This window comes from Cervus canadensis, chromosome X (genome assembly GCF_019320065.1).
Source record: "Cervus canadensis isolate Bull #8, Minnesota chromosome X, ASM1932006v1, whole genome shotgun sequence".
NCBI classification, from domain to species: domain Eukaryota; kingdom Metazoa; phylum Chordata; class Mammalia; order Artiodactyla; family Cervidae; genus Cervus; species Cervus canadensis.
In genome coordinates, this window is record NC_057419.1 from 129642078 (window position 1) to 129714166 (window position 72089).

At 42.6% G+C, this 72089-nt stretch overlaps 2 protein-coding genes and 3 pseudogenes across 2 annotated transcripts in view; 3 read left to right on the top strand and 2 right to left on the bottom strand.

The window, feature by feature from the left end:
- Positions 1–10731: 10731 nt before the first annotated feature.
- On the bottom strand, positions 10732–16922 carry LOC122435829 (rhox homeobox family member 1-like). The gene is made up of 3 exons (XM_043459914.1): positions 16218–16922; positions 14612–14657; positions 10732–10983 (listed from the first exon to the last, which is right to left on the bottom strand). Exons 1-3 carry the CDS (start codon positions 16655–16657, stop codon positions 10867–10869), a joined length of 603 nt encoding a protein of 200 aa, XP_043315849.1. The 5' UTR covers positions 16658–16922; the 3' UTR covers positions 10732–10866.
- An 11015-nt stretch (positions 16923–27937) lies between these two features.
- Positions 27938–28224, bottom strand: LOC122434915 (annotated as a pseudogene).
- Positions 28225–50749: 22525 nt separating this feature from the next.
- LOC122434954 lies at positions 50750–51901 on the top strand (annotated as a pseudogene).
- A 5792-nt stretch (positions 51902–57693) lies between these two features.
- Positions 57694–59966, top strand: LOC122436007 (annotated as a pseudogene).
- Positions 59967–70016: 10050 nt separating this feature from the next.
- LOC122435205 (homeobox protein ESX1-like) overlaps positions 70017–72089 on the top strand; it is a 16764-nt gene continuing 14691 nt past the window's right edge. The window contains exons 1-2 of the mRNA XM_043459185.1: positions 70017–70294; positions 70459–70837. Of these exons, the coding sequence (XP_043315120.1) occupies positions 70189–70294; positions 70459–70837 (485 nt within the window). The 5' untranslated portion in view covers positions 70017–70188. The remainder of the gene's footprint in view (positions 70295–70458; positions 70838–72089) is intronic.

A 72089-nucleotide genomic window follows, 5' to 3' on the forward strand; every position in this document is an offset into this window, starting at 1 on the left:
GTTGGAAAGATCCCCCGGAGGAGGGCATGACAATCTACTCTAGTATTCTTGCCTGGGAAATCCCATGGACAGAGGAGCCTGGTGGGCTATTGTCCATGGGTCGCAGAGTTGGACACGACTGAAGCAACTTAGCATGCACACATATGTTATATGTGGTCTTAAATTCTGATAAACTAATGCATGAATGAATCAAATAAAAAAGTATACAATGCAGAGAAAAGGAAAATCATTTAAATAGTGCAGCTATTGTAAAAAAAACCCCAAAAATCCCTCATCAATAGCCAATCATTTGATCTGTTTAATTTTATCCAGAAATATTGCATGAGACTATATTAAAGTGAACCCTTAATTTAACAGAATATGTGAGAACTAACTTGGCACCTTTCAGTATTTCTTCCTGAGTTTCGACTAGAGTTGAAGTTTGGATGTGAATGAGTGGGTCCATGGAACTCCTGAGACAGCCTTCTTCTGGTTAGAATGACAAAATGGAACCTGGCTGTTTCAAAGGGTGCTGAGACTGGAGACTGGGCCAGAAGCTATCACATTTTTAGACTTTTTTCCTGTCTTAAGTTTCCTTCCTTCCTTATGAGTATTTCAATCCTGGTGAAATTGCTTCAGGTGAATTTTTTGAGTTAAAAGGAGGGTAAACCAGGGAGAAAAAGACAACTCTGCTGCTTGATCTTGTGATGGGAGCTGTGGAAAATGTTAGGGACTCATTTGCACATGAACCTGAGTTCTGTTTTTCCTTTCTCTGTATCTTTTGTCTTATAAAGCTCAGCTGGTCAGAGTCATCTAGTTGTGTCCTACTGGCTACCTCCCAGCCCAGCTGACCACCCAGCTCCCTACAGCCCAGCAACAACTTTGTGCCCAGCCATTGACATGGTTTTCTTTCTCCCTCTAGTTACTACAACTTCTTTTTCCACTTCTAATTTCAAAGTATCCTTTGCTTCACTCCTTTTACAACCATGTTCAAGGGGAATGGGACAGAGGCTCTTCCTTGGTCGTTATGTTGCCTACATTCCCTGTCCCCCACACCTAAACCAAGGTTCTTTCTTTTTTTTTTAAATTTATTTATTTGGTGGCGTCAGATCTTAGTTGTGGCATGTGGGATCTAGTTCCCTGACCAGAGGTCAGACCTGGGCCCCCTGCATTGGGAGCATGGAGTCTTAGCCACTGGACCACCAGGGACTTTCCTAAACCAAGATTCTTAGGCCTGAAATAGAAAATCAAGTTCCAACTCTGCAGTGCTCATACAGGCCCTAGTTTTGTCTGGGGGCTGAGGTTTGGAGGGGGCTGAGTGTAGCAGTGTGCTACCCATGCCTGAATACCACCTTTTAAATCACTTGTATCCCCTTGTTTGTGAAATATGAAAGAATGGGCTTTAAAAGTCTTTTGTATTCCTACTGGCAAAATTAAGTTTTCCAAGCTATTAGCCATCTTTCCTTAAGAAGCTTATTCAACAACTGTGCACAGCAGGCTGTTGTTCATGAGTTGTGCTGCCAGGGGGCAGGCTTGGCTTTGCCAGGAGATTGGAGGAAATGGCTGTTGTCCTGGAATCAGAGCTTCTGTGATCCAGTAGGCGTGGCATCCCTGTCTCAACCCTTTGACCTTTGCGGTGCGGGAGTGGACACTAGGAGACTGCGTGCCTTAAGGGTGGAGGGCAGGGGCCTTAGTGCTGAGGCTGAGTGAGGAACTTGAAGTCAACAGCTCTTTGAAGGAAAGAGTTCTGTGCATGCTGGAGGTGGTAAGTGCTGAAGAACTGAACCTGCCTCTGCACTGCCCAGAGCTGGATGCATCTGGGCCCCGGGAACAGTTCGGTCACCCAGAGACGCCTTTTCTGAGACGACTCCACATGCCCTCTCTTGCAGGCCACCCAACTGCTCTGGGTTTGCATACCCTCATCTGTACGACGAAGGGAATGGACTGGATGCCCACAGAGGTCCCCTGTGGTGCAGAGAGACTACTGTGATTTCTTTCTTTAACCTGGGTGTTCCCCCCCACCCCACTCCACCCCCCACCCCCCACCCAGAAGACAAAAAGGTACTTTCCTTGAGATGCCCTACTGTGCTGGTTTAATGGGCGGGAGGGTAAGGAAAGTCTCAAATGAATCCCAAAGTAAAAGTAATGTCATTTTTCATATTTTTATTATTCAAATGTTATGTATTTATTTTTAATTGGAGAATCATAGATTTACAATATTGTGTTGGTTTCTGAAATACATCAACACGAGTCAGCCATAGGTATACACACGTCCCCCCCCTGTTGAACCTCCCTCTCACCTCAAGCAGCATTCTTAGGATGAGGGGTATGTGATGAGGGTTGTGTTGTCATAGCAGCTGACTCCGGAGGTTTCTATTTATTCATGGCCGTGCTGGGTTTTCCTTGTGGCACTCGAGCTTTCCCTAGTTGCAGCAGTCGAGGGCTACTCTCTAGTCGCGGTGCATAAGTTTCTCGTTGCAGTGGCTTCTCTTGTGGAGCACGGGCTCTAGAGCATTGGTGCACACTAGTTGTGGCACACAGGCTCAGTTGCCCTGAGGCATGTGGGTTCTTCCTGGACCGGGGATCTAACCTGTATCCCCTGCATTGGCAGGCAGATTCTTTACCCCTGAGCCACGAAGGCAGTCCCACTCAAGGTTTTGAGACCCCCCCAGTCCATGGTGTGGACCAAGCTGAACTTACCAATCAGGAAATCCAGGGAAGGATTCTATTTTAGCTTCATTATTTCCCTTCCAGGGTCTGAAATTTCCTAGGGGAGCTCCATCAGCACCAGATGACAGCATGGTGTTCAGTATGTGTGCTCTGTGTGTGCCTTGTAGTAAGCACAATGCCCCATAATCAGAATTCAGGCAAATGTGGTTTTTGTTTTTTTGAAGACAACTCAAAACAAACTTCATTGCCCTATTTTGTATATATTTATAGCAATTCTTTTCTTAATTTAAAAAGTCACTTTTCACATCTGTCTGGAGGGACCACACTCTTGTATTGCTTGATAAGATTGTTTCTGGTTCCTTCCTTTCCCCCTGGCCTTTTTGTCTGAGTACTTGCAGTTAAAATAGGAGCTTGGGGGACTGCCCCAGTGGTCTATCGGCTGGGACTCTGCACTACCAATGCAGGGGACCTGGATTTGATCCCTGGTCAGGGAACTAGATCCCACATGCTGTAACTAAGACCAGGTGCAGCCAAATAAATAAAATTAAAAAATATAAGGTCTTGGAATTTTGATTGTCAGGCACTTCTGAGTTAGAATTCCAAGGTTCTCATTATATTTGTTTGAATCAAGATCCAGGTTACATGAATCTGTTTTTTTTTTTTCCATTTATTTTTATTAGTTGGAGGCTAATTACTTTACAATATTGTAGTGGTTTTTGCCATACATTGACATGAATCAGCCATGGATTTACACGTATTCCCCATCCCAATCCCCCCTCCCACTTGCCTCCCCACACCATCCCTCTGGGTCTTCCCAGTGCACCAGCCCCGAGCACTTGTCTCATGCATCCAACCTGGGCTGGTGATCTGTTTCATCATAGATAATATACATGTTTTGATGCTGTTCTCTGGAAACATCCCACCCTCGCCTTCTCCCACAGAGTCCAAAAGTCTGTTCTGTACATCTGTGTCTCTTTTTCTGTTTTGCATATAGGGTTATGGTTACCATCTTTCTAAATTCCATATATATGCGTTAGTATGCTGTAATGATCTTTATCTTTCTGGCTTACTTCACTGTGTATAATGGGCTCCAGTTTCATCCATCTCATTAGAACTGATTCAAATGAATTCTTTTTATTTTTATTTATTTATTAATTTTTCCCCTGGGTCACTCGTCTACACCCACAGCCCTGGGCCACTCCGTCTACACCCACAACTTCGGGCCACTCCGTCTACACCCACAGCTCCGGGCCACTCCGTCTACACCCACAGCTCCGGCCACTCCGTCTACACCCACAGCTCCAGGCCACTCCGTCTACACCCACAGCTCCGGCCACTCCGTCTACACCCACAACTCCAGGCCACCACTCCGCCTGCACTCACAGCTCCGGGCCACCCCGCCTGCGCCCGAAGCTCCAGGGCCTCGCAGCGTCCCCCACCCCCTGCCCTGGGCCGCAGCTCGGAGCCCGCATCGGGAAGTGGGCACAGGGCTGCGTCGCAGCGCCGCATTCCCAGAGCTGGGGTCTCCGAAGGCGGCCTCTGATCCGACAATGCGGCCGCCCGGGAGGTCTGACAGGCAACTCGGGAGCCCGTGAGAACTCGGCCCCGGGCACCCGCCGTCGGTGGGCGTCGCAGGCCCCGCGCGCTCGGCCCTGCCTCGATCCTGGGCCTTCGGGTCCGCGGCCGCCCCTCCGCCCGGCCTGAGTCGCGCCGAGGAACAAAAGGAGGGCGGCGGTGGCCGGGTGGCCCCAATGATCCGGACCTCAAGGCGCCGGCCGCCCCCGGCACCCTCCGCTCGGCCGGGCGGGGCAGGCCGCGGAGGCCGCGAGCGCGCGCCCTCAGAAGAAAGAAAGCGGAGGCGGGGCGCCGGCGCCCGGCCCGCAACCTACCCGCCGCTCGCTCTCCGGCCAAATGAATTCTTTTTAACGGCTGAGTAATATTCCATGGTGTATATGTACCACAGCTTCCTTATCCACTCGTCTGCTGATGGGCATCTAGGTTGCTTCCATGTCCTGGCTATTATAAACAGTGCTGCAATGAACATTGGGGTACACGTGTCTCTTTCAGATCTGGTTTCCTTGGTGTGTATGCCCAGGAGTGGGATTGCTGGGTTTTTCCCCTCAAACAGTTTTTCCCCTCAAACAGTTCATGTTGTTTCCATGCTAAGTCGCTTCAGTTGTGTCCAACTCTGTGTGACCCTATGGGCTGTAGCCCGCCAGCCTTCTCTGTCCATGGGATTCTCCAGGCAAGAACAACGGAGTGGGTTGCTGTGCCCTTTTCCAGGGGATCTTCTTGACCCAGGGATTGAACCATGTCTCCTTCACTGGCAGGTGGATTCTTTACCACTGAGCCACCTGGGAAGCCCCTAGACAGTTCATAATGTGAATGAGAAATGTCGCTTACCATTTCAGTAAACAAAGGATGTTGCAGTCATCAAGTTATCAAGTTGACAGTCACTGCAGCCCTACCACAATGGTGCACCTGAGGGGATTCAGGATTGAGAAAAGCTGGACACCAGCCCAGATAGCTGAGGTGCCTTTCAAAGGAATGATTTCCATAAGCCGGGACTCTTGCATCTTCCCATACACAGAAAAGTGCTAAATATTTGGTTTTCTTGAATTAACAGTAATCTTTTGATATTCTAACTACCTGGTTTTTTATGTAGCTTGGCTCCTCCTTTACCTGTTTGGTGCCATCCCTCAGAGCTATCTGAGAGATTTTCTGGCCTAAAGTCCTCAGTTTTGTCCACCAAATAAAACATAATTCTCAACTTTTAGGTTGTGCATTTTTTTTAGTTGACAGTACCTTCTTTCTGGGCTTCCTTGATGGCTCAGACTGTATAAGAGTCTGCCTGCAATGTGGGAGACCTGGGTTCGATCTCTGGGTTGGGAAGATCCCCTGAACAAGGGAACAGCTACCCGCTCCAGCATTCTGGCCTGGAGAATTCCATGGACAGAGGAGCCTTGTGGGCTACAGTCCATGGGGTTGCAAAAGGTTGAACACGACTGAGTGACTCTCACTTTCTTTCTTTTTTTTTTTCTTAGTTGGAGGCTAATTACTTCACAACATTTCAATGGGTTTTGTCATACATTGATATGAATCAGCCATAGATTTACACGTATTCCCCATCCCAATCCCCCCTCCCACTTCCCTCTCCACCCGATTCCTCTGGGTCTTCCCAGTGCACCAGGCCGGAGCACTTGTCTCATGCATCCCACCTGGGCTGGTGACCTGTTTCACCATAGATAGTATACATGCTGTTCTTTTGAAATATCCCACCCTCACATTCTCCCACAGAGTTCAAAAGTCTGTTCTGTATTTTCTGTGTCTCTTTTTCTGTTTTGCATATAGGGTTATCGTTACCATCTTTCTAAATTCCATATATATGTGTTAGTATGCTGTAATGTTCTTTATCTTCTTGGCTTACTTCACTCTGTATAAGGGGCTCCAGTTTCATCCATCTCATTAGGACTGATTCAGATGAATTCTTTTTAACGGCTGAGTAATATTCCATGGTGTATATGTACCACAGCTTCCTTATCCATTCATCTGCTGATGGGCATCTAGGTTGCTTCCATGTCCTGGCTATTATAAACAGTGCTGCGATGAACATTGGGTGCACGTGTCTCTTTCAGATCTGGTTTCCTCAGTGTGTATGCCAGAAGTGGTATTGCTGGGTCATATGGCAGTTCTATTTCCAGTTTTTTAAGAAATCTCCACACTGTTCTCCATAGTGGCTGTACTAGTTTTCATTCCCACCAACAGTGTAAGAGGTTCCCTTTTCTCCACACCCTCTCCAGCATTTATTGCTTGTAGACTTTTGGATAGCAGCCATCCTGACTGGCGTGTAATGGTACCTCATTGTGGTTTTGATTTGCATTTCTCTGATAGTGAGTGATGTTGAGCATCTTTTCATGTGTTTGTTAGCCATCTGTATGTCTTCTTTGGAGAAATGTCTGTTTAGTTCTTTGGCCCATTTTTTGATTGGGTCATTTATTTTTCTGGAATTGAGCTGCAGGAGTTGCTTGTATATTTTTGAGATTAATCCTTTGTCTGTTTCTTCATTTGCTATTATTTTCTCCCAATCTGAGGGCTGTCTTTTCACCTTACTTATAGTTTCCTTTGTAGTGCAAAAGCTTTTAAGTTTCATTAGGTCCCATTTGTTTAGTTTTGCTTTTATTTCCAATATTCTGGGAGGTGGGTCATAGAGGATCTTGCTGTGATTTATGTCGGAGTGACTCTCACTTTCATTCGATCACCAACCTTACTATTTTGAAAGTTCACTGGCATGTATTCTTCATTGTGGAAAATTTTAGAAAGCAACACTACATCTAGAAATTATTACTATTGTAATAGGCTGAATCTACTGCACTCCTTATAAGATGATGCTTATATACAACTTTTTAGCCAAAATGAACATCTGCAAAGACAACCTACCTCAGTTCTCTGTAGTTGTTGGTAGCCAGTTTCTAAAGATTTTTTATTATTAATCCAGGTTATTTCTTATGTCAGAATAATTGATTTCTGATCTATGTCTTTGGGATATTTGAAATGTACCTTGAGAGAAATTCTTTTTGGGGCACTAATTAAATTGGGGGATTAATTTTAGAAGATCTATCTCTTGGCAAACCTAGACTAAGGGTAAATTATTAGCTACAGCAATGTTTTGCTTATTTCTTTCTTTTTTTGTTTTTTTTGTTTTTCATTTTATTTTTTATTTCTTTTCTTTTTAAAGATATATTTATTTATTTGGCTGTACCAGGTCTTAGTTTTGGCATGTGGAATCTTTAGTGGTGGCAAGCAAACTCTTAGTTGGGGCTTGTGGGATCTACTTCCCCGACCAGGATTGAACCTGGGGCCTCCTGCACCAGGAGCTCAGAATCTTAGCCAGTGGACCACTAGGGAAGTCCCTGTTTTGTTGATTTCTTATGCCTCATGCCACCTCTCTGCCTTAATTCATCTGGCATCTGAAAGAAGTAGAGACATGTTTTAAAAAAGAATGGAGACTTCACTGGTTTTTCATTGGTTAAGACTCCACACTTCCACTATAGGGGGCATGGATTCGATCCCTGGTAATGGAACTAAGATTCTGTGTACTCCACTGCCCCCCAAAATAATAGTAAAAGTGTATAATGAAGATACCAGCACTTACAGGATAGATATTCCCTTTTTTTTGTTTGTTTTTCCCAGGCAGCCTGAGCATTAAAAAAAAAAAAAAGTTCTTTGTGTGTATCAGACTTGCTGTGAGGGTTGACTGGAGGATATGTGCTGAGTATTCTCTGGCTTTCAGTCGCGGGTTGGAAAGGCTGAATGTGGTCCTTTCCACTGTAGCCAGAGTGGAGAAGGGCTTAGGAGTGGGTCTGACAGTGTCCTGAAGCTTTCTTGTACAGGCCCTGTAGTTTGAGGGTCCTTAAAGTACTAAGAAACCTAATGTTTAAAAAAGGACAGTGGTGGGACTTCCCTGGCAGTCTGGTGACTAAGACGCCACACTCCCAGTGCAGGGAGCTGGGGTTCGATCCCTGGTCAGGGAACCAAGATCCAGCATGCTGCAACTAAGACCTGGTGCAGCCATATAAATATAAATATTAAAAAAATTTTAAAAAGGATAGTGGTCAATACTAAGAAATAAGAATTTTTTATTTCAAAATCATCTGGTGAGAATGACAGTGGGCATACATGGGAACATTCTCGAATTTCTCCCACTCCCAACAAGTCCTGGTGTCTCTGGGTAGCAGTAACATCCTCTCTGTGGAAGCCTGACATGACAACCACTTTGTGACATTTGACACTCACAAGTGAGAGAAGTGGTAAGATGGAATAAAAATTAGTGCTTGTTTAGTCACTCAGTTATGTCCTGTAGAGCTCATGTCCTTACAGCTCAGTCATGAACTGTAGCCCGCCAGGCTCCTCTGTCCACGGGATTCTCCAGGCAAGAATACTGTAGTGGGCTGACATTTCCTTCTCCAGGGGATCTTCCCGACCCAGGGATCGAACCCACTTCTTTTGCATCTCCTGCATTGGCAGGTGGATTCTTTACCACTGAGCCACCTGGGAAGCCCCTGAAATTAGTGGACACTGTGGTAAAGAGTGTACGCTTTCCTGAGAAAACAGTCTCCTTCGTGTGTGAGCACAGAAGTGCTGTGAAACTGGTCTTTGATTAACTTCCATGAAAGGAAATCTGATGTAACTACGGCACCTTATCTGTAGTCACTGCAATTTTTAATCACTTTTAATATCAAACTTCATTTAAGGAGCCTCACATTACTAAAGATTACTCAACAAGAAGGGTTCAGTTGAGAGGAAATAAATGCTTTTTGAAAAGTAGGCCTGGTTTTCACTCTCCTAAATTTACTTTTTTTCTTACCCTAGTCATTTCACACAAGGGAAACAATATGAATAAAGCAAAGGCATGACTGTTTCTTTGCAAAGAATGATTATTCTGGAGCACTGCTTGGGAAAACATCTGCTTATTTTTGCTTGGAGCACCATTAAACCAAGAGGTTCCCTTTTAGTGGTTAAGAGCAGAAATTGGATGTTGAAGGTGACAAAATAAATTTGAAGTTGTGATAGTACATCATGAGAAACGCTGGGCTGGAGGAAGAACAAGCTGGAATCAAGATTGTCGGGAGAAATATCAGTAACCTCAGATATGCAGATGACACCACCCTTATGGCAGAAAGTGAAGAAGAACTAAAGAGCCTCTCGATGAAAGTGAAAGAGGAGAGTGAAAAAGTTGGCTTAAAGCTCAACATTTAGAAAACTAAGATCATGGCATCTGGTCCCATCACTTCATGGCAAGTAGATGAGGAAACAGTGGAAACAGTGGCTGATTTTATTTTTGTGGGCTCCAAAATCACTGCAGATGGTGATTGCAGCCATGAAATTAAGACACTTATTCCTTGGAAGGAAAGTTATGACCAACCTAGACAGCATATTAAAAAGCAGAGACATTACTTTGTTAACAAAGGTCTGTCTAGTCAAGGCTATGGTTTTTCCAGTAGTCATGTATGGATGTGAGAGTTGGACTATAAAGAAAGCTGAGTGCTGAAGAATTGATGCTTTTGAACTGTGGTGTTAGAGAAGGCTCTCGAGAGTCCCTTGGACTGCGAGGAGATCCAACCAGTCCATCCTAAAGGAGATCAGTCCTGGGTGATGACATTCAAGGACTCATGTTGCAGCTGAAACTCCAATACTTTGGCCACCTGATGTGAAGAGCTGACTCATTTGAAAAGACCCTGATGCTGGGAAAGATTGAGGGCGGGAGGAGAAGGGGATGACAGAGGATGAGATGGTTAGATGGCATCACCGACTCAATGGACATGGGTTTGGGTGGACTCCGGGAGTTGGTGATGGACAGCGAGGCCTGGAGTGCTACGGTTCATGGGGTTGCAGAGTTGGACACGACTGAGCGACTGAACTGAACGGAGCTGGGAAAGTGAAAAATATGCTGGTGTGAAGAATATAGAATATGCTGGTGTGAAGAGTGAAGAATATACCCAGGCTGGTGGGTAGAGGGGAAAAAAGGGAGAAGTGCCTTTTTCTGGCCTGATGAAGTCTCTTATGTTTCTTTTGAAGCAGCAGAATCTGTGTGCCAGAAGGACTCCTATTCCCCCATCTTCTCCCTAGAGAGAACAGTGAACAGAATTTGGAGCACGTGGGATGAATGCTTGGCTATCACCTTCCCACGAATCCTTGCAAGCAGCCTCCTAAGGGAAGATGGCCTTACGATTCCAGTGTTCAGCTTGAACTTGTCAGCATGAATGGAGCTCATCCCTGTCTGGAAACACACTGTTCTCACACTAGGGACTCACCCCAACCCATTGTGCATATGTATGTGGTCCCAAAGGGGCAGGGTGGGGATAAGAGTGGGGGTGATGAGAGAGATGGAGGAGAATATATGGGTCAGTGCAAACTCACCATGCGTGCTTGGGAAACTTCTGCAACATACACAGGACCTACTAGTAGTGATTCCAGGATGTCACCTCATGGAAGGAGGTCACCTTGTCATTCTGTTGAAATGGCATTTCCTTAACAATTTTCACACATAACCCACTGGCCCCATTTGATACACAGAGTCAAATATATTGAGAACATGTCTCTTTATTGCTAATACAAGAACAGAGGAGGTATGGGTGGCATGGGCAGCATGGGCAGCCCAGGTGTCAGTGGCACCAGAAGAACCCATCTCCAGTATGGCTCCAGAACCCGGACGAGATCTTAGGGCACATCCATCAGGAAGAAGTAAAGGCGCCTCATGGCAGCAGGTGTTGGAGCTTGAACCACGGCTGCTCTCTCATTTCTCCGATTCTTGGCTCGCCTATTCTTAAACCAAACCTACAATCAGAGGGGAGAAAAGATTGGTTTAGGGTATTGAACAGTTAATGTCATAATACAAAAAACACAGCTTGCAACTTTATATGACATTGAGATTTCCAAGGGCATTAGGAGATGCTATTTCCTTCTTACTAAGGTACCTCAGGAAAATTAAACCACCACCCCCCTCTTTTCAGCTCATTCTTAATGAGCTCTGCTGTGGGCCCAGTTCTGGCATAAGCTTATTATTTTTATCTCTCTCCATGAAATTTTCATATTCTAATTTTTTCCCAAGTATTGGATGCAGGTTTAGTTTATGAATCATTGTACTGGGTCCTTGCTATTGATAAAATGCCCAGTAACAGGATAAAGAATGGTCTCTATTCTGACAGCTGATCATCAGCCATCTGGCTACCTCCTGCCCTGTCCTCACTAGGGAGAGGGTCATCTTTTTGGGGGTGGATTTAGGCATGGTAAGTAGTGGATCTGTTTAAGGTCATACTGAGGGGAACAGCTCCCTATTTGAAAAGCCTATCTTTGGTATGAAGTAAATAATTAATAGGAAGGAACTTGTTGGATTTTTAAACAGATGGATGTCTAAGAGGTCATTAGTCCTCTGAAAGGTCTTGAGAGTTAGAAAGGTGGTCTGGCAAAGGAGCCCAGGGTGGGTTGTGACTTGTGTCACCAGGAAATGAGAGTTGCTGAAGCTCTGGACACTGCCTTGATATTTTAGCCTGTAGTGTTAAGTTGAGATCAACTCAACCCAAGTTAACAAAGACCCTTGAAAACCTTAGGCCACCCAAGAGTGTAGGGGAAAGAGGCATACCATGGTCACCGTTGTCAATTCTGCATGTTCCAACCTACCCCACCCTACAAACCTTCCTGGGCTCGGGACCAAGGCAGCTCATTCTGCTCTGGCTAGAGTTCCAGGATCCTGGACTGGAGCCGCAGGTGTCCAGCATGGCAGGTTATCCTAGGCGCTGCAACTCAACCAGGAGGTCCCAATCCCATCCCTTATTCTTAAGGCAAGAAGGTGAAACAGGCATTTTTGGAAGATAGTGGACAACAATGAGAGCAAGGGATGATTAAATGGCTCCTCCCTAAATATCTGCCCATTATATATTAATATAGATTTTTTTATCAACATGGAACACTCTCTAAGCAAGCTATATTATTAATGTGAAGAACAGTGTGTGTATAGGATACTATCATTTATATTTTTTAAAGAATATACACATAATTGCCTTTATATGCATTGAATACTTCTGTTAAGATTTATACGAAACCACTTTGCTGTACACCTGAAACTAACACAACAATGTAAATCAACTCTACTCCAATAAAAACTAAAAAATAAGATTTATATGAAGCAAAGAATGGTTGCTTTGGGGAGGAGAACTACTGTTGGAGGGCTAGTTGAAAATTAAGTCTGTCTACTATTTTTGCAAACAAACCAACAAAACTGTCAGACTTCACTGTCTCTCAATGTCCTAGTTAATGGGGGTTGACACTGTATTTCAATCCTTTTGAAAGTTCCCAAACTGTAAAGTTTAAGTGACCCAAAGGGCCCTCTTTCCCTTCCTGAGACCTCATTTTCATTCTTCCCTCTTAGGATTTGCAGTCTCTCTGCTGCATGGATAGCCTAAACCAGGCTGGTGTAACAGGGCTCATTTTGAGCAGGGAGGGGCTCTAAATGTACCACCAGTGGTCAAATCTCTGTAAACAGAATCAAAGCCCAAAGCTGGTTGTGTCCTAGGCTCAAATTAGGTCTGTATTTCCAATACTGGTTTCACAAAATAGCTCTATTTGCAAGTGAAAGGTAGAAAATTGTGTATTACTGAAAATTCATGCTGTATCGTTTGGAAATAGATGAGAATATTAAGTTTTCCCCTGATTTGTTTGTCATATTGTTTGTCATATTCTCTTCAGAATACCACCAAAAGAGGACCATGTAAATCTGGTGAGGGAGAAAGCAAATCACTAAACTTTAAGTTTTTCTTTTCTTCTACAAATGCCTGGGCAACTTGAGAAAGTCTTCCTAACCTCCTTCTAACCTTTCCGACCTGAGCCAGGCCTGTGGGCCCAGGTTGGGGCATTAGGATGCCGATACTCAAGAGGCTGACTGTTGGGCTGCTTTTCAGACACCCCGCCACCAGCTCTGCAGCGCCGATCCCTGGCTCGCGCATGCGCTCTGTGGCAAAGCTAATCAACTCTCGTCCTGATTTTCTTTTCTTTTTGGGCAAATAAAGCTTTGATAAAAATTATGGTGTTTTTTGGTCACCTTTTGATCTCAAGACCTACAAATTAGTTATCACTGCCTGAGGGAATGAAAAGTGTTTGAAATTAATATAGCTAGGAATCTACCCTGACATGAGGGCCACCCACCCCTCACTAAACAAATTCCATAAAACTTGCCTCTTCAAAATAGTCCCACCAAGGAGAAGGCGAGTGTAGGATGACATGAGAGACTAGCATTGAAACATGTGTATTACCATATGCAAAATAGATGACCAGTGCAAGTTTGATGCATGAAGCAGGGCACTCAAAGCGCATGCTCTGGGACAATACAGAAGGCTGGGGGGGGGGGGGTGGAGGTTCAGGATGGTGGGACACATGTACACCCATGGCTGATTCATGTCGATGTGTGGCAAAAACCACCACAATATTGTAAAGTAATTAGCCTCCAATTAAAATAAATTAATTAAAAAAATAGTCCTACCAAAATGGGAAAAACATCCTTAGATGTTAGAAATTCCTCAAGAGAATACTCACTTATACATTTAGTAGATTCATAATGTTGAATTTGTGTAGTATCTGTATTTCTTCTCTAACCTTTTCATACTTCTTGGGTCAATTAATATTAATTCAATATTATTCTTTTTGCTGTTTTATTCTTTAGACAAATTTCCAAAGTTTGCAAACTTTCCCCCCATTCTCATCTTAATGTGACTATTCTAGCAATGCTTTCAGATTGACACATCCAAGTATTCTAGAAAATTAAAATTTAGGGCCGCCACTCTATACTGCCATCCCAAACACTTAAAAACAAAAGAAGGAGGGCCAGTCAATTAGACTTTTAAACTATCTTCCCCTATCAGTCTCAGCATTTATTAGTCACTCACATAGTGTGTTCTGTGGATAATTACTCCCTCACCCTGATATTTATCAATTCACTCATTTAGCAAAGAGTTTATGCCTGCTTTTAAATAATTTAGTACAATTGAACCCTCTTACAACCTGCTCCTCTGTATATTAATTTGAATACTTCCAAAGTCAGTCTGAGCCCCAACATGACTCCACACAGAAGTGCTCCCTAGAGGATACCACTGTTAGGAGTTGAACCTTACTAAATATACACATATACATGTATATAGATATACATATCTATGTTTGTAAATATATATATATATTTAAATTTTATATACAGATTAGGGAAAGCATTTCGTTGTTTCTCTTCCTTTAGGAAATCATGTTCCCTCTGGTATCAGGAAATATGTATAATCTGGAGTTTGCTACCCACAAAGACTACTAAAATCAAGACTTATTTGCCGACATAAAAAAGACAACATGAGAGTATTGAGAGTATTCAGGACAAGGTGTTCAAATCCCCAAGTCAATTTTAGAAAAAGTTTTTTTCAGGCTTACTGACCTGCACTCTGGTGTCAGTCACACCCAAGCGTCTCGCAATCTCCCTTCTGAGGAGAGAAAAACACAAGTGTTTAGTATTTGAGTTATAGACAAAATGAAATATATAGATATGTTTTATGCTTGTTTTAAAATTTGTATTCTCCCAAGACCTCTCTGAAAGAATAGCAGTTATCAGGGACTGGGAGAAGGGGGGAATAGGCTGTTCCTATGTAATGGGTTCAGAGTTCCAGTTTTGCAAGAGGAAAAGCATTCTGGAGGTGGTTTCATGGTGATAGTTGCACAATAAGAATGTACTTATTTTAATATCATGGAAGTGTATGCTTAAAAATGGTAAAGGGGTTTCCTTCGTGGCTTAGTGGTAAAGACTCCGCCTGCCAATGCAGGAGAAATGGATTTGATCCCTGATCAGGGAAGATCCCACATGCTACGGAGCAACCAAGCTGGGCCACCACAACTACCGAGTCTGTGCTCTTAAAGCCTCGGAGCTGAAGGAACTGAAGCTCAGGTGCTGCAAGCTACTGAAGCCAGGGGGCGCCCTAGCCCACGCTCCGCCGTAAAAGAAGCCAGGGGGCGCCCTAGCGCATGCTCCGCAGTAAAAGAAGCCAGGGGGCGCCCTAGCCCACGCTCCGCACCACGGAAGTGAAAAAAGCCCGCGCAATGAAAAAACCTGCGCAACGAAAAAACCTGCGCAATGAAAAAACCTGCGCCACGAAAAAACCTGCGCCAACGAAAAGCCCGCGAACTGCAACTGGAGAGTAGTGCCCTCCCCCACCCCCCTGACTCCACCTTTAGAGAAAAGTCCTATGCAACTAAAACCAAGTTCAAAGATATATAAATGAAAATTTTTAAATGGTAAGATAGCAAATTTTATGTGTATTTTACTACAATAAAAATTCAGAAAAAAATAAATATATTAGTTTTATAAAGCATAAAATGGTTAAAAGATTTGAATAAGCACATTAAAAGACGTTCAACATCACTAATCAACAGGGAAATGCAGATCAACATCACAGTGAGATACCACTTCACATTCAATAAGACGGCTAATAATAAAAAAACAGAACTCCAATAAAAAAACAGCTCCAACATGGATGAATACTGAGGACATTATACTAGGTGAAATAAACCAATTACAACAAGACAAACATTGTACAACTCCACTTATATGAAGCACCCAGAGTAGTGAAATTCATATAAAGAGAAAGTAGAAAGAAACGTGGTCCTCAGGGGCTCGACGGGGTGGGGGAGGGGGGTGGTGGCTTGCCTTCCACATCCAGTTTTAGTTTTGCAAGTTAAAAAATTCTGCAGCTTGCTTGCCCAACGATATTAATATCCTTAACACTAATGAACTGGACACTTAAAATGTTAAAACAGTAAATCTTATGGTTACAGACATTTTTCCACAGTTTAAAAAACCACCACCACCACGGACCACTTTCCAAACCGAATCCACGTAACTAAGGCATTCCTACCCCCACCCCCATCCCGGGGTACAGGTTGATTTTGTGGCTTTGGAAGGGAAGGAACAGCCCCGACAGAGGGATAGAGGAGGCTGGAAATGAGCCCAAACCCACTGGGACCCAGCGCTCCCAGAGCCCGCCACGTACCTGGTGAGAAGGTCCGGGTACTCGGTCTCCTGGAAGAGTTCCTCCAGCTCCCGCAGCTGCATGGCCGTGAACTTCCTGTGCTGTCTACGACGGCGCGGCGGGCCCGCCTGCTGCTGCGCCTGGACGACAGCCGCCGCTAAGCCTGGCTCCTCGGGTGGCCCCTCAGCTGGCCCCTCAGCTGGCTCCTCAGCAGGCTGCTGCTCCGGCTCCTGGCCACCATGGCGACCCTGGTGGTTCCAGACGGCTTCTTGGTTCCAGTAGCCTAGGCTGAGGAGGTTGACGTAATTCACGCCACCCACGAAGGCCAGACGACCTCCTTGCACCAAGTAGCCTTCTCTGCCTTCTGGCCCTTGATCCTGCTCAAATTCAGGTCTCACATCCAAAGTGCAAGCTCTCAGGCAGTAGGGCCCACACTGGTGGTCCCCGGCCAGAGACTCCATGGCTGGTGCGCCGTGGAAGCTCGCTGCCTCGAGGAACTCTGCTGAAGGCAGAGAGCCCGAGACTGGCGCTCGGGCTTGGGCGTGGTACAGTATATAACGGTTTGGGCTGGGTTCACCCCCCACTCCGCGCTCCACCTTGAACGATCGCTATTGGCTCTCTTTTGACCGGGAGTCACTGGGGGTGGGATTTGCTTAGGCGCGAAAGTGACTGGGGCGTGGCCCCCAAAATGGAGACACCCAGGGATAGCAGTGTGCTCGTGGGGGCATGGGTATTGTGGAATTGGGGCTTTGGTTTACAGTTCAGTTCACTACTCCCCACTTGCAGAGTGTCCACCCTGAGGAAGGGGCTATCCTGGGTAATGCAAGTTGATTTTGAGGGGAGGAGTAGGGGAAGGGTGGGAGTCATGAGACCTCACAGTAACGGCCGGAGCCCTTGTGGGAAAGTTTGCAGACTGTTACAGGGTCCAACCTTTCATATTTGGCAGCTTGCACATGCCACGGGCTAGTGATTAAGGTGAAACAATTAACTAGGGTACTGCTTGCTCTGAGCGTCTCCAGAGCACACCATGTTCCTGCCGTTGTTGCGAGCAAGATCTCGCAGCTGGACTGCAAAGGATTCTGGGACAGATAAGCTCTGCAAGAAACTCCCTACAGTTGAGAAAATTCAAGCACTCCAGGGTTTTAGCAATGTATGCACATCAGAGTGCAGGTGTGCACCACAGTCCCGGGCTTAGTGTATCCAAGAACGTTTGCCTTGCACGGGCTTAGAACAGCACAGTGCAGTACGCATCTGCTGCTGTGCTCCGGCTCAGCGGCTCTGGTGCAGGTCTTCTGCACAAATTCAATCCGTCCTGTGCTGAGCTCCTATTGTGAACCCAGGTGAATTTCCCCCTTCCCCCCTCCGTTTCACTAGGAATAGCATTCCAATCTCTTGCTTAGGACAAAATTACATTTTATTTATTGTCAAATAAAAGAGATCCAGGTCAGATTGAGAACTCTATGGTTCTCCCTTCAAGTTGTGTTTTGTAGATGCTCTGGGAGCTGTTAATATCCTTAATATTCAAAATAGCTTCTCATAATGGGCCCTATGCTTAGTATCGTATATGATTTATCTTCTTTTTACCGTCACAACCACCATTGTCTTCAGCATCCTTTTATGAAAGAAATTTAATTGTTTTTGTGGGATCACAGGGCTTAAGCACCTCATTTACTGTGCCTGATAGGTAAGTGGCCCCTGCCTCATGTTTCTGGAGGACGGCTAAGAAATCATCTAAAAGAGGGCGATTGAACAATTTACTTTAAAAAAGACGTCAAAGGATGGCAATCCTACAGCCTCCCTGACTTTAACCAAGATATTCCATCCTCAGACTAACTCTTGCTGGATTATGCAGGCCTCCTCATCTCTTGGCTAGATTCTCTGTGATGAATTTTTGGCCTTGGAGCAGTTATTACATGAGAGACCTACACAGATTCTCCTCATAGTTTGCATTAGACTAGCTAGGACATCTGTGACACTTCAGGGGGTGTGCATGCTAAGTCCCTTCAGTCATGTCTGACTCTTTGCCACCCTATGGACTGTAGCCCTGCCAGGGTCCTCTGTCCATGGGATTATCCAGGCAAGAATACTGGAGTGGGTTACCATGCCCTCCTCCAGGGCTGAAGGTGTCCTCCAGTGTTATCTAACCTCCAGTCACCCATGTATCCCAGGTAACTATTGCCCTACAGTCATGGTAATATTTTTATTTAAAATTCTAAAGTTAAATTTAATATAATGTTAATTTTTAAATTAAAAATTAGAAATGGAGCTGCATTCTAAGCAAAGGTAGATGGGAATCATGATCTGATGGAACCAATTTATGAAAGCAACTGCTCTGGAGCCAGAATGACTGCATGCATCTAAACCCTAGCTTTGTTCATTCACAGGCAACCTGGCTAATCTGGTGAGCTGCTTATTCTTTGCCTTGGTTCAAGTATCTTTAAAACGAGGATAACAATTATAACTACCAAGTGAAACGAGGTGTTGTGAGGATCAATAGAGGTGGGAATAATAAAACTTCACGAATGACCACACATTTCCTACTTCAATCACTTTTATATTTTTTTAACGAGGGCCCCACATAGGAGGTTAGGTGAGGAAGCTAAGAGTCAGACAGGTGCATGCCTGGCCCACAACACATGGCAAGTCAGGCTTTGGCCCTGCTCTCCTGATTGCCTCCTTTACATTACTGGTGGTGTTTTTTTCTCCCCATAATGTGTATTTCTTCCTATTTTCTTTTTTTCCCCCCATCTCATTTTTTTCCCTCCTTCCTCTTTCTTAACTGAGGATAGAACCCAAGGATCACATTTAGCCCAGTGGGTGTCAGTCAGTTAATGGGGCAAGTGGTCAAGTCCTGGTGTGCTGATGCCCTGGATGCTGCAAAGGGCAGGGGCCTTTCTCTGCTCTGAATCACCATGAAAACTGCCGTCTCCAGCATTGTCTCTAGCGAGCCACTGACTCAACTGGTCTGCCTCTCTATTTATTTTTTATTTCTTAAAACACTATTTTATTTTTTTTTAATATTTATTTATTTGGCTGCACTGGGTCTTAGTTGCCACATGCAGGATTCTCCATCTTCATTGCAGCATGCAGGATCTTTTAATTTCGGCATATAAACTCTTAGCTGCAGCATGTGGGATCTATTGATCATTTCCCCACTAGGGATCTGAAGCTGAGCCTCCTGCCTTAGAAGCACAAAGTCTTAGCCACTGGACCACTGGGGAAGTCCCTGCTTCTCCATTTAATGTGCCAAAAACTTAAAAAAAAAAACCAAACAAATAACTAATATCTGTAAATATATGCAGAAAGTTTAAAAAAGAATAGAACAGCACTTCAGAGTACATACTGTCTTCCCCAAAATAAAGGGTATATAAGTTGTCCACCCTTAGAAAGTGTCTCCACGTCTACAGACTCTAGGGTTTTTCTTTGGGATTTGGCTTACTGGGGGCAGGGGTAGGGGAGACTGTGTAATTATGAATCTGTATTATGCAGAAAGAGGCCCACATAGACTAAGCTTCCTGATATCCTGAATCGTGAGTGGAGGCTTAAAGCCAGTATGCCCTCACTGTGAATCTCCCTACATTGCCCCTCTTCACCTTTTTTCTCCCTAGGGCCTAATCCTGTGCTCAAAGCCCTTTGCTTGTCTTAACAGCATTCCATTTTGCCAACAGAATGGGTCTCTCTTGCCTAGTCAAAGGTAATCAGTCTCAAACTAGCAGATTCTGCCCAGTGTTTATTTTCCCCTGAAGGTTCTTCTAACTTATTTAAAGGCTTCTATCACTACTTAATCAAAGATGAGGCTTTCAGAACATCAGAAGGCCTAGGCTAAGAATCAACCAGTTCTGAGTATTGGACAAGTCCCTTATTTTTCTGGACATTGAGCCAGATCAGATGTTTACAAAAGATTAGTTCTTAGGAATTGTCCAGGTGGACTTGAAATTCCACAATTCTATCCATCTAGGATCACAGCAAACTATTTCCTTTTCTATAATCCTATTAACACTGTCCCACATACACCACTAAAATACCTTTTGTCCAAAGTGATAAATCTTTGAAAATGGGCACAAAATGGGCACACTACCCTTGGGTAGTGCTTACTATGCACAAGGCATTGTTCTAAGTGCTTTCCAAATATTAGCTCATTTTTCCTCATTACAGTATTAATTGGGAAGGACCCCATGTAAGCATTCTTGGGGATACTAAGCACCAGGCAGGGGTTTACAGTTGTACTCTGACATGGATTCATCACCAAAACTCTGGGCACTTGGACTTTCTCAAGGGGTGCATTTGGTTTCTGGCAGAGTACATCTGAACACCCAGAGTGCTGGACAAACCCCACCCCAAGATCCTGCTCTCAAAGCTCCAGGTAGCACGAGGGCTTTGATTTCAGCATCACTGCAAATACTCAAAGCAAGCAGGCTCCAACAAATCATTTCTATTTAGTTACTATCTCTTTTAGGATTACTAGGGCTTCCCTGGTGGCTCAGGCAGTAAAGAATCTGCCTATAATGCAGGAGACCTGGGTTTGATCCCTGGGTTGGGAAGATCCCCCTGGAGAAGGGAACGACAACCCACTCCAGTATTCTTGCCTGGAAAATCCAATGGACAGAGGATCCTAGTGGGCTACAGTCCATGTGGTCACAAAGAGTCAGACACGACTGAGCGACTAACACTTTCACCTTTCTTTAGGATTACTGGCTGTAAGGTATGGAGAGCTGGGTTGAAAGTCACCTCCAAACTTCTCCAAGACTAGAATGAAATCTCCCCCTCTTTCCTCTGTGTGCCCAAATCAGCTTGTAAAATCAAGTAGACCCCCTTCTTCTGGGCAGAGACCCCACCAAGTCTGAGCTCCAATATTCATTCAGAGCCCCATTCAGTGCACATGCACACACTGCCCCACACACCCTTCTACTTTCTAAACTCAGGACTTCGTGGATCAGAAACCTTCTGATGGCTTTGTAAAATTTTGTGCATATGTGCTCAGTTATGTCTGACTCTTTGTGACCCCTATGAACTGTATGTAGCCTGCAAGTTTCCTCCGTCCATGGGATTCTCCAGGCAAGAATACTGGAGCCATTTTCCTCCTCCAGGGGATCTTCCCGACCCACAGATGGAACCCACGTCTCCTGCATTGGCAGCAGGACTCTTTACCACTGAGCCACCTGGGAAGCCTGATATATATATGTGTGTGTATATATATATACACACACATAGTGCATTGATAAGATATGTTATAAAGAGAATGTTGTTAATAAATCTTGTCAGTCTCAAAAATTTTTAAATTATATTTTATAAATATATATAAATAATGTATAAAATATTTATAAAATGAAATTATATCAATATACCATATTTTATATCTATATTTTAATTTATATAGATATTGAAAACATATATATTTAAATAGTTTGATAATTATATAACTATGGTAAAGAATCCACCTGCAATGCAGGAGACCTGGGTTTGATCCCTGTGTGGGGAAGATCTCCTGGGGAAGGGAATGTAACCCACTCCAGTATTCTTGCCTGGGAAATCCTATGGACAGAGGAGCCTGGCGGGATACAGTCCATGGGGCCGCAAAGAGTCAGACACAACTGACAGACTGCATAACAACAACAACACTAAGTTGTTGATAAGTTATAAAATAATGTTTGGGTGTAATAGAGAGTGGCTGAGTGCTGCTCCTAGCATGTGTCCCATACTGTGGGGCTTCCTCGGTGGCTCAGACAGTAAAGAATCTGCCTGCAATGCCAGAGGCCTCGGTTTGATCCCTGGGTGGGGAAGATCCCCCTGGAGAAGGGAATGGCAACCCACTCTAGTATTCTAGGCTGGAAAATTCCATGGACGGAGGAGCCTGGAGGGCTACAGTCCATGGGGTCACAAAGAGTCAGACATGACTGAGTGACTTTCACTTAAATATTTATATATGAATTATATTTATATTATATAAAATAAAATTCTTTTTAAAAAACGTTTACATCATTTAATGTCGGCTAATTGCTGTAACAGACCTCAAAATTTATAAGATGCAAATAAGAGAGAAGTTTACTTTTTGCTTATGTAACAATACTAGTCTGTGAACAGGTGAGCATGGTGTAAAATAATATAAAATTCTTTAGAATATATAAGCCTGAGGCTGAACCTGAGGTCGACACTCTGCCTACTGAGACCAAACACCCCAAGAGACCCCCCACTTGGCTTCTGCTTACACCTCTGGAGTGACCAGGCACTACCTGAGGACTCAGCACGGAGTCTCCATCCACAGCCCTGAGCACAGGGGACTCCCAGCCAGTGCAGCCGAGATGAAACCGGATGCGCGTCCCGGAGCTCTGGGAAGAAGTGCACGGTCAGTGCCTGGACGGTGACCGGCGCTTTTCAGAACTCCAGGGAACGACCTTTCCCTAGGGCAGGGAGGGGACAGGACGCAGAGCTCCTGCCTCTGCTGCTCTCAGCTCAGGGCTCGCATGCCTGCTCCTGCCCTTGAACCCTAGCATCCAGTGCCCTGATCTAGGTGCCTTTCCTCCTTTCCGGATACAATTCCTCCTGTAATCCAGTGATCTGCAGGAAAGACGAGACGGCAGAAATACAGTCGGAATCTAAGAGCAGCCGCAACGGCCTCAAACGGCGCAGGAGCTCCTGGCCCCACGGACAAAGAGCACCCTGAGGGCGCTGGGCTGAAGCCCCCGGAGCCTGGGAACAGGCAGCAGTCCCTCTACTGCGCCACTCACGTTCCGTTGCCAACAACAGGAGCGGAAGAGCGTTTTACAACCCGCTTGGACAAGTTCCAAAGTAAGTGGTCCACTCTGACGGCGCCCACCTTCCGGGGAGCACTGGCAGGGCCCAAGACTCATTCTTTCTCCTAGAGCTTCTTTCGTCCTTTTCTGAGCCAAAGACCAACTAGGGGGTCTTAAGGCCACTGATAAGAAGTGCGTATTTGGTTAATTTTGGGGCCGCACCGCCCAGCTTGTGGGATCTTAGTTCCCCCACCAGGGACTGAACCTAGGCCCTCTGCAATGAGAATGTGGAATCCTAACCGCCAGGGAATTCCCAAGAAATACTTTAAAGAGAATGTCTTTATTTTTATTTATTTATTTATTTTTCCATTTATTTTTATTCGTTGGAGGCTAATTACTTTACAGTATTGTAGTGGTTTTTGCCATACATTAACATGAATCAGCCAAGGATTTACATGTGTTCCCCATCCCGATCCCCCCTCCTGCCTCCCTCTCCATCCCATCCCTCTGGGTCTTCCCAGTGCACCAGCCCTGAGCACTTGTCTCATGCATCCAGCCTGGGCTGGTGATCTGTTTCACTCTTGATAGTATACTTGTTTCAATGCTATTCTCTCAGAACATCCCACCCTCGCCTTCTCCCACAGAGTCCAAAAGTCTGTTCTGTACATCTGTGTCTCTTTTTCTGTTTTGCATATAGGGTTATCATTACCATCTTTTAAAATTCCATATATATGCGTTAGTATACTGTATTGGTGTTTATCTTTCTGGCTTACTTCACTCTGTATAATGGGCTCCGGTTTCATCCATCTCATTAGAACTGATTCAAATGAATTCTTTTTAATGGCTGAGTAATATTCCATTGTGTGTATGTACCACAGCTTCCTTATCCATTCATCTGCTGATGGGCATCTAGGTTGCTTCCATGTCCTGGCTATTATAAACAGTGTTGTGATTAACATTGGGGTACATGTGTCTCTTTCAGATCTGGTTTCCTTGGTGTGTATGCCCAGGAGTGGGATTGCTGGGTCATATGGCAGTTCTATTTCCAGTTTTTTAAGGAATCTCCACACTGTTTTCCATAGTGGCTGTACTAGTTTGCATTCGCACCAACAGTGTAAGAGGGTTCCCTTTTCTCCACACCCTCTCCAGCATTTATTGCTTGTGGACTTTTGGATAGCAGCCATTCTAACTGGCGTGTAATGGTACCTCATTGAGGTTTTGATTTGCATTTCTCTGATAATGAGCGATGTTGAGCATCTGTTCATGTGTTTGTTAGCCATCTGTATGTCTTCTTTGGAGAAACGTGTGTTTAGTTCTTTGGCCCATTTTTTGATTGGGTCATTTATTTTTCTGGAATTGAGCTGCAGGAAGAGAATGTCTTTAATAAATCTTGTCAGCCTCAAAAGAATTTTAAAATATTTTAAATAAATTATATAAATTTTATATAAAAAATTGTCCTTGGGCACTAGAGTGGAGGCAATTCTTCCTGGCACCAGGGTAGATATTTTCACACAGCATTAAAATGAATCAAGTGGCCACACTTTGGCTTGATGCTAAATTTTTGTAAACAGCGTCTGATTCAAACCAAGGTGGTGATCAGGGTGAGGAGAGTAAGGTGTGGCCAGTTGTCAAGTGAAGGGTCAGATCCTGTCCTGATTTAAAATTTTGATAATTTGTTCATAATAATTAATTTTGATTTTTAAAAAATTGCAAAAGTATTTTTCCCAGCAGATATCATTGTCCTCATTTTCTTTATTTTTTGAAAAATTTTTATTGAAGTATAGTTGATTTACAATGCTGTGATACAACAAACAAAAATATCATTTATCTGGAATCCTGAGTTTTGGGGTCCCTGAAATTTATTTATTTATGTGGGATCTTTAGTTCCCTGACCAGGAATCAGACCCATGCCCCTTGCAGTGGAAACGTGGAATCCTAACCACTGGACTTCCAGGGAAGTCCTGGGTCCCTTGAAATTTAATGTGGAGAGAAAAACATTACTAAAGCAAGGCCACAATCTGGATATTACAGAACAATGTAGTGGGGGTGAAGAGTTGTGGGATAGATATTTGAAAGTAAGAATGAGGATTTCCCTGGGGGTCTGGTGGTTAAGACTCTGTGCTTCTACTGCAGGGGGCCAGCCGGTTTCAATCCCTGGTCTGGGAACTAAGATCCTGCTTTGCTCTCCACCACCCAAAAAGCAAGCATGGATGGAACATGGTGTATTTCATTTCATCTACAACTTCAAACACTGGATATTTGTGGTTTTCTTCCCTCAGAAAGGAATTTGCAAGATGCATTTGTGTGCATGAAGCCAGGATATAGGTCAGTAAACTTGAAAAAATTGTTGAGGCAGCCATTCTAAAACCTGCTTCTGGGCTTGCACATCTTTGTCCTAGACATTCTGAAATTGTGTGTTTTTGCTACCTTTTCCATGTTTGGAGAATAAGTTTCGAACTTTGGGTCTTTGTGAGTGGGAAGTGGTATATGTAAACTCCAGCTTCTGGAAATTTCCTATTGCCACAGGGAACATGATTTTCTAAAGGAAAAAAAAAATAGGACTGAATCACTTCTTCTAGTCTATGTATACAATTAAATATATATATATATATATATAACGATAATTTATAAGTAACATATAAATGTCTCATACGTATATAATATAAATAAATATGTGCATAGGTATATGTATGCATATATATGAGGGAGAACTTCTGTGTGGAGACTATAAGATAGGAGTAATAGTGATATCTTTGTCATAGAATTGAAGAGAGGAATAAATGACATAATGTACACAAGTACATAGCACAATGTCTAGCCACAGAAGAAGCCCTCGAAAATGTTCACTACTGTTACTCTGCAATATATCCTCATCCCCTCAGTGTATTACCTGTGGAATATGTGGCATAATGGAAAGAGGCCCAATTAGGAATCACACATTCTGGTTCTTTCAGAGACACACACTGAAATATTTACAGATGAGATGATGTGATGTCTAGATTTGCCTTTAAATAATTCCAGGGCAGATGCAAGTGTGTTGGAGCATTGATTAAGGTGTTGATGAAACAATACTGGCTATGAATAATTGTTGACGCCAAGTGATGAGTACTTGGGATTCATCCTAAGATTGTTTCTGCTTTTACATATGTTTGACATTTTGCATAATAAAAAAACATGTTTTTAAATAATCAGAGTTACAAACTCAAATGCTGACAAAGCCAGGCCGGTGATATTAATATAACAGCAAGAAGCATGGTGACTGGCAAATTGGAGAACACTGTTTTCCAGTGCAGTGTTGCTGGGCAGGAATGTTGGGCCAGGACTGCGGTAGTTTCCAGTTTTTCAAGATTGGCCCCACATTTTAAAAATTTTAATAGTTTTTTTTTTTCAATTTTTTGGCCAAGCCACATGGCATGTGGGCTCTTAGCTCCCTGACCAGGGATCGAACTCAAGCCCTCTGCATTAGAAGAGCAGAGTCACAACCATTGGACCACCAGAGTTGTCCCTCAAAATGTTTATATGAATCCTTCCATTTTTAAAATGTTGGCAACTAACTGAAATATATTTTCTTGAAAAGTGTGCTGAATATCTAAAACAGGTCTGCAGAATAGACTTGGGCTGCAGTTGCCAATTTGCCACCTTTGCCTGAGAAGCTAACATTAAAACAATTTCCATTTTTCTGCAGCAGAAGAATATAACTGAAAACACACCTAAAGCTAACAATCATAGGATGCCACTGTTCGGCCCTGTTATTTCTCATTGTAAGTCCTGCTCCCAGACATGCTTTGCTCTCTCCTCTGTATCCCTGCCTGGGAGTTTCTCTAGGTTAATCCTTCACTCTGCTTACCTAGTTCTGATCTCAGATTTCTGACCAGTGAGGACTAAGACATCATGAGTGGCCAGGACAGGAAGTCTCATGGTAATGAACCAGGTCCCACTGAAACATTATGCCTCAGGGACAAGGTAACAACAGGCTGGAGAAGAAAAAGGGAATTTTATGAATCCCTTTTGGTCCCTCATGTGGTCAAGAACATTTTCTTGAAGTTCAGTAATTCTTTCCATCTCCTTTGCTTCTTTTTCTTCTGTTAAATGAAGTAGAATTTAAATAGAATACTCTTTATTTTGTATGTGGTATAATCCCAGTCTTAATAGATTCTCCTGCAGCATACACACCCCCCTTCACCCTTTCTTCTTCATCCTTGAACAATGGGAAATAAACTTGCATTGGCAGATAAAATGCAGAACCCTGGCTTATATTTAAATTTTAAATAAATAACAAACAATATTTTAGTATGTCTCCTATATTGCATGGGAAATTCTTATCCAGAAATATATTTGTTGTTTATCAGTAATTAAAACATAACTCAGCCTCCTGTATTATTTAAATATATTGAAATTTATCCTATACTTAAAAAATGATTTTTATGTATTTATTTATTGATTGCCTTGGGTCTTTGTTGCTGCCTGAAAGGCTTTCTCTAGTTGTGGTGAGTGGGGGCTACTGTTTGTTGTGGTGCTCAGGCTTCTCACTGTAGTGGTTTCTCCTGTTGTGGAGCATGGACTCTAGGTGCACAGGCTTCAGTGGTTGTAGCACTCAGGCCCAGTAGTTGTGGCTCTCGGACCCTAGAGCATTAGGGCTTCAGTAGTTGTCACACACGGGCTTAGTTGCCCCGCGGCATGTAGAATCCTCTCAGATCAGAGATTGAACCCACATCCCATGCATTGGCAGGCAGATTCTTATCCACTGTACCACCAGGGTTATCCCCTGTATTCTCTTTTTTGAAAAATAATTATTTTTGGTTGTGCAGGGTCTTCGTCACTGCAGTGAGCCGGGATTAGTCTCTAGTTGCAGTGTGCACTTCTCATTGCAGTGTCTTCTCTTGTGGAGCACAGGCTCTAGGGCTCATGGGCTTCAGTAGTTGTGGCACATGGGTTCAGTTGCCCTGAGGCATGTGGGATCTTCCCAGGCCAGAGATCGAACTGGTGTCCCTTGCACTGCAAGGTGCATTCTTTTTTTTTTTTTTTTTTCACAGAGCACAGAAAACTTTATTCATCCACACTGCCCCGGAGAAGGGCAGGCTCACTTCAATATGGTAATCCTCTTGGGCTTCCGCAAGCTCCCGCTCGATGCGCTTCTGCTCATCCTGCTTCTTCTTCTCCTCGGCTGCGAGCCTTCTCTCCTCTTCTGCCCGGGGTTTCAGGTAATTGTAGCGCTTGGCGACGTAGGCCATGCCGAGGAACAGGGCGGAGTAACGGCCGAGCTTGATGAGTGGAGAGACCTACACCGGCGGAACCATCTTGTCCGTGACCCTCGCAAGGTGGAGTCTTAACCACTGGATCAGCAAGAAAGCCCTACCCTGTATTCTCCCCGCCCCCCCCCCGTTTTATTTATTTATTTACTTTACAATATTGTATTGGTTTTGCCATACATTGACATGAATCTGCCATGGGTGTACATGTGTTCCCCATCCTGATCCCCCCTCCCACCTCCCTCCCCATCCCATCCCTCTGGGTCATCCCAGTGCGCCAGGCCCGAGCACCCTGTATCATGCATCCAACCTGGACTAGCAATTCGTTTCAAATATGATAATTTACATGTTTCAATGCCATTCTCCCATATCATCCCGCCCTTGCCTTCTCCCAGAGAGTCCAAAAAGACTGTTCTATACATATGTGTCTCTTTTGCTGTCTCACATACAGGGTTATCGTGACCATCTTTCTAAATTCCATATATATGCGTTAGTATGCTGTATTGGTGTTTTTCTTTCTGACTTACTTCACTCTGTATAATGGGCTCCAGTGTCATCCACCTCATTAGAACTGATTCAAATGTATTCTTTTTAATGGCTGAGTAATATTCCATTGTGTATGTGTACCACAGCTTTCTTTTTTTTTTTTTTTAAGAAAGCACTTTTATTTTACAAACTAAATATTCAGCTAAGATTTTCACTGGTTTTTCCTTAAAGTTCTGTGATATCTGCTTGAAAGTTGCTGTCTACACAGTCTCTCCGTCCTCTATATCTAAGGATTATTTTCTTTTTCTCTATTTTTATTTTTTATTTATTTTTTATTAGTTGGAGGTTAATTAATTTACAATATTGTAATGGTTTTTGCCATACATTGACATGAAGCAGCCATGGATTTACATGGGTTTCACATCCTGATCGCCCCTCCCGCCTCCCTCCCCATCCCATCCCTCTGGGTCTTCCCAGTGCACCAGCCCTGAGCACTTGTCTCATGCATCCAACCTGGGCTGGTGATCTGTTTCACCCTTGATAGTATGCTTGTTTCAGTGCTATTCTCTCAGAACATCCCACCCTTGCCTTCTCCCACAGAGTCTAAAACTCTGTTCTGTACATCTGTGTCTCTTTTTCTGTTTTGCATATAGGGTTACCGTTACCATCTTTTAAAATTCCATATATATGCATTAGTATACTGTATTGGTGTTTATCTTTCCGGCTTACTTCACTCTGTATAATGGGCTCCAGTTTCATCCATCTCATTAGAACTGATTCAAATGAATTCTTTTTAATGGCTGAATAATATTCCATTGTGTATATGTACCACAGCTTCCTTATCCATCCATCTGCTGATGGATAAAGCCCACATGGTCATGATGTATGACCTTTTTAATATGTTGTTGGATTCTGTTTGCTAGAATTTTGTTAAGGGTTTTTGCATCTATGTTCATCAGTGATATTGGCCTGTAGTTTTCTTTTTTTGTGGCATGTTTGTCAGGTTTTGGAATTAGGGTGTTGGTGGCCTCATAGAATGAGTGTGGAAGTTTACCTTCTTCTGCAATTTTCTGGAAGAGTTTAAGATAGGTGTTAGCTCGTCTCTAAATTTTTGGTAGAATTCAGCTGTGAAGCCATCTGGTCCTGGGCTTTTGTTTGTTGGAAGATTTCTGATTACAGTTTCAATTTCCGTGCTTGTGATGGGTCTGTGAAGATTTTCTGTTTCTTCCTGGTTCAGTTTTGGAAAGTTATACTTTTCTAAGAATTTTTCCATTTCTTCCAAGTTTTCCACTTCATTGGCATAGAGCTGCTGGTAGTAGTCTCTTATTGTCCTTTGTATTTCAGTGTTGTCTGTTGTGATCTCTCCATTTTGATTTCTAATTTTGTTGATTTGGTTCTTCTCCCTTTGTTTCTTAATGATTCTTGCTAACGGTTTGTCAATTTTGTTTATCTTTTCAAAAAAACCAGCTTTTAGCTTTGTTGATTTTTGCTATGGTCTCTTTTGTTTCTTTTGCATTTATTTCTGCCTTAATTTTTAAGATTTCTTTCCTTCTACTAACCCTGGGGTTCTTCCTTTCTTCCTTCTCTAGTTGATTTAGGTGTAGAGCTAGGTTATTTATTTGACTTTTTTCTTGTTTCTTGAGGTAAGCCTGTAATGCTATGAACCTTCCCCTTAGCACTGCTTTTACAGTGTCCCATAGGTTTTGGGTTGTTGTGTTTTCATTTTCATTCGTTTCTATGCATATTTTGATTTCTGTTTTGATTTCTTCTATGATTTGTTGGTTATTCAGAAGCATGTTATTTAGCCTCCATATGTTTATGTTGGAATTTTAGTATTTTTTTTCCTGTAATTGAGATCTAATCTTACTGCATTGTGGTCAGAAAAGATGACTGGAATGATCTCACCTTTTTGAATTTACCAAGGCTAGATTTATGGCCCAGGATGTGATCTATTCTGGAGAAGGTTCCATGTGCACTTGAGAAAAAGGTGAAATTGATTGTTTTGGGGTGAAATGTCCTATAGATATCAATTAGGTCTAGCTGGTCCATTGTGTCATTTAAAGTTTGTGTTTCCTTGTTAATTTTCTGTTTAGTTGATATATCCATAGGTGTGAGTGGGGTATTAAAGTTTCCCACTATTATGGTGTTGTTGTTAATTTCCCCTTTCATTCCCTTTAGTATTTGCCTTACATATTGCAGTGCTCCTATGTTGGGTGCGTATATATTTATAATTGTTATATCTTCTGCTTGGATTGATCCTTTGATCATTATGTAGTGTCCTTCTTTGTCTCTTTTCACAGCCTTAATTTTAAAGCCTATTTTATCTGATATGAGTATTGCAACTCCTGCTTTCTTTTGGTCTCCGTTTGTGTGAAGTATTTTTTTCCAGCCCTTCACTTTTAGTCTGTATGTGTCCCTTGTTTTGAGGTGGGTCTCTTGTAGACAGCATATATAGGGGTCTTGCTTTTGTATCCATTCAGCCAGTCTTTGTCTTTTGGTTGGGGCATTCAACCCATTTACATTTAGGGTAATTATTGATAGGTATGGTCCCGTTGCCATTTGCTTTGTTGTTTTGGGTTTGCGTTTATACAACCTTTCTGTGTTTCCTGTCTAGAGAATATCCTTTAGCATTTGTTGGAGAGCTGGTTTGGTGGTGCTGAATTCTCTCAGCTTTTGCTTGTCTGTAAAGCTTTTGAATTCTCCTTCATATCTGAATGAGATCCTTGCTGGGTACAGTAATCTGGGTTGTAGGTTGTTCTCTTTCATTACTTTAAGTATGCCCTGCCATTCCCTTCTGGCCTGGAGGGTTTCTATTGATAGATCAGCTGTTATCCTTATGGGAATCCCTTTGGTGTTATTTGTTGTTTCTCCCTTACTGGTTTTAATATTTGTTCTTTGTGTTTGATCTTTGTGAATTTGATTCATATGTGTCTTGGGGTGTTTCACCTTGGGTTTATCCTGTTTGGGACTCTGGGTTTCTTGGACTTGTGTAACTATTTTCTTTCCCATTTTACGGAAGTTTTCAGTATTCTTTTTTTTTTTTTTATTACCTATTTATCAGTATTCATTTTTAATTGACTCTTTTTTATTTCTTCTAGGTCCTTGTTAAACATTTCTTGCATCTTCTCAGTCCTGGTCTCCAGGCTATTTATCTGTAACTCAATTTTGTTTTCAAGATTTTGGATCATTTTTATTATCATTATTCTAAATTCTTTTTCAGGTAGATTCCCTATATCCTCCTCTTTTGTTTGGCTTGGTGGGCATTTTTCATGTTCCTTTACCTGCTGGGTATTTCTCTGCCTTTCCATCTTGTTTAGATTGCTGTGTTTGGAGTGACCTTTCTGTATTCTGGTGGTCTGCAGTTCCTTTTTCTTGTAGAGGTTTCTCCCAGTGGGTGGGGTTAGACGATTGGCTTGTAAAGTTTTCCTGGTTAGGGAAGCTTGCGTCAGTGTTCTGGTGCATGGAACTGGATTTCTTCCCTCTGGAGTGCAATGGAGTGTCCAGTATGGAGTTTTGAGATGGGTCTATGGGTTTCGTGTGACTTTGGGCAGCCTGTATGTTGACACTCAGGGCTATGTTCCTGCGTTGCTGGAGAATTTGTGTGATATGTCTTGCTCTGGAACTTATTGGCTCTTGGGTGGTGGTTGGTTACAGTGTAGGTATGGAGGCTTTAGGATGATCTCTTATTACTTAATGTTCCCTGTAGTCAGGAGTTCTCTGGTGTTCTCAGGTTTTGGACTTAAGTCTCCTGCCTCTGGATTTCAGTCTTATTCTTCCAGAAGCCTCAAGACTTCTCCAACTATACAGCACTGATAATAAAACTTCTAGGTTAATGGTGAAAAGATTCTCCACAGTGAATGACACCCAGAAAGGTTCACAGAGTTACATGAAGAAGAGGAGAGGGAGGAAGGAGATAGAGATAAGCAGGGGGAGAAAAAGGGGGACTCAAGAGGAGAGAGACAGATCTAGGCAGTACTCTGTTTCCTACGTGTTCTCTGAAGCCCAGAACACCCACAGAGATTCACAGAATTGGATTGAGAAGAGAAGGGGGAGGGAGGAAATAAGAGGTGATCTGGGGGAGAAAAAGGAGAGTCAAAAGGGGGAGAGAGTAATCAAGCCAGTAATCACACTCCTGAGTAAAAATGGGTACTGAAGGTTGGATTCTTAAATGTCCAAAATTCTTATCAAATACTGAAAAACAAAGTTTAAAAATCTAGAGTAGAGGTTAGACTCTTAAAAATACAATATTAAAAACAAAAACAAACAAAAATAATAAAATAAAAAATAAAAGAAAAAGAAAAATACAAAATATTTAAGAAATATATATGAAGTTCGCTTTAAAAATAGGGTCTTTTTTTCTGCAAGGTTATAGTGAAATGAAAAGGAAAATTAAGGAGTAATAGAGGACTTTAAAAGAAAATAAAAGAACAAAAATTTTTAAAAAAGAAAAATAATTGTTTTTAATTAAAAAAATAGTAACAATATATGAAAATGAAAATTAAGGAGTAATAGAGGCATAATAGAGGACTTTAAAAGAAAATAAAAGAAAAAATTAAAAAAGGAAAAAATTTTAATTAAAAAAATAGTAAAAATATATGAAAATGAAAATGAAAATTGAGGAGTAATAGAGGACGTTGATAGAAAATAAAAGAAAATGACAATTAAGGAGTAATAGAGGAGTAATAGAGAATTTTAAAAGAAAATAAAGAAAAATAGTAAAAAAAAGAAAAACAAAGAAAAAAAATTTTTTTAATTAAAATAAATAAATAGTAAAAATATATCTAGGAATTTCTCTGGAGCTGTTGCGGGCAGTGTGGGTTCAGTTCAGTTTCAGATAGCTCCTTGTTCCAGCTTACACTTCTTGATATCTATATGCCCCTTCCAGTGTAGTCAGTGTTAACTACAGGGATTTTAATCTGTTGCCCCTGTCACTTCTGAAGCCGTTCCCATTGTTTATTTGGCTTTTGTCTGCAGGTCTCTTCAGTGTCTAATTTCCGCCCTGACACAAGGGGGCAGTGGTGGTCACTTTTTTTAGGCTCACTTGTTCAGTCCTGCTGTGGGGAGAGACAAACATTGCAAACAAATATCACTGGCATGTGTGGGGAGTGCCCACAGTGTTTCAGCTGCACCAGGTTTGCCCCCGCTCACGGCGTGTGTGCTTTCCCAGTCTGCACTGCTCAGGCTCTAGGCTGCTCTGCCGGGAACTGTCTGATGCGGGCCCTGGTTTGCACGCACTCCCCAGGTCTAAGCTGCTCAGGTTCAGGTTCTCGGGTACTCCACAAAGGCGCAGACTTAGTTGGGCCTGCGTTTTGTGCCCATCCCAGGTCTGAGCAGCTCAGGTGACCAGGTGCTTGGCGAGCAAGGTCGCCGTGACTTATCGCCTCCCCTGTCCCAGCCGCTCGGTTTTCTGGGTATACAATGGGCACACCTTCTCGGGTGTGCCGTGTGTCTCTTCTGGGGAGCTGATCTCTGACTGCGACCCTCCCAGCAGATGTCGACTGTCCAGAATCCCAAGAAGTCTTGGTCAGCAACGAAGTCTGCTTGCAGTTTGGTATAGGATGCCTCTCTGGGGCTGCGATTGCCCCCTTCTGGCTCTGGCTGCTCTCGCCTGCCTGTCTCTGGTGGGGGATGGGCGGGTCAGCAGCTGGCTAGCTCTGCTCGGTCCTTTGTTCTGTGAGCGGGCCTGGCAGTGTCTTAGGTTAGGGCTTTTCACGGGATAGCTATCCCAAAGTCTGGGTTGATATCTTAAGCTAGTTCCCTCAGATTGCCCTCGGGGTATTCAGGCCCGGTCCGTACCCAAAGCACTGCAGCCCGCGTCTCCCTGTCCAGCCCCTGCTTGCTAGTGGGGGATGCGAGCGTCTGGGCTGCTGCTCCGCTGGGGGTTGCTGTTAGGCACGTAATCTGTGGGGTTTAATTATTTATTTATTTTTCCTCCCAGTTATTTTGCCCTCTGAGATTCCAAGGCTCACCACAGACCCGCTGGAGAGAGTGTTTCCTGGTGTTTGGAGACTTCTCTCTTTTTTAAGTCTCCCTCCCCGGGACGGATCTCTGTCCCTACCTCTTTTGTCTCTCTTTTTATCTTTTATATTTTGTCCTACCTTCTTTCGAAGACAACGGGCTGCCTTTCTGGGTGTCTGATGTCCTCTGCCAGCATTCAGAAGTTGTTTTGTGAAATTTGCTCAGCGTTCAAATGTTTTTTTTTTTTAATGAATTTGTGGGGGAGAAAATGGTCTGCCCGTCCTATTCCTCCACCATCAAGGACAGCCCTACCCTGTATTCTTTATGCTAAATATTATAACTGTAATACAAACGTATTGTCATTTCTGTAGGAAATGCTTTTAATACTTTGTACTTTTCTCCCCATTCCATTTATATTTTTTTTAATTCAGGAGAGATTTAAAAAATATGTACTTTGATTTGAGCTAATATTATACACACACATATATACATTGATATATGACACAGTACACACACTGTATTATATAATATTAAAGTAGGAAGTCAAGAGATACCTGGAGTAACAGGCAAATTTGGCCTTGGAGTACAGAATGAAGCAGGGCAAAGGTTAACAGAGTTTTGCCAAGAGAACGCACTGGTCATAGCAAACACCCTCTTCCAACAACACAAGAGACAACTCTACACATGGACATCACCAGATGGTCAACACTGATCAGACTGATTATACTCTTTGCAGCCAAAGATGGAGAAGCTCTATACAGTCAGCAAAAACAAGACTGGGAGATGACTGTGGCTCAGATCATGAAATCCTTATTGCCAAATTCAGACTGAAATTGAAGAAAGTGGAGAAAACCACTAGACCGTTCAGGTATGACCTAAATCAAATCCCTTATGACTATACAGTGGGAGTGAGAAATAGATTTAAGGGACTAGAGCTGATAGACAGAGTGCCTGATGAACTATGGACGGATGTTTGTGATATTGTACAGGAGACAGGAATCAAGACCATCCCCAAGAAAAAGAAATGCAAAAAAGCAAAATGTCTGTCTGAGGAGGCCTTACAAATAGCTGTGAAAAGAATGGAAGTGAAAAGCAAAGGAGAAAAGGAAAGATATACCCATTTGAATGCAGAGTTCTAAAGAATAGCCAGGAGAGATAAGAAAGCCTTCCTCAGCGAACAATGCAAATAAATAGAGGAAAACAATAGAATGGGAAAGACTAGAGATCTCTTCAAGAAAATTAGAGGTACCAAGGGAACATTTCACACAAAGATGGGCTCAATAAAGGACAGAAATGGTATGGACCTAACAGAAGCAGAAGATATTAAGAAGAGGTGGCAAGAATACACAGAAGAACTGTATAAAAAAGAATTCACGACCCAGATAATCATGATGGTGTGATCACTCACACTCAGCTAGAGCCAGACATCCTGGGATGTGAAGTCAAATAGGTCTTAGGAAGCATCACTACAAACAAAGCTAGTGGAGGTGATGGAATTCCAGTTGAGTTATTTCAAATCCTGAAAGATGATGCTGTGAACGTGTTGCACTCAATATGCCAGCAAATTTGGAAAACTCAGCAGTGGCCACAGGACTGGAAAAGGTCAGTTTTCATTCCAATCCCAAAGAAAGGCAATGCCAAAGAATACTCAAACTACTGCACAGTTGCACTCATCTCACACGCTAGTAAAGTAATGCTTAAAAATTCTCCAAGCCAGGGTTCAGTAACACATGAACTGTGAACTTCCAGATGTTCAGGCTGGTTTTAGAAAGGGCAGAGGAACTAGAGATCAAGTTGCCAACGTCCTCTGGATCATCAAAAAAGCAAGAGAGTTCCAGAAAAACATCTATTTCTGCTTTATTGACTATGCCAAAGCCTTTGACTGTGTGGATCACAATAAACTGTGGAGAATTCTGAGAGATGGGAATACCAGACCACCTGACCTGCCTCTTGAGAAACTTGTATGCAGGTCAGGAAGCAACAGTTAGAACTGGCCATGGAACAACAGACTGGTTCCAAATAGGTAAAGGAGTACATCAAGGCCGTATATTGTCACCCTGCTTATTTAACTTATATACAGAGTACATCATGAGAAACGCTGGGCTGGAGGAAGCACAAGCTGGAATCAAGATTGTCGGGAGAAATATCAATAACCTCAGATATGCAGATGACACCACCCTTATGGCAGAAAGTGTAGAAGAACTAAAGAGCCTCTTGATGAAAGTGAAAGAGGAGAGTGAAAAAGTTGGCTTAAAGCTCAACATTCAGAAAACTTAAGATCATGGTATTTGGTCCCATCACTTCATGGCAAATAGATGGGGAAATAGTGGAAACAGTGGCTGACTTTATTTTTCTGGGCTCCAAAATCACTGCAGATGGTGATTGCAGCCATGAAATTAAAAGATGCTTACTCCTTGGAAGGAAAGTTATGACCAACCTAGACAGCATATTGAAAAGCAGAGAGATTACTTTGTCAACAATTTCCGTCTAGTCAAGGCTATGGTTTTTCCAGTGGTCATGTACGGATGTGAGAGTTGGACTATAAAGAAAGCTGAGTGCCAAAGAATTGATGGTTTTGAACTGTGGTGTTGGAGAAGACTCTTGAGAGTCCCTTGGACTGCAAGGAGATCCAACCAGTCCATCCTATAGGAAATCAGTCCTGAATATTCATTTGAAGGACTGATGCTGAAGCTGGAACTCCAATATTTTGGCCACCTGATGCGAAGACCTGACTCATTTGAAAGGACCCTGATGCTGGGAAAGATTGAGGGCAGGAGGAGAAGAGGACGACAGAGGGTGAGATGGTTGGATGGCATCACCGACTCAATGGACATGGGTTTGTGTAGACTCTGGGAGTTGGTGATGGACAGGGAAGCCTGACGTGCTGCGGTTCATGGGATCACAAAGAGTTGGACATGACTGATTGACTGAACTGAACTGATATAGTTATATTATATACTAATATAATATTATATGATACAGGGTGTGACACATATAGTGTGTGTATCTATGTGTGTGTGAAACTGAAAGTGTTAGTCACTCAGACGTGTCTGACTCTTTGTGACCCCATGGACTGCAGCCCACTAGGCTCCTCTCCAGACAAGAATACTTGAGTGGATTGTCATTTCCTCCCCCAGTGGATCTTCCCCACCCCAGAGATCGAACACGGGTGTCTCACATTTCTGGCAGATTCGTTATTGTCTGAGCCATCAGGGAAGTCCGTAAAAGTGTTAGTGTGTGTGTGTGTATTGTATATGTACATGTGTTTACATATACACCTAGGGCTTCCTAGGTCATGCTAGTGGTAAAGAAGCCACCTGCTAATGCAGGAGACTTAAGAGACACAGTCCATGGTATCACAGAGTCGGACACAACTGAATCGACTTAGTACGCATGCACAGCGGGCCTTCATATTACACCCCCTCCCCAAACACGAGATGAATTGACTATACTGTCGAAATGGCCTCTTTGTGAAATATGACAAGTGTCCTATCGCCTTTCCCTTCAGTTATTTCACATAGGGGCCTGAGGAAGGACGCTGTCTCCTGTTCAGCTCAGTCTCCTGAGGAACCGAAAGGATGCAGGGAGCGGGTGCCCAAGGTGGCTCATTTCCAGGGATGCGCACTGCACTTCCGCCCGCAGGAGTGCACTCCAGACGTCATCAACTCGCCTGGTACCCTTTCCAAGGTTTCCTCTGCTTTGGGCGGGACCGCAGCATGGGCATTCTGGAAGGCCAGACGCTAGTAGAGAGCTCCCCCTTTTTTCGTGCAGCGTTGATTGGTCTGTCCCGCTCTTTAGCCGGGAGGCGGAGTTCGTGGAAGAGCCCCGAGCCCTTGGCGCCGCCGCTCTAGCCCGCACTCTGGCTCTCGGCCCGGGAACTGGCCGAGGCCCCAGAAACCAGCCCTGCGACCCCGGCTCCCGGTGTCGTTGGCAAGAGCTGCCCTCGGCTCCTCCGGGCGACCACTCCTCCCCTTCTGCCTCCTCGTTCACGAGCGCGGCCGCCACTCACGCCGCTGCGGGAGCAACGAGGCAAAACCGATCTCCTGGACAAGGACCGGGAGGAGGTGAGTGATGCGGCCACACCTTCGCTCTGAGGAGCCCACCTGCCTTCAGAGTCTGCTTCATCTCTCGTCCTGCTTCTGAATGGTCCCCTTTTTGCCTTTTCTATAATACCTTCCTTGAGCCCATTTTCATCCACTACTTCAATCCATCTGCAACAACCTCTTATACATCGTACACCCTCACGTTCTCACCCTGCCTCAGGTCCTTTCACAAGGTGTCCTGGTCTTCACTCTCCCTTGCATCTGCGGACTTAGAGCAGACACGGTCAAGCATCTAATATCAGTAACCAAGCAGGACCCTTTGGGGTCTTCCCGACCCCTCCACAGGCCTTCCGGAATGGCCTCTGCTTTTGTTCCCTCTGAAGTACCTGTTAATAGATAATAGTATTTGATGCACATTTCCTGTGTTGTTTTGCAGATGTGAAAACCCCACAGGGAATGGAAGATGTTTACTACTTGATGACCCTGACCGGATAGCCCCCAGGCCTACTGGAGCCTGAGGCTTGATAAATAATGTTAACCCCTGTGACACCATCCTGTTACCTCACCATCACCAGAGAATTGTTTACGAGAAGATCACTTACCCTGCGACCCATCTACCTCACCTGGCCTCTTTAAAAAATGCTTTGCTGAAGGGATTCCCGGAGTTTGGTGGGGGGGTTGGCAGGAGCCCCCCATCTCCCTACATGGCCCTGAAATAAACGTTTTTCTGCTCCAAACTTTGATGTTTCTGTAGTGTTTGGCCTCACTGTGCCTGGGGCACACAAGTTTACATTCGGTAATATACCTACTGGAAATACTTGTCTTTATGTTTGACCTCATGGAAGAAAGGAGCCCTGTTTTATTCATCACAGAATTCACAGTGCCTGCCACTAAGTTGGTGCTCAACTATTGCTTCAAGAATGATGAACAGATATTTTGGTTTGAGATATATAAGTGGGAATTCTTTATTGGGAGTTGGAAGGGTGGAAAATGAAAGTTGAAGTAGGAGAGGAGAAAAAAGCCTTCCTAAGCTCTCTCTATAATGGTTAGGTATTGTTCCTATTATTATAATAAATATTGTTCTTTTAAATGTCCTTACCTGGTGCTATGTATCATTTTCTTCTTACCTTTCCTTATTTCTGGTCTATTTTCTTTTCCTTTACTATTTTTCAGTTATTTTGTATAAGTGACCATAAGAATTGTATTTAAGGTGTACAACTTGCTATTTTGATATATGTTTACATAGTGAAATGACAGCCACATTCAAGCTAATTAACATACTCGTCACCTCACATAGTCACCCCTTCCCCTTTTTGTGGTGAGAACACTTAAGATCTACCCTCCTAGCACGTTTCTAGTATCAGTGTGTATGTTTGTGTGCTCAGTCACTCAGTCGTGTCTGACTATTTGTGGCCCCATAAACTGTAACCCACCAGGCTTCTCTGCCCATGGAATGGGAGAATATATTTGTGAACCATATCTGATAAAGGTTAATATCCAAAATATGCAAGGAACTTGAACAACTCAATAGCAAAAAACAAAACAAAAACACAAACAAAACACAACAATAATGCTTGTCTTTTCTTTTTTAAAAAATTATTTATTTCAATTGGAGGCTAATTACTTTACAATATTGTAGTGGGTTTGGCCATACATTGACATGAATCAGCCATGGGTGTACATGTGTTCCCCATCCTGAGCCCCTCCTTCCACTTCCCTTTGTCTTTTCTTTAATAGCGATTCTAACAGATGTGGTGATATGTCAATTGTGGTTTCGATTTGCATATCCCTGAGTATTAGTGAGCCCCTTTTCATACACCTACTGGCCATTTGTATGTCTTCTTTTGAGAAATAGCTATTCAGATCCTTTGCTCACTTTAAAATTTATTAACTTTTATTGAAGTATAGTTGATGTACCTTTGCCCATTCTTTTTTTTTTTTTTTTTTGCTTTCTTCGTTGTGAAGCTTGTGGGAATCTTAGTTCCCTGACCAGGGAATGAACCCCAGTCCTTGGCAGTGAGAGCGTGGAATCCTAACCACTGCACTGCTGGGGAATTCCCCTTTGCTCATTTTTAAATTGCATTATTGTTGTGTTTTGTTTGTGTTTTTGTTTTGTTTTTTGCTATTGAGTTGTTCAAGTTCCTTGCGTATTTTGGATATTAACCTTTATCAGATATATGGTTCACAAATATATTCTCCCATTCCATAGGTTGCCATTTCACTCTGGCAATTGTTTCCTTTCTTGTGCAGGAAGCTTTTTAGTTTGATGTGGTCCTACTTGTCTATTTTTACTTTTGTTTTCTGTGCTTTTGGTGTCATGATCAAAAAATCGTCATGACCAATGTCAATTAATTTTTCCTGTGCATTTTTTTTCTAGTAGTTTTACTGTTTCAGGTTTTATGTTAATTTAAAAAATAAATAATTGGCACTCTTTCTCCTTACCCCGACTTTGTTTTCTTTTACTTTTTTACCTTTTAAAATGCACAATATTATATAAATTATAGGTTTACAACAGTGATTCACAATTTTTAAAGGTTATACTCCATTTATGTAACTGTAGAACATTGGCTATATTACTTGTACAATATAGTTCAGTTCATTTGCTCAGTCGTGTCCAACTTTGTGACCGCATGGGCTGCAGCACGCCATGCCTCCCTGTCCATCACATATGAGCTGTGTGATCTTAGGCAAATTGCCTGACTTCTCTGTACTTCCCTGGTGGCTTAGATGGTAAAGTGTCTGCCTACAATGTGTGAGACCTGGGTTCAATCCCTGGGTCAGGAAGATCTCCTGGAGAAGGAAATGGCAACCCACTCCAGTATTCTTGCCTGGAAAATCCCATGGACAGATGAGCCTGGTAGGCTACAGTCCATGGGGTCGTAGAGCTGGACACTACTGAGCAACTTCACTTTCTTTCTTTTTCTTTCTGTGCTTCCACTTCTGAGCTGTGTGATCTTAGGCAACTTGCCTGACCTCTCTGTGCTTCCCATTATGAGCTGTGTAATCTTAGGCAAGTTGCCTGGCCTCTCTGTGGTTCCACATCTGAACTGTGTGATCTTAGGCAATTTGCCTGACTTCTCTGTGTTTTCACTTCTGAGCTGTGTGATCTCAGGCACATTGCCTTGAAGGAGGAAACAGACAGAACAGGCTCTGTCTTGAAAGCAGGACTCCATTTTGGACTGGACTGTGGACTTTGAGCTATATGCCCAGTATCTGTGGAAATGACATACCAACTGGAAAACCAGGCCCCTGGAAGGAAGAGCCCCAGAGCTCATACCTAGACTCTCCCTAGCCTAAAAGAATACCCTAATTATCTGTGTAACCAAATAGAATCATACATTCTATTTTGCTTATTGGGGTATGACCAGAGGCCTCTTGATGATTGTCCACTGTTAACTACCTAGGCTTAAGGCATATGAATCATGGGTTAACTTTGATTGTATCTTTCTTTTCCTTTGTTCAGACTAGTTTCAGGGAATTTGGGGAAGTGGGTGTGGGCATGTACACTTAGGGTATATAATGTTTTCACAAAAACTGGTCAGGGTCCCTGGCTAAGAGGAGACTGCCTTGGGCCCACTGGTGTAATAAACTGCACTCCACTATCTGCATTGTCCTTCTGAGTGAGTTTGTTTCCCGGAATGTGTGGCTACAATAGCCTGACCTCTATGTGCTTCCACTTCTGAGCTGTGCTGTCTTAGGCAAGTTTCCTAACTTTTCTGTGAATCCATATCTGAGCTGTGTGACCTTAGCAAGTTTGCTAACCTCTCTGTGCTTCCACTTCTGAGTTGTGTGATCTTAGGCAAGTTGCCTGACATCTCTGTGCTTCCATATCCGAGCTGTGTTGAGTTCAGTCTCTCAGTCGTGTCTGTCTCTTTGCAGCCCCATGGACTGCAGCACGCCAGGCTTCCCTGTCCATCACCAACACCTAGAGCTTGCTCAAACTCATGTCCGTTGAGTCGGTGATGCCATCCAACAATCTCATCCTCTGTCGTCCCCTTCTCCTCCTGACTTCAATCTGCCCCAGCATCAGGGTCTTTTCCAATGAGTCAGTTCTTCACATCAGGTGGTCAAAGTATTGGAGTTTCAGCTTCAGCATCAGTCCTTCCAATGAATATTCAGGACTGATTTCCTTTAGGATGGACTGGTTGGATCTCCTTGCAGTCCAAGGGACTCTCAAGAGTCTTCTCCAACACCACAGTGCAAAAGCATCAATTCTTCTGCACTCAGCTTTCTTTATAGTCCAACTCTGACATCTATACATGACTACTGGAAAAACGAGAGCTTTGACTAGACGAAACTTTGTTGGCAAAGTAATGTCTCTGCTTTTTAATATGCTGTCTAGGTTGGTCATAGCTTTTTTTCCAAGGAGCAAGCATCTTTTAATTTCATGGCTGCAGTGATTTTGGAGCCCAAGAAAATAGTCTGTCTCTGTTTCCATTGTTTCCCCATCTATTTGCCATGAAGTGATGGGACCAGATGTCATGATCTTAGTTTTTTGAATGTTGAATTTTAAGCTAGCTTTTTCACTCTCCTCTTTCACTTTCATCAAGAGGCTCTTTCGTTCCTCTTTGCTTACTGCCATAAAGGTGGTGTCATCTGCATATCTGAGGTTATTGATATTTCTCCTGTCAATCTTGATTCCAGCTTGTGCTTTATTCAGCTCAGCATTTCACATGCTACATATAAGTTAAATAAGCAGGGTGACAATATACAGACTTGACATACTCCTTTCCCAGTTTGGAACCCATCCATTATTCCATGTCTGGTTCTCACTGTTGCTTCTTGACCTGGGTACAGATTTCTCAGGAGGCAGGTAAAGTGGTCTGCTATTCCCATCTCTTGAAGAATGTTCCACAGCTTGTTGTGATCTACACAGTCAAAGACTTTGGGGTAGTCAATAAAACAGAAGTATATGTTTTTCTGGAACTCTTCTTGCTTTTTCTATGATCCAATGGATTTGGCAATTTGATCTCTGGTTCCTCTGCCTTTTCTAAATCCAGCTTGAAAATCTGGACGTTCTTGGATCACGTACTGTTGAAGCCTAGCTTGGGAGAATTTTGAGCATTACTTTGCTAACATGTGAGAAGAGTGCAGTTGTGCAGAAGTTTGAGCATTCTTTGGCATTGCCTTTCTTTGGGATTGGAATGAAAACTGACCTTTTCCAGTCCTGTGGTCACTGCCGAGATTTCCAAATTTGCTGGCATATTGAAGGCAGCACTTTCACAGTATCATCTTTTAGGATTTGAAATAGCTCAACAGGAATCCCATCACCTCCCCTAGCTTTGTTCGTAGTGATGCTTCCTAAGGCCCACTTGACTTCACATTCCAGGATGTCTGGCACCAGGTGAGTTATCACACCATCGTGGTTATCTGGTTCATGAAGATCTTTTTAGTATAGTTCTGTGTATTCTTGCCACCTCTTCTTAATATCTTCTGCTTCTGTTAGGTCCATACCATTTCTGTCCTTTATTGAGCCCATCTTTACATGAAATGTTCCCTTGGTATCTTTAATTTTCTTGAAGAGATCTCTAATCTTTCCCATTCTATTGTTTTCCTCTGTTTCTTTGCATTGATCATTGAGGAAGTCTTATCTCTCCTTGCTATTCTTTGGAACTCTGCGTTCAGGTGGGTATATCTTTCCTTTTCTCCTTTGCCTTTTGCTTCTCTTCTTTTCTCAGCTGTTTGTAAGGCCTCCTCAGACAACCATTTTGCCTTTTTGCATTTCTTTTTCTTGAGGATGGTCTTGATCCCTGACTCCGGTACAATGTCACAAGCCTCTGTCCATAGTTCTTCAGGCACTCTGTCTATCAGATCTAATCCCTTGAATCTATTTGTCACTTCCACTGTATAATTGTAAGGGATTTGATTTAGGTAATACCTGAATGGTTTAGTGGTTTTCCCTACTTTCTTCAGTTTAAGTCTGAATTTGGCAATAAGGATTTCATGGTCTGAGCCACAGTGAACTCCTGGTCTTGTTGTTGCTGACTGTATAGAACTTCCCTGTCTTTGGCTGAAAGAATATAATCAATCTGATTTCGGTACTGACCATCTGGTGATGCCCAGGTATAGAGTCGTTTCTGGTGTTGTTGGAAGAGTGTTTGCTATTTCCAGTGCATTCTCTTGGCAGAATGTTGTTAGCCTTTTTCCAGACTTCATTTTGTACTCCAAGGCCAAACTTGCCTGTTATGGCAGGTATCTCTTGACTTCCTACTTTTGCATTCCAGTCCCCTATGATGAAAAAGACATCTTTTTTTTTTTTTTTTTGGTGTTAATTCTAGAAAATCTTGTAGGTCTTCATAGAACCGTTCAACCTCAGCTTTTTCAGCATTAGTGGTTGGGGTGTAGACTTGGATTACTGTGATATTGAATTGTTTGCCTTGGAAATGAACAGAGATCATTCTGTCATTTTTGAGACTGCACCCAGGTACTGCATTTTGGACTCCTCTGTTGACTATGAGGGCTACTCCATTGTACAGTATGACCTCATAACTTTTTTACTTTATATGTAATAGTTTGTACCTCTTAATCTCCGACCCCTTTCTTGCTCTTCTCACCTTTTCTCTTCCCACTGGTAACCACTAGTTAGTTCTCTATATCTGTGAACAGATTTACTGGGGACTGGTGACCCACACTTGGATTATATTGATGATAAGACAGACCCAGAAATAGTAGAAGCTTATGAAAAGTTTTGTTTGTAACCAGAGCATAAGCAAAAATGGTAAAATTAAATTTCAGCATATGCATTTTATAAAGTAGTTTAGATTATGGTGATATATGTTACTAACATATGCAACTTTAATTTTGTTTAATAATCTCTGCCAAAATAAACTTTGTTACCTATAATGTATACATAAATGTATATGTATAGTAGTTTATTGTGTGTATGTTAGTCGCTCAGTTGTGTCCGACTCTTTGGGACCCCATGGACTATATTCCGCCAGGCTCCTCTATCCATGGAATTCTCCAGGTAAGAATACTGGAGTGGGTTGCCATGCCCTTCTCCAGGGGATCTTCCCAACCCAGAGATTGAAACTGGGTCTCCCTTATTGCAGGCAGATTCTTTTACCCTTGAGTCACCCAGGAAGCCTCATAATTTATTATATTCAGTTAATTCCACTGCTTTGGCTGCATAACACTGATTTTGAAATAAAAGAAATATTGAAAGTAAATTTTGCCAGCTGATGGGAAGCTTATCCTTTAAATTCTACTTTTCCTGGTGGAGGGGGGGAAGTCTTAACCGAGAAGTACATATTACTGCAAAATGCAGCATCCTTTTAAAGGTATTAGTATTATAGCTTTCATTTAGTTTTACTTTGTGTCTTGGTGCATTGAGTTTCAAATATGAATCACAGTCATGAATATCTTTGACACTGAAGTCTTAGAATAGATCACCAATAACAAATTAACATATCCAGATGTGTTTGATACCAAGGGCATCTAAAATGGGATTTAAAAAAAGACTTAGAACTCCCAACTAAATAACTAAGATTCTTCACTGAGGATTTATTGCAGTTCTAGAATTGTTCATTTTTCTTCACCTAACCTCATTCTCTAAAGCGTAGAATATTATTCTGCTTTATTTATATGACTTTACTACTTTCATTTTATAGCATGAGTTTCACTGACTTTTCTACTAGAGAATTTTACTAGCTTTTTGTCACTCATGTTTCCATCTGCTTTATTACTGATAAAGCTTGAGAATTACTTTTCTAATATGTTTGCTATAGTATGGTACCACTCCAGCCCTATTTTAGTAATATTTTTACCTAAAGTCAGAAATCTTTTTCCAACTAACTAAAAGTTAAACTTATGTACAGAAGGATTGCTTATAAATATGCATGCAAATTGTTTTGTTAATAGCACACTGTTTTACATTTGGTACATCTTTGTCTGCTAATATAGTTAGCTTTGTCACTTTTCTGCTTGTTTGTTCAGTCTGGATTAACATTAGAATTTGAAAATAAAATTTAGGTTTGTTTCCTCAAAAAAAAAAACACCTAAAAATAGAGCTACCATATCATCCAGCATATCAGGAAAAGATGAAAACTCTAATAGGAAAATATACATGTACCCCAATGCTCATAGCAGCATTGTTTACAATAGCCAAGACATGGAAACAACCCAAGTGCCCCTTAACAGACAATTAGCTTAAGAAGATGTGGTATATGTATATACACACACAATGGAATATTACTCAGCTGTAAAAAAGAATGCAATATTGCTATTTGCAGTAACATAGATGGGCCTAGAGAATATTATAATTAGTGAAGTAAGTCAGAGAAAGACAAATATTATATGATATTACTTATAAGTGGAATCTAAAAAATAATATGAATGAATCTAAATGCAAAACAGAAACAGACTCACAGACATAAAAAACAAACTTATAGTTACCAAAAGGGAAAGAGAGGAGGGGAGGGATAAATTAGGAGTATGGCATTAATAGATACGAACTACTATGTGTAAAAATAGAAAAGCAACAAGGATTTCCTGTATAGCACAGGGTAATACATCAATATCTTGTAATAACCTACAGTGGAAAATAATCTGAAAAAATGTAAAACTGAATCACTATGCTGTATACCTAAAACACATTTCTCAACTATACTTCAAGAAAAAAGAAAAAATGATATTATACAGTATTAATCTTTCTCTGCCGAGAAGGCAATGGCAACCCACTCCAGTACTCTTGCCTGGAAAATCCCATGGGCAGAGGAGCCTGGTGGGCTGCAGTCCATGGGGTCATGAAGAGTCGGACACGACTGAGCAACTTCACTTTCACTTTCATGTATTGGAGAAGGAAATGGCAGCCCACTCCAGTATTCTTGCCTGCAGAATCCCAGGGACAGCGGAGCCTGGTGGGCTGCTGTCTATGGGGTCGCACAGAGTCGGATACGACTGAAGCGACTTAGCAGCAGCAGCAGCAGCAATCTTTCTCTGAATTTTTTCAATTAGCACGATACCTTCTAAGTCCATCCATGTGGTTGGAAATGGCAAAATTTCATTCTTTAATGTCTGAGTAGTATTCCACATACACACCACATCTTCTTTATTTATCTTGATTGACACTTAAGTTGCTTCTATATCTTGGCAATTGTAAGTAATGCTGCTATGAACATTGGGGTGCATTTACCTTTTAGAATTAGTGTTGTTTTTTTTTTCAAATATATACCCAGGTGAGTGTTTTGATTTCATTGATTCAAGACACTCTTTTCTCCATTATATATTCTTGTCTCTTTTGTTGTAGATTAATTGACCATAGGTGTGTGAGTTTATTCTGGGCTGTCTCTTCTGTTCCATTGTTGTATATGTCTGTTTTTGTGCCAATTCCACACTGTCTTTGATTATTGTAGCTTTGTAGTATAGCCTGAAGTCAGGAAGGGTTATGCCTCTAGTTTTGTTCTTTTTGCTCAAGATTGCTTTGGCAGTTCTGGGTCTTCTGTGGTTCCATATAAATTTAGGATTATTTGTTCTAGTTCTGTTAGAAATGTCATGGGTAATTTTATAGAGATTGCATTAATTAGATTTCTTTGAGTAGTATGGCTGTTTTAATAATGTTAATTCTTCCAATCCAAGAGCATGGGATATCTTTCCATTTCCTTGAATCACCTTCAGTTTCAAGTTTTCAGCATATAAGTCTTTCATCTTGTTGGTTTATTCCTAGATTTTTTTAAACATGATTTTAAATGAAATTTTTTTTGCTTTCTACTTCTGAGGTTTCATTGTTAATGTATATTTAAATTTTTGGTGCATTTTGAGTTGAGATTTTTGTATATGGTATAAGATAAGGGTCTACTTTTATTTTCTGCTTGTGGCTATTCAGTTCCTTGTTCTAGATCACATTTGACTTTAACTCATGTATTTTCTTTTTCTCCATGATTTGCTTATGTCTTTGGCCCTTGTTTACAGTACATGGACATGGAATTAAACAATTATGCACACGCACACACACAAATGACAGGGACGAAAAGGATGATAACTATGAAGAAAGAGAAAGAAACAGGAAAGAAGAGCTTTTGCAGTTCAGATAAGACTCCCAGGATGGCTTTGCACACAGTGTTTCAGACAGAGAGGAGATCATGTTGCTGACCCATTTCTCCACCCACACGGAAGACCACTAAGTAAGTGCCAGACCCTTTCTGGGAAGATCTTTGCTACCTCAGAGTCTGCCAAATGAGCTGGGAAGGAAATAAGAGAATGGAGCCAACACTGGACAAGCTCAGCTAATAAAAGTCTCCAGGCTCAGTGGCTTTGAACAAAGCCATCCACTCTTCTAATATATTCACCAACCAATTGACAAGTCTTTTTTTTTTTTAATGTTTCCTCTTCTCACAGGCTATCAGCTAAGGCTCCTATTTTATTTGGGGGGGGGGGCATTAGTTGAATTTTCCTTCCATGACCTTGAAGCCTTTATTGCTAAAGATTTCCTCTCAGTACTGATTGTTTTGATCAGAAACTTAAAAACAACAATGAAAAGGCCATCTCTCTACCTTCTTTCTTGCTTTCCTGGAATTTGGTGTGGCCTAGCCAGAGGTGTGTCTCAGGGCTCAGCCAGAGCAACTCTTCCACCTTCGCTTCACTCCCAAATCCCTCAGCACTGCTCTGGGGAACTACATGGAAAATACTAAGAAGTGTGTAAAAATAAGGAGTTCACCATCTAATTGAGAAACACAAAATACACATATACCTACATACATACCACATTCACCCTGTACACACACACACACAGGTCATACTTCCATATGTATATATTTTTAATTTATTTATTTTAATTTGAGGCTAATTACTTTAAAATATTGTGGTAGTTTTTGCCATACATCTACATGAATCAGCCATGGGTGTACATGTGTCCCACCATCTTACTTCCATATTATTTAACAGTGACTTGCACTGGAAGCAATGTGTGGTTGGGATCCAACGAATTGGTCCCATTTTAAGAGCAGAAAAAGCTCAGAAGACAAGAGTATTGTGAGCTGGGAAGGCTTCTTCCAAGAGATGGAGATTGACTTAGAACCTGAAACACCTGAAAGTTGATGGGAATTGGCAAATTGCATTTCTTTCTCCATCGAGTAGACTAAAAGCAAATGGTTTTTCCCACTCCTGGCAAGGACCAAAAATGTCATTTGAGATTTCCCTCTAGAAGGATGTTCGCAGAGAACGCAGCTGTAGAGAGCAGTCCTTTGAGGCTTGAGCCCAGGCTGTCTTAGGGAAACACATCCTTAGTGAGGTGCCTGGTTCTTGCTTCATCAAGCTTGCTTGTCATAATGGCCTAATAGGTTAGGCAGAATTTAAAGAAAAATCATGAAATTTTACGCTTAAGGCCTGGTTAGAGCAAAGAGATGCTCTGTCCCACCGTCTGGACTGGGATGACTAGGCCACAATGACTCGGAACAAACCCAAAGAGCCCATGGTGTCCTGAGATAGGGCTGTGGCTGCTAAGTCACTTCAGTCATGTCTGACTCTATGCGACCCCATAGACGGCAGCCCACCAGGCTCCTCTGTCCATGGGATTCTCCAGGCAAGAGTACTGGAGTGGGGTGCCATTGCAGTGAATGCAAAAACAGAATTGCTTTTTTTTTTTTTTTTTCAGAATTGCTTTTACTGCCACATAAAACCACCAGTAGTAGTAGGTATCCAAGGCTGTCTTTATTTCTTCTTGGCCTTTCTAAGGCTGGAATTAGATATACAAAAACCCTTTCCCCTGGAGTTTTCCTCTTACTGTATCAGTGTAGATACAGAAAAACTTATATACTATAAGAACCAACCATAGGGACTTCCCTGGCTTTGTGTTCCCAATGCAGAGGCCTGAATTCTATCCCTGGTCAGGGAATTGGATCCCACGTGCCACAACTAAGACCCAGCAAAGTCAAAAAAATAAATATCTTTTTAAAAACCAACCGTAAAAAGTCACTTTTGAGGCAATCAGGTAATTCTGAATACAAGCAACTGGGTGATGACACCAAGGGATTATTAGTACCATTGAGGTGCCTGGATGGCTCTGTGGTTATGTAGGAAAAAGTCTGTATTTTTTTTTAAAAAGTGCACATAAAGATATAAGGATGAAAATACATGTCTTGATTCTGAGCCGAGCGCGGTGCCGAGCGCAGCGAGCTCTGTAGGCGGCGGCCTGAGCCTCGGGGCAGCCCGCTTCCCTCCTCCCAATCGCTTCGCTTCCCTTCCCCGCGGTCAGTATGAAATCCTTCAGTCCAGTGAGGTCCGTTAGGAAAAACAGCCTTTCGGACCACGGCCTGGGCATCTCCCGGAGCAAAACCCCGGTGGACGACCCGATGAGCCTGCTGTACAACATGGACGACTGCTACTCCAAGCTCAAGGAGCTGGTGCCCAGCATCCCGCCAAACAAGAAGGTGAGCAAGATGGAAATCCTGCAGCACGTCATCGACTACATCTTGGACTTGCAGATCGCGCTGGACTCGCACCCACCATCGGCAGCCTGCACCACCAGCGACCGGGCCAGAGCCAGGCGTCCAGGACGCCGCTCACCACCCTCAACACCGACATCAGCATCCCGTCCTTGCAGGCTTCTGAATTCCCTTCTGAGTTAATGTCAAATGACAGCAAAGCGCTCTGTGGCTGAATAAGTGGTGTTCCTGACTTTTTTTTCCCCTTTGCACAACAACAACAACAAATCCACAGGCTCTTTTAAGGCGCTGAACTTATTTTTCAACCATTTCACAAGGAGGACAAGTCAAATGGACCTTTAAAAAAAAAATGGAAGGAAAACTTAAGAATGATCAACTTCCCCAGGGTGTTTTCTGACCTGGACTGTGATATTAGTTATTTATGAAAAGGACTTTTAAATGCCCTTTCTGCAGTTGGAAGGTTTTCTTTATATACTATTCCCACCATGGGGAGCGAAAACGTTAAAATCACAAGGAATTGCCCAATTTAAGCAGACTTTGCCTTTTTTCAAAGGTGGAGCGTGAATATCAGAAGGATCCAGTATTCAGTTACTTAAATGAAGTCTTTTGGTCAGAAATTACCTTTTTGACGCAAGCCTACTGAATGCTGTGTACATATTTATATATAAATATATATATATTGAGTGAAACCTTGTGAACTCTTTAATTAGAGTTTTCTTGTATAGTGGCAGAAATGTACATTTCTGCATATAAAGTGTAATGATGTACTTATTCATGCTAAACTTTCTATAAAAGTTTAGTTGTAAACTTAACCCTTTTATACAAAATAAATCAAGTGTGTTTATTGAAAAAAAAAAAGAAAATACATGTTTTGAGTTCCTCTTAAATTAGCACAGCCAGAAGAGGAGAGTGAGTGGGGAGGGGAGGAGGAGAAAAGGACAGAAAGAAGAAGGGAGGGAACAGAGAAGAGGGAAGAAAAAAAAAGGATAGATGAAGCAAGTTTAGCAAAATCCTGATAAATATTGAATCTGGATGATGATTTCTATGAGGGTTCATTATTGAGTTACTTATTTTTTTCTACTTTTGTGTATGTTTGAAAATTTCATTTTAAACGCTATTTTTTTTTTCTTTTTTGTGGCCCCATGGAATGTAGCCTGCCAGGCTTCTCTGTCCATGGGATTCTCCAGGCAAGAATACTGGAGTGGGTTGCCATTTCCTTCTCCATTAAATGCTATTTTAAAAAATAAAAAGTCAAATTGCTTAACACAAATGACAATAATAGAAATCACCCTTTATATTTTTAGTCAGTTAAAATTAATAAAGTATCTTTCCATACTTCATTCTAGCATCACAAGAATTCTGAAAATAGCAAGACATACAAACAACCTAAGCATAAATTGATGGTTGAGTGGATAAAGATGTGGTATACATATACAGTGGGGTATTGTTCAGTCATGAGAGAGATGGAAATCCTGCCATTTGCCACAACATGGATGAATCTAGAGGACATTATGCTAAGTGAAATGCAGACAGAGAGAAACTAAAAAATTAAAAAGAAAAAAGAAAAAGCATTCTGTAAGATGATTATTTTTATTTTAGCTAGTAGTAGTCATAACAATAGTCACCCTATTTTACACGACTCTCAGAGAGATACAAGGCATGCTCAGTGTCATGTGACAAGAACCTGGGGCCAAAGTTCTTGTTGTGTGAAGGCAACTAAAGAACAGTGCTGTGCACTGAAACCAGATTCAGGTGTTCCAACTCTAAAGCCTGGGATCTTTACTCAAAACTCTGGTCTGTGTTTGGGGAGGGGGTAGTTTGTGTCATCATGTACCCCCTTGATTATCTGATGAAAGGTGCACACACTCTTAAAATTTACATTCAAGTTCAGGGACTTCCCTGGTGATCCAGTGGCTAAGAATTCGTGTTCCCAATGCAGGGGACTCTGGGTTCGATCCCTGGTCAGGGAACTAGATCCCACATACTGCGACTAAGAGTTCACGTGCCGCAACTAAAAATCCCGTGTGCTGCAACTAAGACCTGGTACAGCCAAATAAAAATAAATAAATACATATTTAAAAAATACATACACCAGAAAATTTTACTTTAAAAAATCTTTTAAAAAGGAAAAATATATTGTTAAGCAATTTACATTCAAGTTTAAGAAGGCCCGTGATTTCCCTGATGGCCAACCATGGCCTCCAAGTCAGAAAGCTGTGTCCGTCCTCGTGGCTGAGCCCAATAAATGCAGTGAGCTGAGCCAGGAGCCATGTTAGAGACTCTTCCCCTCTCCTCCACATCCTAAGACTCCGATTTCATTATCACTGACCCTGACCAAAACCACTACAGTGATCCATGCCCAGATGCTGGCATTCTGACTCCTTTCATAATTCTGACCTCAATCTATCTTTTAAACTTTATTTCTCACTCATGGTAGTGTTACCTTCAGGCTCTCCCTCCGACTCCCTCTCAAAGCCATACTTTAGGTCTTCCCTGGTGGCTCAGTGTGAAGAATCCACCTGCCAATGCAGGAGACATGGGTTTGATCCCTGGTGTAGGAAGATCCCACATGCTTCGGAGCAACTAAACCCGTGCGCCACAAATATTGAGCTTGTGCTCTAGAACCTGGGAGCTGCAGCTACTGAACCCCACGTGCCACACCTACTGAAGCCTGTTCGCCCTAGAGCCCGTGCTCCTCAACAAGAGAAGCCACCACAATGAGAAGTCCATGCACTGCAACTACAGAAAAGCCTGTGCAGCACTGACGATCCATCACAGCCAATTACAAAAAAAAGTCACCCTTTATCTGTACTCACCTGGCCACATCTGGCTGTGTTGGGGTTCCCTGAGACAAGCTTGCACTCATGCCTCCTGGGGCTGCTCGTGCTACCTTTTTTTTTTTTTAAAGTGTAGTTGATTTACAACATGCTACATGTTTTATTATTTTATTTTATTTTTCGTGCTATCGCTTTTCACTGGGATTCTCAGCACAACCTGCTCAGCATCTGCCAGTATCTGATCCATCCCATGGGGTACAAACAACACCTTTCCCACAAAAACCATATCCACTTCTACAACGGGCTGCTAAGAATAGTCTTTTCAAAGGTTTGAATCCTGTCCCTACCTTTGGGCTGTGTAACCCTGGGAAAGTCACTGAACCTCTCAGAGCCTCCATTACCTTGGTTAGGAACTAAAGAGAATGATGGCCCCCTCCTCGGGGGACCAATAAGATTGATTAGCCAGGCCCGGGTGCACAGTGAGCTCCCACATGGTGTCACTAGCATGACCAAGCATGGCCATGTGGCACTCTACCAACTCTCATATCCACTCAGGAGCAGGGGTGACACTCCATGTCCAGCATCTTCAGGCGTGGTGCAGGCCCCCAGTCAGTCCCGGCCCTTTAACTCAGCATCAGTGGAAGCTGTCTGAGCCCTCACCATGGACCTTTCTTGTATTCCTTCATGTAAATTTCACAACACGTCCAGCAGGTACCATCATGATCCTCATCCTACAAAGGAGGTATCTGAGGCACAGAGAGGTCAGTTAATTTACCTCTAGCCACACAGCAAGTTAGTGATGGTAGGGCTGGGCACTCTGTCTAGAGAATTTCCAGCTTCTTTCTCTCACATGGGCTGATCTCTCCAGACTGTGAGAACCCATGGCACAATAGCTGTCTCTGGAATCATGACACTCTCCACACTGCCTGAGGTAGGGCCTTGTAAACACAGCAGCCAACAAAGAATTACTGACTGAAGCATCAGTTCAGTTCAGTTCAGTTGCTCAGTCACGTCCGACTCTTTGCGACCCCATGAACCGCAGCACGCCAGGACTCCCTGTCCATCACCAACTCCCGGAGTCCACATAAATCCATGTCCATTGAGTCGGTGTGATGCCATCCAACAATATCATCCTCTGTCGTCCCCTTCTCCTTCTGCCCTCAATCTTTCCCAGCATCAGGGTCTTTTCAAATGAGTCAGCACTTCGCATCAGGTGGCCAAAGTATTGGAGTTTCAGCTTCAACATCAGTCCTTCCAGTGAACACCCAGGACTGATCTTTAGAATGGACTGGTTGGATCTCCTTGCAGTCCAAGGGACTCTCAAGAGTCTTCTCCAACACCACAGTTCAAAACCATCAATTCTTCTGCACTCAGCTTTCTTTATAGTCCATCTCTCACATCCGTACATGACCACTGGAAAAACCATAGCCTTGACTAGATGGAAATTGTTGACAAAGTAATCTCTCTGCTTTTCAATATGCTGTCTAGGTTGGTCATAACTTTCCTTCCAAGGAGTAAGCATCTTTTAATTTCATGGCTGCAATCACCATCTGCAGTGATTTTGGAGCCCAGAAAAATAAAGTCAGCCACTGTTTCCACCGTTTCCCCATCTATTTGCCATGAAGTGATGGGACTGCATGCCATGATCTTAGTTTTCTGAATGTTGAGCTTTAAGCCAACTTTTTCACTCTCCTCTTTCACTTTCATCAAGAGGCTCTTTAGTTCTTCTACACTTTCTGCCATAAGGGTGGTGTCATCTGCATATCTCAAGTTATTGATATTTCTCCCGGCAATCTTGATTCCAGCTTGTGCTTCCTCCAGCCCAGCATTTCTCATGATGTACTCTGCATATAAGTTAAATAAGCAGGGTGACAATATACAGCCTTGAGGTACTCCTTTCCTGATTTGCAACCAGTCTGTTGTTCCATGTCCAGTTCTAACTCTTGCTCCCTGACCTGCATACAGATTTCTCAAGAGGCAGGTCAGGTGGTCTGGTATTCCCATCTCTCAGAATTCTCCACAGTTTATTGTGATCCACACAGTCAAAGGCTTTGGTATAGTCAATAAAGCAGAAATAGATGTTTTTCTGTAACTCTCTTGCTTTTTCAATGATCCAGCGGGTGTTGGCAGTTTGATCTCTGGTTGCTCTGCCTTTTCTAAAACCAGCTTGAACATCTGGAAGTTCATGTATTGCCGAAGCCTGGCTTGGAGAATTTTGAGCATTACTTTACTAGCATGTGAGATAAGTGCAATTGTGTGGTAGTTTGAGCATTCTTTGGCATTGTCTTTCTTTGGGATTGGAATGAAAACTGACCTTTTCCAGTCCTGTGGCCACTGCTGAGTTTTCTAAATTTCTGGCATATTGAGTGCAGCACTTTGACAGCATCATCTTTCAGGATTTGAAATAGCTCAACTGGAATTCCATCACCTCCACTAGCTTTGTTCGTAGTGATGCTTCCTAAGGCCCACTTGACTTCACATTCCAGGATGTCTGGCTCTAGCTGAGTGTGAGTGATCACACCATAGTGATTATCTGGGTCATGAAGATCTTTTTTATACAGTTCTTCTGTGTATTCTTGCCACCTCTTCTTAATATCTTCTGCTTCTGTTAGGTCCATACCATTTCTGTCCTTTATTGAGCCCATCTTTGCATGAAATGTTCCCTTGGTATCTCTAATTTTCTTGAAGAGACGTCTAGTCTTTCCCATTCTATTGTTTTCCTCTGTTTCTTTGCATTGATCGCTGAGGTCTGAGGAGGGCTTACAAATAGTTGTAAAAAGAAGAGAAGTGAAAAGCAAAGGAGAAAAGGAAAGATATACCCATTTGAATGCAGAATTCCAAAGAATAGCAAGGAGAGATAAGGCAGCCTTCTTCAGCAACTGAAGCATACATAGGGACAAAAAACATAGCAGCAACATGTTCACAAGAAAACTCTCTGTCCTCATTGCCAACTGCCAGAGAATAACCATCATCTCTCTTCTTTCATGGACCTTTGTGAATAAATAAATTAACCACACAATTGACTAAAGTCAGAAACGTAAGACAGCATAGTATGACCATTGGTAGCGTTTTGTTTTTATCATCTCAGTTAATTCTCAAAACACCCTGGTGATGTAGTTACTATTACTATCCTTGTTTTACAGATGTAGAGACCAAGATTGAATGATAATAAGTAACCTAACAGTTTAGCCAGCTAGCAAATGGTTAGCACAGCCAGGATTTAGATGCCAACAATCTGGCTCCAGGGCCCCTCACTCCCATAAATCTAATACATCAAACCATGATTTGTGGTTATTACTTGAGGCTCCATTCAGTATTTAAGGTTTTAAAAGTGTGTAGTTAAGTTACATTTAAAGAAAAACACTACCATGACTGATGCCAAAGTAAGGCAACGTTTGTCAAGGGTCACATGGGTTAGTACAGTTGGGAAAACACAAATTCACTGTGGAAATCTGAGCTGTGAAGGGACACACTTCCTGAGCTGTCATAGAATTCTCAGCTAGTCTAATGGCAAATCATGATGAAAACTCTAATAAGTCTCTCATGAGATAACTAATATTAAGCCAAAATTGTGCATAGGCTCTCAAGCCAAGAGAGGCAGAGGCCTGCTGTACTCAACCAGGGCCAACAGGAGGAGGAAACATCTTGGTTAAAATCAGGAAGAGGTATCAGATTGCCATCTCTTACCATCTTTTTGAAAAAGAATTGGTCACCAAACCCTTTTTAGTTAATTTCTTACCCCCTCTCCAGAAATATGAAGCAGAAGGGGCCCCTCCCCCACCCACTGAACCGGCTCTGATGAGCCAGCCGGTAGGCCAGCCTGGCTCAGGAGGCCGGGAGGGGAGGGCTGGGTCGGTCGGCGGGCAGACAACAATGCCGAACTTCTACTCAGCCCCCAACTGCACGCAGTGGGACCTGGCCTTCTTCAGGTTCCTGCGGGATCCGGCCAGATGCCAGAAGTGAGTGGAGAACTGTAGGAGAGCAGACTTAGAATATAAAACACCTGATCAACTAAATAAACATTATCAATTGTGTGCCAAACACTTTGAAACTTCTATGATCTGCAGAACTAGTCCTTACAGGACAGTTCTCCGAGATAATGCCATACCAACAATATTCGATCTTACCAGGCATTTGAATAATCCACATAGTAGACACAGAAAACGAATAAAAGAATTGACTGAAGATGAAATCAGGACACTGAAACAGAAAAAAAAATTGATGAAACTTCTGAACAGGAACCAAAACATAAGGAAATAAACAACAGCAATGCTCAGAATCCCAGTGCAGAAAAGGGGGTGAAGAGCAGGATGAAGACATTTTACCTTTAACTCTTGAAGAGAAGGAAAACAGAATATTTAAAATCTTTAGTTGAAATTTTGATTCTTATGGGAAAACAAAACATACCTCTGAATGGCATGAAGCTGATGAAAATTCAAAGGTCTTTTTACTCCTGATAACTTTCAAGCACTGCTAAAGTGCCAGATCAATTCTGGTGAAGAGGTTCTGAAAAAGCGCTTCGAGACAACAGCAGTTAACACATTGTTCTGTTACAAAACACAGCAGAAACAGATGCTGGAGATCTGTGAGAGCTGCATTCGGGAAGAAACCCTCAGGGAAGTGAGAGATTCTCACTTCTTTTCCATCATCACTGATGATGTGGTGGACATCGCAGGGGAAGAGCACCTGCCTGTGTTGATGAGGTTTGTCGATGAAGCTCACAACCTGAGAGAGGAATTTGTAGGCTTCCTGCCTTATGAAGCTGATGCAGAAATTTTGGCTGTGAAATTTCACACTACAATAACTGAGAAATGGGGATTAAACATGGAGTACTGTCGTGGCCAGACTTACATTGTGTCTAGTGGATTTTCATCCAAAATGAAAGTTGTTGCTTCTAGACTTTTAGAGAAATATCCCCAAGCTATCTACACACTGTGCCCTTCCTGTGCTGTAAATATGTGGTTGGCAAAATCAGTGCCTGTTATGGGAGTATATGTTGCATTAGGAACAATTGAGGAAGTTTGTTCTTTTTTTCATCAATCACCACAACTGCTTTTAGAGCTTGAAAATGTAATTTTTGTCCTCTTTCAGAACAATGAAGAAAGGGGCAAAGAACTGAAGGAAATTTGCCATTCTCAGTGGACAGGCAAGCACGATCCTTTTGAAATCTTAGTGGACCTCCTTCAAGCACTTTTTTTATGTTTAGATGGTATAAATAGTGATACAAATGTTAGATGGAATAACTGTATAGCTGGCCCAGCATTTGTGCTCTGTAGTGAGATAACAGATTTTGATTTCATTGTTACCATTGTTGTTCTTAAAAATGTTTTATCTTTTACAAGAGCCTTTGGGGAAAATCTTCAAGGGCAAACCTCTGATGTCTTTTTTGCAGCCAGTACCTTGACTGCAGTGTTACATTCACTAAATAAAGTGATGGAAAATATTGAAGGTTATCATGAATTTTGGTTTGAGGAAGCCACAAATTTGGCAACCAAACTTGATATTCAGATGAAACTCCCAGGGAAATTTCGCAGAGCTCAGCACAGTAACCTAGAATCTCAGCTAACCTCTGAGAATTACTATAAAGAAACTCTAAGTGTTCCAACTGTGGAACCCATTATTCAGGAACTGAAAGATATATTCTCAGAACAGCACCTCAAAGCTCTTAAGTGCTTATCCCTGGTACCCTCTGTCATGGGACAGCTCAAATTCAATACGTCAGAGGAGCACTATGCTGACATGTACCCAAGTGACTTACCTAATCCTGGCATACTCTCTGCTGAGCTGCATTGTTGGAGGATCAAATGGAAACACAGAGGGAAGATACAGAACTTCCATCCTCTATGTACGAAGTCCTTCATCTACCAGACATCAAGTTTTTTCCTAATGTTTATGCATTGCTGAAGGTCCTATGTATTCTTCCTGTGATGAAAGTTGAGAATGAACGCTATGAAAATGGGTGAAAGCATCTCAAAGCATATTTGAGGAACACTTTGACAGATCAAAGGTCAAGTAACCTCGCTTTGCTTAACATAAATTTTGATATAAAACACGATTTGGATTTAATGGTGGATACATACATCAAACTCTATACAAGTAAGTCAGAGCTTCCTACAGATAATTCAGAAACCATTGAAAATACCTAAGAGACTTTTAACCTAGACTTTCTCTTATATTTGATAATTTTAAAAAACTTGTAAGAAATTTAAAAATATCTTACAGAAAAGTTGTAAGGGTAGGCCAGTTAATCACTGAATATCTTGACCTGTAGGCCTCCCATTGAGTACATTAGTCATTGATAATCCGCCTGTTTAAATGGCCTGTTCAAATACCCATGCTTTGGAGACCTAACTGTTTTTCCAGAAGATAGCATTGAAAGTACCATATTACAGTTTTATGTGATCTCTGCTAATGGCACTTTGGAATTGTTTTAGTTAAGTGATTTTAGACATTACGTTTATCACTGTGGATCAAATTGTCAGGTATTAAGTTATCAGATCTTTGAAAATATAAAATTAGAGGAGGTATAGGAGGAAGGAATGCATTTTGTAAAATGTTACAGTGAAGCTCGTGACTGACTTTTGAATAGTAGGAGTTATAAGTATGCTATTAAAAATCTATAAAGGACAGTGAAGAAAATTATCACACTATAAGAGGAATGTGTAAGCTTGTCAAACAAGGATTTCAGTGTAGATTTTCTCTTTATCAAATGAAGTTAAAGCAACAAGTTAAAATTTGAATGGAAGAGCGTGCCATTGTTGTTCCACATCTGGTTATTGCTGTTCACATTCCTTGACTGAGCCTACGTCTTCATAAGCTTTTTGGCAGGTACATGTTGAACACTTCAGTTTCATGGTCAAGAAAGGATCAGAGGCCATGGATACTGACAACTGATTTGTCTGTTTTCTTCTGTCTTTTTCCATGACTGTATCTACAGCCTCATCTTGATTTACAAGCAAAGCCTAGAAAGCCTACAAAAATAAGTGTTCTTCTAGGAATATAAGTTTATCTAGGAATAATACAGAAAATATTGCTGTTATTTTTGGTGAAGAAAATCAATTTTGTATAGTTTATTTCAACCTAAATAAAATGTGAATTTTGTGTAAAAAAAAAAAAAAAGAAGCAGAAGGCATTATGCTTTAGGCACAGTAGGTGAGATGACTCGGTCCCATGATACATTTAGGAGCCTACAAAAATGATTTGGTTTCTGATCTCAAATGGGGTTGACAAAAACGGTTGTGTAAGATAACACAAGATAAGTACATTGTCAAGTATAGGGCCCATTGTTAGAAGTTATTTTCAGTATTTAGGATATTAACAAGTCTTGGGGCATCCATAAAACATTTCTTCAAGGAAAAATCATAGAGCCGGCAATCTGGCCTGGCTCTCTTTTATTTGACAATAAATAAAACTTATGGGGGGTAGGGGTAGGAGCTAAGATGGTGAAGGAATAGGATGGGGAGACCACTTTCTCCCCCACAAATTCATCGAAAGAACATTTCAACACTGAGCAAACTCCACAAAACAACTTCTGATTGCTAGGAGAGGACATCAGGCACCCAGAAAAGCACCCCATTGTCTTCGAAAAGAGGTAGGACAAAATATAAAAGATAAAAAGAGAGACAAAACAGTTAGGGACAGAGATCTGTCCTGGGAAGGGAGTCTCAATAGAGGAAGTTTCCAAACACCAGGAAACCCTCTCACCGGCGGGTCTGGGGGAAGTTTTCGAATCTCGGAGGGCAACCTAACTGGGAGGAAAAATAAATAAAACCCACAGATTACATGCCTAAAAGCAACTCCTAGCAGAAAAGTACCCCAGATGCTCGCTCGCATCGGCCACCAGCAAGTGGGGGCTGAACGGAGAGGAGCGGGCGGCATTGCTTAGGGTAAGGACCAGGCCTGAAAGCCCTGAGGGCAATCTGAGGGAGCTAACGTGAGACAGCAATTTAAACTGTGGGATAGCAAGAGAGAGAGAATTAACCTGCGAAAAATCCCTAAACTAAGGTAATACCCGCCCGTTCCCAGAACAAAGGACTGAGCGAATACCAGAGAAGAGCTAGCTGGCTGTGAACCGGCCCATCCCCCGCTGGAGGCAGGAGGCAGCGGGGAGGGGAAAGGGGCAAACTCGGCCCCAGAGAGGCATCCCCTACCAAACTGCAAACAGGCTTCCAGTCTCTAACTAAAGATTCTGGATGGTTGACATTTGCCGGGAGGGTCGCAGCCAGAGATCAGCTCCCCAGAAGAGACACAAGGCTCACCGGACCAGCATGCCCGGAAACTGAGGCTGGGACTGCAGAGGGGATAAGGTGCACCGCACCCAGGGAGAGTGCGCCCGTCAAGCTCCTGGCTGCCTGAGCTGCTCCGACCCGGGAAGGCACAAAACGCAGGCCCAACCGAGTCTGCAGCTTTGTGGAGAACCCGAAAACCTGAACCTGAGCAGCTTAGGCCTGGGAAGTGCACGCAACTCAGAGCCCGCTCCCTGGAGAGCAGCCTGGAGCCGGAGCAGTGTAGACGGGGAAAGCACATGCGTCGTGAACGGGGGCAAACCCAGCGTGGCCGGAACACTGCGAGTGCTCCCCACACAGGCCGGTGATATTTGTCTGCAGCGCCCCTCCCTCCCCACAGCATGACTGAACAAGCGAACCTAAACAAGAGACCACCTCTGCCCGCTTGTGTCAGGGTGGAAATTAGACACTGAAGAGACCTGCAAACAGAAGCCAAATAAACAAACGCAACCACTTTAGAAGTGACCGGTGCAACAGATTAAAATCCCTGTAGTTAACACCGACTACACTGGAAGGGAGCTATAGATATTGAGAAGTGTAAGCTGGAACAAGGAGCTACCTGAAACTGAACCGAACCCACACTGCCCACAACAGCTCCAGAGAAATTCCTAGATATGTTTTTACCATTATTATTTTCTTAATTAAAATTTTTTTCTCTTTCTTTTTTTTAAAGTCCTCTATTACTCCTTAATTTTCATTTTTATAACCCACTATAACCTGGCAAAAAAAAAGGACCCATTTTTAAAGAGAACTTCATACATATTTCACAAATTTTTTGTGTTTTTGTTTTTTTTAATATTATATTTTAGGAGTCTAACCTCTACTCTAGATTTTTAAACTTTGTTTTTCAGTATTTGATAAAAATTTTGGACATTTAAGAATCCAACCTTCAGTACCCATTTTTACTCAGGAGTGTGATTATTGGTTTGATTACTCTCTCCCCCTTTTGACTCTCCTTTTTCTCCCCCAGATCACCTCTATTTCCTCCCTCCCCCTTCACTTCTCAATCCAATTCTGTGAATCTCTGTGGGTGTTCTGGACTGCGGAGAACACTTAGGGAGCAGAGTACTGCCTAGATCTGTCTCTCTCCTCTTGAATCCCCCTTTTTCTCCTCCTGCTCACCTCTGTCTCCTTCCTCCCTCTCCTCTTCTTCATGTAACTCTGTGAACCTCTCTGGGTGACCCTCACTGTGGAGAATCCTTTCACCATTAACCTAGAAGTTTTATTATCAGTGCTGTATGGATGGATAAGTCTTGAGGCTACTGGAAGAATAAGACTGAAATCCAGAGGCAAAAGGCTTAAGCCCAAAACCTGAGAACATCAGAGAACTCCTGACTACAGGGAACATTAAGTAATAAGAGATCATCCAAAAGCCTCCATACCTACACTGAAACCAACCACCACCCAAGAGCCAATAAGTTCCAGAGCAAGACATACCATGCAAAATCTCCAGCAACGCAGGAACATAGCCCTGAGTGTCAATATACAGGCTGCCCAAAGTCACACGAAACCCATAGACCCATCTCAAAACTCCATACTGGACACTCCATTGCACTCCAGAGAGAAGAAATCCAGCTCCACCCACCTGAACACTGACGCAAGCTTCCCTAACCAGGAAAACTTTACAAGCCAATCATCCAACCTCACCCACTGGGAGAAACCTCCACAAGAAAAAGGAACCACAGACTACCAGAATATAGAAAGGCCACCCCAAACACAGCAATCTAAATAAGATGGAAAGGCAGAGAAATACCCAGCAGGTAAAGGAACATGAAAAATGTCCACCAAGCCAAACAAAAGAGGAGGAGATAGGGAATCTACCTGAAAAAGAATTTAGAATAATGATAATAAAAATGATCCAAAATCTTGAAAACAAAATGGAGATACAGGTAAATAGCCTGGAGACAAGGATTGAGAAGATGCAAGAAATGTTTAACAAGGACCTAGAAGAAATAAAAAAGAGTCAATTAAAAATGAATAATGCAATAAATGAGATCAGAAACACTCTGAAGGGAACCAACAGTAGAATAATGGAGGCAGAAGATAGGATAAGTGAGGTAGAAGATAAAAAGGTGGAAATAAACGAAGCACAGAGAAAAAAGAAAAAAGAATCAAAAGAAATGAGGACAACCTCAGGGATCTCTGGGACAACGTGAAACGCCCCAACATTCGAATCATAGGAGTCCCAGAAGAAGAAGACAAAAAGAAAGGCCATGAGAAAATACTCGAGGAGATAATAGCTGAAAACTTCCCTAAAATGGGGAAGGAAATAGTCACCCAAGTCCAAGAAACCCAGAGAGTTCCAAACAGGATAAACCCAAGGTGAAACACCCCAAGGCACATATTAATCAAATTCACAAAGATCAAACACAAAGAACAAATATTAAAAGCAGCAAGGGAGAAACAACATATAACACACAAGGGGATTCCCATAAGGATAACAGCTGATCTTTCAATAGAAACCCTCCAGGCCAGAAGGGAATGGCAGGACATATTTAAAGTAATGAAGGAGAATAACCTACAACCCAGATTACTGTACCCAGCAAGGATCTCATTCAGATATGAAGGAGAATTCAAAAGCTTTACAGACAAGCAAAAGCTGAGAGAATTCAGCACCACCAAACCAGCTCTCCAATAAATGCTAAAGGATATTCTCTAGACAGGAAACACAGGTTGTATGAACGCGAACCCAAAACAACAAAGCAAATGGCAGTGGGACCATTCTTATCAATAATTACCTTAAATGTAAATGGGTTGAATGCCCCAACCAAAAGACAAAGACTGGCTAAATGGATACAAAAGCAAGACCCCTATATATGCTGTCTACAAGAGACCCACCTCCAAACAAGGGACACATACAGACTAAAAGTGAAGGGCTGGAAAAAAATATTTCATGCAAATGGAGACCAAAAGAAAGCAGGAGTCACAATACTCATATCAGATAAAATAGACTTTAAAATAAAGGCTGTGAAAAGAGACAAAGAAGGACACTACATAATGATCAAAGGATCAATCCAAGAAGAGGATATAACAATTATAAATATATACGCACCCAACATAGGAGCACTGCAATATGTAAGGCAAATACTAAAGGGAATGAAAGGGGAAATTAACAACACCACCATAATAGTGGGAGACTTTAATACCCCACTCACAACTATGGATATATCAACTAAACAGAAAATTAACAAGGAAACACAAACTTTAAATGACACAATGGACCAGCTAGACCTAATTGATATCTATAGGACATTTCACCCCAAAACAATCAATTTCACTTTTTTCTCAAGTGCACATGGAACCTTCTCCAGAATAGATCACATCCTGGGCCATAAATCTAGCCTTGGTAAATTCAAAAAGTTGCAATCATTCCAGTCATCTTTTCTGACCACAATGCAGTAAGATTAGATCTCAATTACAGGAAAAAAACTATTAAAATTCCAGCATAAACATATGGAGGCTAAATAACATGCTTCTGAATAACCAACAAATCATAGAAGAAATCAAAACAGAAATCAAAATATGCATAGAAATGAATGAAAATGAAAACACAACAACCCAAAACCTATGGGACACTGTAAAAGCAGTGCTAAGGGGAAGGTTCATAGCAATACAGGCTTACCTCAAGAAACAAGAAAAAAGTCAAATAAATAACCTAGCTCTACACCTAAATCAACTAGAGAAGGAAGAAATGAAGAACCCCAGGGTTAGTAGAAGGAAAGAAATCTTAAAAATTAGGGCAGAAATAAATGCAAAAGAAACAAAAGAGACCATAGCAAAAACCAACAAAGCTAAAAGCTGGTTTTTTGAAAAGATAAATAAAATTGACAAACCATTAGCCAGACTCATCAAGAAACAAAGGGAGAAGAACCAAATAAACAAAATTAGAAATCAAAATGGAGAGATCACAACAGACAACACTGAAATACAAAGGATCATAAGAGACTACTACCAGCAGCTCTATGCCAATAAAATTAACAACTTGGAAGAAATGGAGAAACTCTTAGAAAAGTATAACTTTCCAAAACTGAACCAGGAAGAAACAGAAAATCTTCACAGACCCATCACAAGCACGGAAATTGAAACTGTAATCAGAAATCTTCCAACAAACAAAAGCCCAGGACCAGATGGCTTCACAGCTGAATTCTACCAAAAATTTAGAGAAGAGCTAACACCTATCTTACCCAAACTCTTCCAGAAAATTGCAGAAGAAGGCAAACTTCCAAACTCATTCTATGAGGCCACCATCATCCTAATACCAAAACCTGACAAAGATGCCACAAAAAAAGAAAACTACAGGGCAATATCACTGATGAACATAGATACAAAAATCCTTAACAAAATTCTAGCAAACAGAATCCAAAAACATATTAAAAAGATCACACATCATGACCAAGTGGGCTTTATCCCAGGAATGCAAGGATTCTTGCATTCTTGATCCACAAATCAATCAATGTAATACACTACATTAACAAATTGAAAGATAAAAACCATATGATTATCTCAACAGATGCAGAGAAAGCCTTTGACAAAATTAAACATCCATTTATGATAAAAACTCTCCAGAAAGCAGGTATAGAAGGAACAAACCTCAACATAATAAAAGCTCTATATGACAAACCCACAGCAAACATTATCCTCAATGGTGAAAAATTGAAAGCATTTCCCTTAAAGTCAGGAACAAGACAAGGGTGCCCACTCTCACCACTACTAGTCAACATAGTTTTGGAAGTGTTGTCCACAGCAATCAGAGCAGAAAAAGAAATAAAAGGAATCCAGATAGGAAAAGAAGAAGTAAAACTCTCACTGTTTGCAGATGACATGATCCTCTACATAGAAAACCCTAAAGACTCTACCAGAAAATTACTAGAGCTAATCAACAAATATAGTAAAGTTGCAGGATATAAAATTAACACACAGAAATCCCTTGCATTCTTATACACTAACAATGAGAAAACAGAAAGAGAAATTAAGGAAACAATACCATTCACCATTGCAATGAAAAGAATAAAATACTTAGGAATATATCTACCTAAAGAAACGAAAGACCTATACATAGAAAACTATAAAACACTGATGAAAGAAATCAAAGAGGACACAAATAGATGGAGAAATATACCGTGTTTATGGATTGGAAGACTCAATATTGTGAAAATGACTAGACTATACTACCCAAAGCAATCTATAGATTTAATGTAATACCTATCAAGCTACCAATGGTATTCTTCATAGAACTAGAACAAATAATTTCACAATCTGTATGGAAATACAAAATACCTCAAATAGCCACAGCAATCTGAGAAAGAATGGAACTGGAGGAATCAACCTGCCTGACTTCAGGTCTACTACAAAGCCACAGTCATCAAGACAGTATGGTACTGGCACAAAGACAGAAATATAGATCAATGGAACAAAATAGAAAGGCCAGAGATAAATCCACCTATGGACACCTTATCTTTGACAGAGGAGGCAAGGATATACAATGGAAAAAAGACAAACTCTTTAACAAGTGGTGCTGGGAAAACTGGTCAACCACTTGTAAAAGAATGAAACTAGAACACTTTCTAACACCATACACAAAAATAAACTCAAAATGGATTAAAGATCTAAATGTAAGACCAGAAACTATAAAACTCCTAGAGGAGAACATAGGCAAAACACTCTCTGATATAAATCACAGCAGGATCCTCTATGACCCACCTCCCAGAATATTGGAAATAAAAGCAAAAATAAACAAATGGGGCCTAATTAAACTGAAAAGCTTCTGCACAACGAAGGAAACTATAAGCAAGGTGAAAAGACAGTCTTCAGAATGGGAGAAAATAATAGCAAACGAAGCAAGAGACAAAGGAGTAACCTCAAAAATATACAAGCAACTCCTGCAACTCAATTCCAGAAAAATAAATGACTCAGTCAAAAAATGGGCCAAAGATCTAAACAGACATTTCTCCAAAGAAATACAGATGGCTAACAAACACATGAAAAGATGCTTAACATCACTCATTATCAGAGAAATGCAAATCAAAGCCACAATGAGGTCCCATTACATGCCAGTCAGAATGGCTACTATCCAAAAGTCTACAAGCAATAAATGCTGGAGAGGGTGTGGAGAAAAGGGAACCCTCTTACACTGTTGGTGCGAATGCAAACTAGTACAGCCACTGTGGAGAACAGTGTGGAGATTCATTAAAAAACTGGAAATAGAACTGCCATATGACCCAGCAATCCCACTCCTGGGCATACACACAGAGGAAACCAGAACTGAAAGAGACACATGTACCCCAATGTTCATCACAACACTGTTTATAATTGCCAGGACATGGAAGCAACCTAGATGCCCATCAGCAGACGAATGGATAAGGAAGCTGTGGTACATATACACAATGTAATATTTCTCAGCCATTAAAAAGAATTCATTTGAATCAGTTCTAATGAGATGGATGAAACCAGAGCCCATTATACAGAGTGAAGTAAGCCAGAAAGATAAACACCAATACAGTATACTAACGCATATATATATGGAATTTTAAAAGATGGTAACGGAAACCCTAACAGAAAAAGAGACACAGATGTACAGAACAGACTTTTGGACTCTGTGGGAGAAGGCGAGGGTGGGATGTTCTGAGAGAATAGCATTGAAACAAGTATACTATCAAGGGTGAAACAGATCACCAGCCCAGGTTGGATGCATGAGACAAGTACTCGGGGCTGGTGCACTGGGAAGACCCAGAGGGATGGGATGGGGAGGGAGGTGGGAGGGGGGATTGGGATGGGGAACACATGTAAATCCATGGCTGATTCATGTCAATGTATGGCAAAAACCACTATAATATTGTAACGTAATTAGCCTCCAACTAATAAATTAAAATAAAAAATAAAATTTATTTATTCCTCAGCAAGGGCTCAGGAAGGTTTCTAGAAAACATGATGAGGGGAGATAAGGGGGTCGGGGAGGCAGCTGCAAGAAAGCAGGTAATTTAGCCATGTCCACAGGGGTCCACCACAGGGGACGTGTATACCTCTGTGGAGTATTTACAGCCAGAAGCAATGGGAGGTGTTTATAAAGATGTAGCAGAATTCATAGTTGCAACAAAGGCAAAAACAAAAGGAAGGTGCGTTCTCCGTACCCCATAAGCATTCTTGAATGTTCTAAACACTGTGGAGGTTTCTACACTTGCAATTTGATGTGGATTCATTACTAAAGTAGGCTAAGGGCCTTTCTTAAGGGGGTGGGCTGGGTTTTGTTTTGTTTCCATAGTGCATCTGAGCACCCCACCTGCTCAGAAAATTCAACCCTGTACTCCTGCTCCTGGAGACCGCTGGAGTATGGCAGACTGGGACTTCAGCCTCACTGCAAAAACTCAGAGCAAGCAAAAGCCTAGCTGGTCCACTTATACATAGGTTTTTCTCTGTAAACAAACAGAGGGCCCTCCATATCTGTGGGTTTCACACCGGCAGATGTGGAGGGCCCGCTATGGGACTTGAGCATCTGCAGATTTTGGTATCCCTCGCGGGTCCCGGAACCAATCCTGGGCGACAGCAAGGGGTGAACGTATTAGTTTGATTGCTTCTCCTTACTTAGTACTGGCTGCTGGATATGGCGAGCTGAGCCAGGAGATAGTCCCCAAACGGTTCTCTAAGGTCTACGGAGCTACGGTGAGCGCCCACTCTTCCCGTCCACAAATTAGGCACAGGCCCTTGGTCTGGGAAGACGCTGGACCAAGTGTGCAGTACTTGGTCAGCTAAGTTGCAACTTGGGGGCCTGAGTTCTGCTCTCACTCACGCTCCCTACCAGCGCCCCACGTGGTGCCCCCCACCCGCACCTCCTGCCCGCCTCCCTCCCCCGGCCCCCAGGACAGCCACGCCCCTGCCGCATGCGCACCTCGGCCGACCCAACCCCCAGCAGTTGATAATAAACCCCCCAGAGGGTGTGTATTCGGACTCGTCCCGAGCCGACGCCAGAGTAGCCTTGACGGTGCCAGATCGCGGGCCGCCGCTTCTAGCCCTGAGTCAAGAGCCGGGGTCTCGGGAGATCCAGGACAGCCTCCGCTGAAGGCACAGCATCCAGGACAGGGGTCTGAACATGAAGCCTCAACCGCAGAGGGGCCACAGTGCCGATGCCGACACCGACGCGGTCGTTGCGGGCTTCCTCAGGCTGGGGTTCAAGGAGAATTGGGAAGAAGCGCACGGTCAGTGGCAGGCTGGGCACTCGGTTCAGGGGATACCCAGAAACGAATTTCCCTAGGGAGGGGCGAGCGGGAGAATTCCTCCTCTGACGCAGCGGGTTCCCACCTCTTCCCCAGCCGGCTTGCTCGACGGCCTGATCTTTGGCTTTGGGTTTCTTCTCTTGCAGAGGCCGAGCCCGCGAAGATCTCGTTTCCTAGAGAGAGGGGAGAGGAGCCGAAGGCTCAGTCCGAAACTGAGCAGGGAGCAGCCGCGGAGGGGAAAGAGGCAGGATATGAAGAAGGAGAAGGAAAGGAAGGCGGCGATGTGGGCGCGGGAGATGCGGGCCCCCAGGATGGGGAAAGTCGCGAGGCCAAGGCTGAGGCGGGCGCGGGCGGCGGCGAAGGCGGAGAGAATGGCGGGGAGGAGCAGCGCCCGGGAGCCGCCGTCGAGCTTCGGAAGGCGGCAGACGGGCGCCGCCGAGTCCGCCAGCACACCTTCACGCTGGAGCAGCTGTGGGAGTTGGAGGGAGTTTTCCACCGCACTCCGTATCTCGACGAGGCCATGCAGTAAGCGGGCAGCCCTGGGGCAGTTGGCTGGAGGCGAGCGGGTCCCTGTCCTCAGCTCTGGAGTTGAAAACCCCAGGGCCTGGGGCGGGGGCGGGGGCGGGGGCTCTGCGCGGTGGGAATTGAGTCAGCATTATGGTGCGGAGTTAGAATAAGTCACGTCGGGAAACTGTCGGCTCACAGTTAACAAATGAGTCGCCTGAGGCATGGTGGAGTACGTGCGCGGTTAGATTCTACTTTGTTTTAAAATATTGGTCATCAGTTATTCATGGATTATATTCGCATTAATGTAAATACTACGTTGAACGTGAAATTCGCTCAGTCGTGTCAGACTCTTTGCGACCCTATGGACTGTAGAGTCCATGGAATTCTCCAGGCCAGAATACTGGAGTGGGTAGCAGTTCCCTTCTCCAGGGAATCTTCCTACCCCAGGGATCAAACCCAGGTCTCCCGCATTGCAAGAGAATGCTTTACCAGCTGAGCCACCAGGGAAGCCCAAATACTACATTAAAACATCCTTTATCTTAATTACTGAATTTTTAGTTACCCTTAAAGTTGTGCCTGAGGTAGAATTGTCCCTAAAGCAAGCTACCGAGTGGAGAATGAATGGATTGCTGAGTATCTTTGAATGCAGATAAAATTTTAAAAGCTATCATTTACATTGCACTTATTGTGTTAAGCACTTGCCCTAAAGGGTTTTCTACACATTGTCATTGAATCTTCACAACCCTATGTGAATGTGGTAGCTACTGTTTTTTATCCCGGCTTAACCTGTTAAAAAACTGAAGCCCAGAGACATGAAGAGACTTGCCCAAGATCCACACAGCTGGGATGTGGCTGAGATTTGATCCTAGGAGGCTGTTCAGTAGGCAAGACCAGAGGTGATGGTGTGTGGCTCCAGGTAGTGGTAATGGATAGAAGCGAACAGCTTAAAGAGGTATTTAGAAGGTAAAATTGATAGCAATTCATGGTAATTTAGACATAGGAATAAAAGGAAATGATTAGAAAAATATCTGAGTTTCTGATTTGCCTAACTGAATGTCGGGTGGTATACTCACTGAGCTAGGGAATATTGAAAGAGTGACAGAAGCTTGCAAGAGACAGAGAAGGACTGATTGGAGAGGCTGTAGGCAAACCATATCATGGAAACCTCCATGGTGGTAGGAGATGATTTAATGAGAAGGGATGAGAAGGTAAATAGCATCAGCTTTGGCTCAGTATTTTCTGTTCAGTTTGATTACTCCAAGTTCAGTTG

Coding starts and splice junctions, on each gene's coding strand:
- LOC122435829 (XM_043459914.1), bottom strand. CDS start 16,657: ATGGAGTCTCTGGCCGGGGACCACCAGTGTGGGCCCTACTGCCTGAGA. Junction 14,658..16,217: donor TACCCGGACCTTCTCACCAG/GTACGTGGCGGG, acceptor TTCTCTCCTCAG/AAGGGAGATTGCGAGACGCT. Junction 10,984..14,611: donor TGACTGACACCAGAGTGCAG/GTCAGTAAGCCT, acceptor CTCTGATTGTAG/GTTTGGTTTAAGAATAGGCG.